This window comes from Melospiza georgiana, chromosome 15 (assembly GCF_028018845.1).
Source record: "Melospiza georgiana isolate bMelGeo1 chromosome 15, bMelGeo1.pri, whole genome shotgun sequence".
Taxonomy (NCBI): Eukaryota; Metazoa; Chordata; class Aves; order Passeriformes; family Passerellidae; genus Melospiza; species Melospiza georgiana.
In genome coordinates this window covers 611696-683193 of record NC_080444.1, presented here as the reverse complement: position 1 = coordinate 683193, position 71498 = coordinate 611696, and the positions used below count along the sequence as shown (strand labels likewise).

Here is a 71498-nt window from a genome sequence, read left to right as displayed (position 1 = left end):
ATCTCAATCAAAGGAAAGCATTCCTCTTATCTGGATAGCCAAGCAAGGAGCAGCACTCAGCTGGGGCTGGGCTGCATTTGTCAGTCCATTAAAAGCACAGGCTCTCGATCTATACAAGGGCTGTAAGACATTTGTGGAAATGACTCTTGCAAAAATCTTTAGTGGTTAAGTGCCTGCCATCTAAACCTTCCCTTGATTTCCACAAGGTTTACTCAAAAAGACAAGGGAAAAAAAATATATTCCCTGTACTCAGAGCTTCTTCCCTTTCTCCACATGCTTTTCCTTGCTGACTGAATGACTCCATGATTTAATTGCTGCTCTGATGGCTGGGGCAGGGCTGGATGGAGCTGGGGCTGCCCTGGGATCTCCCCAGCAAAGAACAAACATTCTGGAATGTTCTGGGATGTGTGATCTGGGCTGCTGCAGCACCAGCAGGACGAGGATGGGGTGAAAGAAGAGCAAACCATGCACAGAGCCCCTGCTCCCTTCAGCACAACATCCCCGAGGATTGAGTGCCTCTCCAAAGAGGGCCCAAAGCCAGGCTGGGCACAGTGACACAGACACCCCAACAGCCACAGAGAGCCCAAAGCCAGGCTGGGCCCAGTGACACAGACACCCCAAAAGCCACAGAGGGCCCAAAGCCAGGCTGGGCCCAGCACAGTGACACAGACACCCCAACAGCCACAGAGAGCCCCTGAGCACAGTGACACAGACACCCCAAAAGTCACAGAGGGCCCAAAGCCAGGCTGGGCCCAGTGACACAGACACCCCAAAGGGCTGGGGGACCCCCCTGCTGCCCACCCCCGGAATTCTCCATAGCTCAGAACAATAAAAAATATTGAATCAAGATGGGTTGAAAATCTCTTTACTCCAGCAAGGATGATTTCCTGGCTCTCGATATCCTGCATCTATGTGATGCTTCCTAACATACAAAGAACTGAAAGGAAACTCACATAAAAAATACCTGAGCTCCTTGGAGTCTGAATTCCCAATGAATTGTGCATTATCAATCAGGCCAAACAATTAACTGAATCATTAAATCTAAAATTATCCCAGAACCAAAGGGACCTTGGTCCAATGTAGGAGAATCAAAACAGGGTTTAGTGCCAGTTCAGCTCAGTCCTGCCTCCATTCCCTTGCTCTCCCTTCCCTTGGCTTTCCATGAAGTGTTGTCCCTTTGCCCCGAGGGTTCCTCTCCTGGGCAGTGCCAGCCCTGAGCTCTCCCCATCAGCAGCAGCTCCCCCTGCCCTGAGTGAAGCCTTTAAGCAGGAGGCTGCTGTGGGAGGCCTCCCTCTCCAAGATCAGCAGGTTTTTCCTGTTTTCATAACAAATGTTCTGCCCAGATCTTCCCAGTGTCCTTGGCATGTAATTCCTACAGCTCACTCATTACTGAGATGCCAGAGCAATGCTCTGCACACCAGCCACTGTTCTGCAGGCTCTGTTCCTGTCCGTGTGCTGGCACCTGGCTGCATGGCAGGGTAAGCTGCAGGCACCCCTGTGTGACACTCACATCCCCCTGCACAAAGTGACAAACAGCAAAGGTCCCAAACACACCAAGCCAAGGCACTGTCACATCACACACCCTGCTGCTCCCTGGGCCTCTCAGAGGCTGCTCCTGCTCAGCCCAGCCTGCACACTGGGTGCCCATGAACACTGATGGCACAGCTCAGCAGCCTAAAATACAAGGGGAAGGAACAGAGAATGGCCACAAAACATTTACTGTCAAATAAGCTCCAAGTGCTTTTATAACTGTTACTCACGTCATGAGATACTGCTGAGACTCGGTGATAAACACTCCCAGCCATAAAAACCTTATGGATTTGCTTTCTAAGTCACCTCCAAGTATTCCAGCACTGGAAACTTTTTGCTAAGGTCATTGCAGTGAGCTGTGGGAGCTCCTGCACCTCCCGAGCACACCCAGGGCTCTCGTGGGACGCTGGACTCCATGATCTTAGAGGGCTTTTCCAACCCTAGGGAGCTCAGGATGTGAGCAGGGTGGCACCAAGAGCCGTGCCAAGGTCACCAGGACAGGGTGCGAACGTTCCCTGACTGCAGAGGAAACCCAAACCTGCTGGATCCAGTTGCTGAGTGCCAGTCTGGCATTGGTTAATATTCCATGGGCTCCAGCTTGTCCTCTCTCCATCCTTCCCTTTCAGCAGGGCCCACACGGACCAGGACAACTTAATGAGGTGGGTTTGGTGTTTCAGGGCTTCAATCTGTTACAGGGACTCCTTGGGACCAAAATCCAGATGTTCTCACTCTCATCTTTCCCTTTTTGTTCCTGCCTCCCATCTCAGCCAGATGGGCCTCAGCTCCTCATCCCTTCAAGCTGTGGGCACTGAGCCAAAGGGGAACTTCTTTTTTTCTTCCATCAGCAATTTTCTACAGTAAATAAGAAAGAAAATGGAAAACCTTGTAGGAAGTCCCAGGCTGCTGAGGCTGTTTAAATGGGTTCAGAGCTCAGGCATGAGACAGATTAATCACAGAGCAGACACGTTGAGCCAGCACAGGAGATGACATCTGAGGGCTCTGAGGGAAGGAGGATGAACTGAGGGGGGACTGGGAGCAGAGGAGAGCTGAGCACGAGCCACAGGTACAGGCACAGGCACAGGTACAGGTACGGGTACAGGAGGGCTGGGATGTGACAGCCCTGAGACCACTCAGCACATAAAAACCTGTCTGCCCTGCATGAGCTCTGTGCCTCTGCAAGGAGCTGCAGGTGATGCATTGGAACATTTCCACCTGCTCTGAGCAGGGCAGCGCTCCCTCCTGCCCTACAGAGGGGTGTGAGCCCTAAAGGAGGTGCAGGTGATGGAGTGGAACATTTCCACCCTACTCTGCCCTACAGAGGGTGCCAGCCCTTGGAGGAGCTGCAGGGGGAGCAGGGGATGAGCAGAGGCAATGATCGAGAGACAAACCAATGTTTGGCACATCCATTACCTGTGAGAAGGCAAAAAGAGGGGTTTGCACTCCCAGAGCCAGGCAGGTCCCCAGCCTTGTGTGGCAATGGGTGTTTCCTGTGGGAACCAGCTGGCCATGGGGCTTTATCTGGTGCTGAAAATCTGGAGTGGCCTTAAATAACCTTAAACAACCTTAAATAACCTTAAACAACCTTAAATAACCTTAAATAACTGGGGAGTCTCAGGCACAAGGTCCTGCTGCCTTCTTGGGGAGACAGCACCATTCTCTGGAAGGATCCAGGAAGGATCAGCTTCTCAGAGACAAATAGCCAGAATTCTGGCCCCAAAAGGGGAGGTTTCCTCTTGCGCATCTTCCCAAACCCCTTCCAATAAACCCCTGATTCTCTCAGCATCACTAACTGGCTCTGCCATTGATTCACTGCTCAGTTCCTGAGCAGTTTGAAGAGTTTTTTCCCCAGCCTAAACATAACTTATTTAAATTAGAAATTGAATCTGATGGGAAAGATTATTTTAATTTGCAAACCCAGAGAGGGTTAAAAGGGACAGAGCAAAAACAACCCCTAAAAACAACCTCCTCACAGCTCTGAGCGGCAGGTTTGGACACAGCAATGGAACAAGAGCAGCTCCTGTGCTGGTTTAAAGAACAAAAACAGGCCCAGAGGCACCTCCCGAGCCCACGAGAGCTGTGAGGGGACCCCCAAAGGGGAGGAACTTGCATTTGTTCACAGCAGAAAACCCTGTCAGGCACAAACTCTGCTCCATGTTCCTCACCAGCAACTCCAAGGCAGAGACTCGTTTTGGAGAGTAAAGATGATGTTTGTAAAGATTGTTTTGTGCAGAATAATTCTAATTACTCTAACAGGATTATTATCTATTACTATTGTCTGTTAAATTATCTATTAATAACAGATTATTCTAAAAAGAGAACAGAAAGAAAAGGATGACAAAGAAAGTCCAGATTTCCTCCAGCTCCTGCCCAGGCACCAGGCAAGTGTCCCCTGCACTGACAGAGGAAGTGGAAAAGCTTTTTAAACCTGGGTGCTTTAGCACAGCTTGTTACCTGTTAGACCCAGCCCAAGGCAGGGCTCTGAGCTTCACTGCATTTGGCTGAACCTCAAAGTGAGACACATTTCCAGGCAAATAATAACAAATAACATCCAGGCAAATAACCTGCAAACCCCCTAGCCCAGGGCAGCACAGGGAGAGTCTGTGCCAGGGAGGGCACGAGGCAGCTCTGGTCTGGGGATCAGCTGTGGTGATCAGGGATGGTGTCAAGGGCTGTTGCACAGCATCCCTGTGCCCCAGAGCTGCTCCCACAGCATCCCTGTGCCCCAGAGCTGCTCCCACAGCATCCCTGTGCCCCAGAGCTGCTCCCACAGCATCCCTGTGCCCCAGAGCTGCTCCCACAGCATCCCTGTGCCCCAGAGCTGCTCCCACAGCATCCCTGTGCCCCAGAGCTGCTCCCACACCATCCCTGTGCCCCAGAGCTGCTCCCACAGCATCCCTGCCCCAGAGCTGCTCCCACACCATCCCTGTGCCTGGGCATTGCTCCCACAGCATCCCTGTGCCCCAGAGCTGCTCCCACACTGTCCCTGTGCCCCAGAGCTGCTCCCACACCGTCCCTGTGCCTGGCATTGCTTCCACACCATCCCTGTGCCTGGGCATTGCTCCCACACCGTCCCTGTGCCCCAGAGCTGCTCCCACACCATCCCTGTGCCTGGCATTGCTCCCACACCATCCCCGTGCCTGGCATTGCTCCCACACCATCCCTGTGCCCCAGAGCTGCTCCCACACCATCCCTGTGCCTGGGCATTGCTCCCACACCATCCCTGTGCCCCAGAGCTGCTCCCACACCATCCCTGTGCCTGGGCATTGCTCCCACACCGTCCCTGTGCCTGGGCATTGCTCCCACACCATCCCTGTGCCCCAGAGCTGCTCCCACACCATCCCTGTGCCTGGGCATTGCTCCCACACCATCCCTGTGCCTGGGCATTGCTCCCACACCATCCCTGTGCCTGGGCATTGCTCCCACACCATCCCTGTGCCCCAGAGCTGCTCCCACACCATCCCTGTGCCTGGGCATTGCTCCCACACCGTCCCTGTGCCCCAGAGCTGCTCCCACACCATCCCTGCCCCTGCACCCCCAGCCCCTGTGCCCCCAGCCCCACGGCCAGGGACCCCCCATGCTCTGTGGCACCCGGTGACAGCGGGGCCGTGTCAGCTGCCACCACCCCCGGGCTGGAACTGGGTCAGATTCAATCTGCTGGAGCAGATTTTGGTCACCTTACAAACAACAACAGCCCCCTTCCCTCACAGCCCTCCCACTCACACATCTGCCACGCTCAGCCTGCAAAATCAGATCCCTTCTCCTCTCTGCTGCCAGAGCCAGCCCCGGCTCACAGAAAGAGCTGGTTTAAATGAATTAACCCTTTCAGCAGGGAAAGGCAGGGGGGCTGGGGCCAGGGGTCTGTCCTGCATGGGGACACAAGAGGGGAGAGGGATGCTGGCACAGTGACAAACAGCAAACAGAGCAGGGCTGGCACTCTGGGGACAAGGGGACAGAGCCACCTCCCAAACAGGGCAGGGCTGGTGGCACTCTGGGGACAAGCGGACAGAGCCACCTCCCCAGCTGGGCCAAGGGGTCCCCACAAGGGGCTGGGACACAGCTGGGAGGAGACAGGCAGAGCCTTCCACTCACAGAGAAAACCGTGAGCTCCCTGTTTGGGGGATGTTTAGTGGCAAGGAGATGAAAGGCCTCCCAGAGAACTACAACCATGAATTATTCCTGTGCTCAAGTGCTGCTTTCTCTGCCTCTCAGAAACCAGCAGCCCTCGCTCACAAAGGCTGGCTGTGTGATCCCATCGGGTGTCAGCCAGCTCAGATCTCCTGCCACGTGCAGCAGGGCACCTTGTTCTCTGGGAGAAGCTCCTCCATGCAGCCCCCATCGCTGCTGGGTGAAACTGGCACTGCGTGCATTTTCAGAGGGACACTGTGCCCTCACCAGTATTTAACTCCATTTCCAGTAATTAATTCATCAATTAATCCCAGCATTAATTTCCAGCCAAAGGACAACCCCAGAGCAGGGACTCTGACCTGTGACCCCCGTTGGACCCCACCATGGAGCCTCAAGTGCTCTCCTGGCTCTGACCCTGCAGGGACCCTGATGCCTCCCCAGCACAGCTGAGCTGCTGCCAGCAGGGGCACGGTGACAGCTTGGGAATGCCACCCTGGGGGGCATCCCTGTGTCCCTGCTGGCACAGGAACAGCTCAGGAATGCCACCCTGGGGGGCATCCCTGTGTCCCTGCTGGCACAGGAACAGCTCAGGAATGCCACCCTGGGGGGCATCCCTGTGTCCCTGCTGGCACAGGAACAGCTCAGGAATGCCACCCTGGGGGACATCCCTGTGTCCCTGCTGGCACAGGAACAGCCCATGAATGCCACCGTAGGGGACATCCCTGTGTCCCTGCTGGCACAGGAACAGCTCAGGAATGCCACCCTGGGGGACAGCTCTGTGTCCCTCTGGCTGTGTCCCTGCTGCCCTCTCTGAGCATCCTCCCGGAGCCAGCCGTGCCTCAGGGCCTGCTCCAGCCCTGCCCTAGCCCCGGGGCTTGGGGGAACATTCGGGCTTGGATAAGGGATGCACAGGGCTGGGGAGAGAGCAGGATGGGGCAGTGCAGCCACAGCCCCAGGGTGGCTCTGAGCAGCCCAGGTGCCCGGTCACATCTCTAGGGGTGAGCAGCACAGGATCCATCCCTGCCCCTCGCAGACCCACCCCGACCCGAGCCGCGCATTATTCAGCAGAGCCTCTGCTGCCTTTCCATTTAATCTATGTGAAAATTGGATTTATGGCGCAGGAGTAAGAGCTATCTGAGCACGGCCCATAAAACTGGAAGAATCATATTTTTCTCTTCAGCAAGCAACTTTTAACAGCTCTGCTGGGTGCTTATTTGCAGTCACCAGGCAAAAATTTCCTCTCTGCTGTTTACGATGCCTTTCCTCATTGCCGAGCAGAGGGGGGTGGTTTGAGCTGGGGCTCCTGGGTGCAGTTTGCTCCGGGGATGCTCTGGTGTGCAGCCCTGGCTGCTCCCGTGTCCCCATCAGTCCTGATTGTCCTGGTGGGGCTGAGCCAGCCCAGGGCTCCCTCTGTGCTCGGTCCCTGCAGAGGGGACAGGTGGGGACAGGTGGGGACACGGGGCAGTGAGAGGCAGAGCCACGGGTGGCAGCCCAAAGCTGCTGCAAGCAAAAACTGAGAGCAAAAATATGTAATTTGGGGATACACACACACTCACACACACACACACACATAAATAAATAAATATATGTATAAATATATATAAATATATATATGTATGTATGTATGTATGTATAAATAAATATATAAAAATATATGTATATATAAATAAATATATGTTTGTATATATATGTACACAGGTATACATACATATAAACATACACACATACATATATATATATCTACATATACATCTATATGCATTCATCTGTATATATAAATATAAAATATCCCATGCTGGAAGGCCAATTAAAAAAAAGTTTTAAAAAATTAAGTTGAAATTGGATACTGGCCTAAAATAGTCATCAGTCCAGGTGGTTGTTCCCACACTCTGGAAGGCCGAGCTGGAATGAGTGGAGATTTCCGGGTGACATTTCGTACCATTCCTGTTGGTGGGTAGGTGAAATAAAGAAGAGGTTTGGTTGGTTGCTGTTTCTCTGTGACACAATGTAGAAATTGGAAGGGAAAAGTGAAAATGGAGAACAAAAGGTCCTTTGTAGGGCTGTGTCCCTGGAGAGAAGGGTGGCTTTGGAAAGGCAGCTCCAGCCCTGCCACTGGCCCTGCTGCTCACGGTGTCCCTGCCCTGTCCCCTCCCCTGGCCCGGCAGGAGCACAGAGAGCACCCAGGGAGAGGAGGAAAGGGAACGCTGCTGTCCCGGGCTGCCTGTCGCTGAGCACCTGCAAATGGACAGCTGCAAACAGCTGCAAACGAACAGCTGCAAACAGCTGCAAACGAACACCTAAAAACACCTGCAAACAAACACCTAAAAACACCTGCAAACACCTGCAAACACCTGCAAACGAACACCTAAAAACAGCTGCAAACGAACACCTAAAAACACCTGCAAACAAACACCTGCAAACAGCTGCAAACAAACACCTGTCAACTCCTACAAACACCTGCAAACAATCCCCTGCAAATAAACACCTGTAAATGAACACCTGCTAATGAACACCTGCAAACAAATGCCTACAAAAAAACCATGCAAACAAAGAGCTGCAAACACCTGCAAACAGGGGGCTCCACCAAATCAACCCAAATATCCCCCTCTGTCCATCCCCAGCACCTGCTGGGAGCCTGGGATGGGATGGGATGGCATGGGATGGGATGGCATGGGATGGGATGGCATGGGATGGGATGGCATGGGATGGGATGGGATGGCATGGCATGGCATGGCATGGCATGGCATGGCATGGCATGGCATGGCATGGCATGGCATGGCATGAGGAGCTGACGAGGTCCCAGGGGAGGAAAGGCTGTTCCTGCCTGGAGCTCCCGGGCTGTGGATTTGCTGTTTTTGTGCTTTGGCAGGATGCAGATAAGGAGGGCATCGAATTTGAATGTTATGCTAATAAGAACATCTGTGTACTTAAATCAGCACCGAGCAGCTGGTACATTTAAAACAGCCCCCAGCATGTCTAAACACTCTGTAAATACAGAGTTAATATCTCCTGAGATCAATTCATCATTAATAAGTTATAAAACCAGGATTTGATGCACACAGAAATAAAAATAGCCTATTCTTTGCTGCTGTTTCCCCGCCTCAGCCCAGGGGACGTGAGGAACAGACAGACAGACAGACAGACAGAGGCTCAGGGGTGGGCTCTGCAGAGGGACACCAGGCTGGACAGGGCTGGGGCAGCCTGCTCTGGGGGGAGCTGTCCCTGCCCAGGCCAGGGGGAGCAGGATGAGCTCTGAGGTCCCTCCTGCCCAAACCAGTGTGGGATGGTTGTGCACAGACACCTTCAAACCCTCCACAGCTGCCCTCACTGCCTGCCCAGCGCCACTGAGCACCCTGCAAGGACCTGCACGGGCCCCAAAGGGCTCCTGAGAGCACCTGAACTCAGTCGGGACACTTAGAGTGACACCTGCTAAGCTGTAGAAATGAAAGCTGGTGGCTCTGATGGAATGAAGCCCTGTTCCTCTGTTGTGAGCAGGCATTGCACACACATCCCCTGTACTTCACTTTTTGAGCCTCCTGGATGCACAGGCAGAGCCTGCCTCATTCCAGGTGTGTTTTATGCATGCTGTGGGCTCAGGGGATGTGTGCAGCTCCAGGTAGCAGCCAGGGTGTGCAGGTGGCACTTTGATGGATGCTGTGTGCAGCTGTAAAACCAAGACACTCCTCTGCACGCTCGCAGGGGCTGTTTGCTCCCTCCTGCTCCTCTCTGCCTGGAACACTTTTATCTCACTGCAGTAATTGCCAGCAGCACTCCCAGGCAGTGAACCCACGAGTGAACCGTGCCAGCCACGTCTCCCTGCACAGCTCTGGCTCCCAGAGGGGTCCCACCCCAGGGATGAGCATCCTGTCCCAGCCCTGGCACTCACTGCTGTCCCCGTCCCGTGGGGCACACAAGTGTCTGCAGAGGGCTCCAGGGAGGGACTGGGCTTTGCTTGTTGTGTTTGTTACAGCCCTGAGCTGCCCCAAGAGCCAAACACACCTGAGAATTGGTCATTCTGCCCAGATTTCCCTGTCTGGAGCAGGGTCACTGCCACTCAGGGCACACCAAACCCACTTCAAAGGGAAGGAGCACTGCTGGCCTGGCAGCAGTGATGGGAACAAGCAGGAGCTCTGCAGCCACAGGAGGGAAGGGGGGCACAGCAGCCTCTCCCAGAGCTGGGACACTGTCAATAACCATGAGCACAGCACCTCTTTTCCAAGCAATAGGAATAGCAAAATGAATGGCATTTTCCTGGCCAGAAGCGAGCAGCATTTCTAGATGTATTGGGATGCCATAAACTGAAAATTTGTTGTATAGTAAAGTGCATTTAACATTTACTCTCTCTCCTGCTCCATCGCTGCCAAACTGCCAATAACTCCCCCTCTTCACACACAGCTTCTCCTGGAATTTGAAAGTTTCTGCAGCATTAGGAGAGACTTTACCTTGACAGCAGATGGGAGGGAGCCCAAACCCCCAAACAGCGGCCTTGTCCTTTTCCCTTCTGCCCATGGGGCATTTCTGGAGCGCCTGGCAGCAGAGTCTGCCTGAGCTGGAGTCCACACCCCTGGAGCAGGTCCAGGCTGGCCAAGACAAGCAGTGGCAGCTGCTGTGACCGAGGCACCGTCTGTGCTGGCAGGAAAAGGGTTAATCCAAAATCACACCCTGGCCTTCACCACTGAAAGTCTTGACCCAAATAAGAATGAAAATCCACTAAAAATATCTCTAATTCTTGTGAGGTACGAGAACAATCCCGGTGTATAAAAGCATAAAGATTTTGATAAAATAAACCAAAAAAAGAACGGCTGATAACACTCTGGTGAGCACAGGGGCTCCCAGAGCACACCTGCCCAGGTGCATTTCCACATCACATCAATCCCTTTGGGGTGAATTGCACAGGTCAGGCCTCAGGACCGTGACCAAAGGTGCCACAATTGCTTCCCTCCCTTCCCCCCTGGCCAGCCACTCACCCAGCCCACCTCCAGCAGCACTGAACAGAACTTAAAATACTCTGCTGTTTATTTAATCTGGATCTTCAGTCCCCAGCTCCATTTTTAATCCTCACAATTACTGAAACAGGCAGCTCAGACTCACAAAAATTAATTTCTCCCTCCAATCTTAGTTGTATCTCTGAGAGGTCGTTCACAGCCTTAATTAAAATCTATACACCCAAAGCACCATTTCCCCACTCACAGCAACAGCAGTGTAAATAAAGTCAGTAGGAGCCCCCACCTTTCAGCCCCTCATTGATTGTTTCACCCAAGGCAATTCCAGAACCGTTTAATTCCCCATCAGCATGGGAATGGCCATGGGATGCCCCTCAGAGCAGAGCTCAGTGCCCCGGCCCAGCTGCTCCCACCCTGGGAGCAAATCCCCAGCACTGCACATCTCAGGCCAACCCGCCTGGGAGAGCAGGAGCGATCAATAGCTAAACAAGAAACAGGTCAGCTCATTACTTTTAATATTTTACTCATTGACAAAGGCTATTGACTTCCATTGATGTTCTACAGTATGTGTTTAAAGAGCAGATGATGCTTTACAGAAATATTTGGAGTGCACTAAGAAAAAGAACAATTACCCCCATGACAGAAAATCTATTTTTGTTTGCCATCATTTTTCATTAGGAGGAGCGTTCACAGCAAAAAAATGATGCATCAAGAGGCAGAGGTCCTTTCTGAGCTCCCAATTTGTGTACTTAGAGAGCAGCTCTGGAGAATTTAATTGCAGGTACTGGATTCTGCAGATTTATCGATTGCTTTTATGGGATTTAATCTGAAGCCACATCTGTGCTGCACAATTCACAAGCAGATAGAGATGATGATTTTCTATTGGCTGCTACAGACTTTGGAAAAACCTGCAAAGTGCTTTTCTGTTTCTCTTCAATTTCCTAAGTTTGCTTCACTGAAGGATTTACCGGGAGCTCCCATGAACAGCCAGGGCCTGGCTCACCTTTGGTGTGTGCTGAGCCCCCTCAGCCACTGAAATCACAATTCCAGCTGAATTCCTCATTTCCCACGGCAATCTGAAGCCAGTCCATTTCATTACAAATGGGTTTTTAAGTGTCATCTTCCAAACAGATATTTTCCTTTAAAAAAAGGAAAGGAAAGGAAGACCTAAATTCAAATGCTAACCCAAAATAAAATAAAACATTTTCTCCAATGTGTCTTATGATTTCTTTTCATTCATAACACTGAAATTGGAGTTTCAGTGCTTATCAAAACAGCTTCTGAGTGCTGACTTGGAAGAGAAATTCCCTTTGTAAATTGAGTCAGTGAAGCCCCAATATTCAGAGTATTAAATCAATACAGGAGTTGCCATTGGTATAATGGTCTTTTATAGAGGAAACACAAAACATAAGGAGAGACAGAATTATCAGAGCATTGCTCTTTTTTAAGGCAGAAATTTTTATCCTACATTTTTCCCTCCCCAGAAAAACGAAGTGAAACCAGTCCATAGCAGTAATTAAATCCCATTTCTTCCATTTCTTTTCCAACAGATGTGTTCTACAAATGGAGCTTGCCTTTGTTTTGTCATGTCCTAATAGATTCCAGAGGAAATTTAATAATTTTCCTCTATCCTGAGTGACTCAGTGGTGCAAAATAGATGTTAAACAAGGAAAGAACAATTTATTTATCTGTTCTTGTGCTCCCTGTGCTTTCATTTGCATGTCAGCTGCTTGGCTGAGTGGTGGGATGGGGAGGACGTGAGCACTGCTCTGCCTTGTTCTGCTGATGTAACGACAATGGGAGGATTATTTCTTAATTTTCAGTGTGGTAAGTGGGTAATTATTGTCCAATTAGACTTGCTATTAACCTCTCTGCATCTCATTTTGCCATCCATAAAACAAGAATAGCAGCACTTCCCACTCTCTGGGTTCTGTGGAGATTTATTGGTTAATGCAGGCAGAGCTCCATGGCAATGGGAAGCTCAGGGCTGGTGGGGCAGGTTATCAATAAAGAGCCATCCTCGGCCTGGCTCCGGCTCTGGGGGCTGCAGTGGGAGCTGGTCGGGGCTGAAATAGAATGTTCAGGTACAACTGGGTTTTTAAGGATGGTTTTTGGGGAGTTGTTGGGATTTTTAAAAGACCACGTCACTTTCTGAAGAAGGGAGTCTATTGGAGCCATAGGGGTACAGATCTATTGGTTATTGACTGGTTATATTATTTATGATATCAGCTTCCCCCCCTCCCACAGCTCCCACATGGTTTAATTTTATCCAAACCTCACTCACCAGCTGGTTTTCGCTGAAGTGATTGTTGCGGTCACACGTGTCAGGGGCAAACATCCAACACCAGCCGGGATTCCTGTGGCTTCTCCCAGGCTTCCTTCTGGAGGTTTTACTCTGGGAGGAGAGCAAAACGAGCAATTCTGAATTGTTCTGCAGTAAACCAGAGACAGAAATGCCCGAGATGGAGGGAGGAACACCCCAGGAAGGGCTGGAGGTGGCACTGGGGGCTCTGGGCAGGAACAGGGTGGGGATGGGGCACAGCTGGGACTCACCTGTGTTGGGGTCCCTTCCCACCTGAGGGATCTGGGGAGCTGAGCCTGGCCGGGGGACGGAGCCCAGGGACAATGCCCAGCCTGGCCACGCTCTCAGGGAGGGTTTGGCCTCTCCTGCAGCTGACAGGGCCTGCCCTGGGGCAGGGCGCAGCGAGCTGGAGAACAACCTGAAAATGACACCAAACTCAGCTGAAAAGCTCCTTCATTTAAACAAGTTGCCTCTGCTAAGAACATGATGTGTTTCTCAGGGAAAAACAAAAGTGTTGTCTCGTTTTAGAAGGAGTGCTTCCTTTAGGGCTAATTAAGCTGACAAATAGCACTTGCTGGGATGGAGCAGCTGAACTGATGGCAAGGCAGCGCTGCCGGAGCCCTGGGGAGGAGCAATGGCTGCTGTGCACAGCTGGGAAAATTACTGAGGGCCCTGTGCAGCCCGACAGTGAGGGAGGGGAAATAACACCTCGTTAATCTTCCTAATGAACCCCGCACAGAGGAGACAATTCACAGCTTCACGGTGCACAGGGGGCTGCTCTGGAGCTCTGGGCTGCACCCGAGGGTACAAACCCAATGGCAGTGCCAGCCTGGGCCCACCCTCCTGCCCCAGAACCCCAGCGTGGCTTGGGGGACCCCAAATCCCCCCAGTGCCACCCTGGCATGGCAGGGACACCCCACAGTGCCCCAGGTGCTCCCGGCCTGGCTGGGCACTGCCAGGATGCAGGGGCAGCCCCAGCTGCTGTGTGTGCCCCAGGCCCAGGGATGGGCTGGATCCCGCACAGGGCTGCGATTGCTTGGCTGCTGCCATTATCCCATGGGAGAGGCACTCAGAGCAGGACACGGGAGCAGAAATGGAGTTTGGGCAGCAGGGCCGGAGCTGAGCACAGCCAGGAGAGCCCCAGAGCCCTTGGGCACAGTGCCCCGGCAGTGCCACGGGGCCCTGCCCACCCCTCACAGCCCCCGAGGGTGCCCCGGGCAGGGGGGACAGGGGGACATTGGTTACTGTGCCACAGGGGGACATTGGTTACTGCCCATCCCACACAGTAACTGCTCACAGCCGCAGTCACACACTGAGTGAGCTCCAGCCCTGCCGTCTGTGTGTTCAGTGCTCACCCAGCCCCACTCTCACTCCTCTGAGGGTTTGGGTTTGCAGCCCCGAACAGGAGCTGCCCCAGGGCGGTGCAGGAGTGCTGAGCCCTTCATTGTCAGTGAAACCCAAAGCTGCACAGCTCCACAGCCCGAATGGCACCTTGCCTGTCTTCTTACAGAGTTTGAGAAGGATTCTGATCAAAATCTCAATTCTCAGCAGTGCAGCAAGCCCTCAGGCATCCATGGAGTTCTTGGTTTTCTAAATAAATAATTTGATTTACACAAACATCCTGAAGGAAGGGAATCCACCAGGGAACGTCCGTGTGGGTATTTCCTTCCTGGAGGAATTGCAAACGTCCCTCCCAGGGCTGTGCAGTGTGTGAGGGACAGCTCCGGTCCCCTCTCCTGTCCCCTGGGCTGTGCCTTCTGTTGAACAAGAAGCAGGATTCCACTTCAAAGCCTTCCACTCATGTAAAACTGCTCTGCACACAAGCAGTGTCCCTGCAGAGCGAGGATTTGTCCCTTTCTCCAGCCCCAACTCCTGTCACCCCAGAGAGCTGGGCTGGGGAAATGCAGCTCTGGGGACCCAGGCAGCCCCAATGTCCCCACAGCCCCAATGCCCCACAGCCCCTGTGTCCCCACAGCCCCTGTGGCCCCACAGCCCCAATGTCCCACAGCCCCCAATGCCCCACAGCCCCAATGTCCCACAGCTCCAGTGTCCCCACAGCCCCAATGTCCCACAGCCCCAATGCCCCACAGCCCCAATGCCCCACAGCCCCCAATGTCCCCACAGCCCCACAGCCCCTGTGGCCCCACAGCCCCAATGTCCCACAGCCCCCAATGTCCCCACAGCCCCTGTGGCCCCACAGCCCCAATGCCCCACAGCCCCTGTGTCCCCACAGCCCCGATGGCCCCACAGCCCCAATGCCCCACAGCCCCCAATGTCTCCACAGCCCCAATGCCCCACAGCCCCAATGCCCCACAGCCCCAGTGCCCCCACAGCCCCAATGCTCCACAGCCCCAATGCCCCACAGCCCCCAATGTCCCACAGCCCCAATGCCCCACAGCCCCAATGCCCCACAGCCCCAATGTCCCCACAGCCCCAATGCCCCACAGCCCCGATGCCCCGCAGCCCCCAATGTCCCACAGCCCCACAGCCCCAATGCCCCACAGCCCCAATGCCCCACAGCCCCCAATGTCCCACAGCCCCAATGTCCCCACCGTCCCAATGTCCCACAGCCCCCAATGCCCCACAGCCCCAATGTCCCCACAGCCCCCAATGTCCCTACAGCCCCAATGTCCCCACAGCCCCCAATGTCCCTACAGCCCCAATGCCCCACAGCCCCAATGCCCCACAGCCCCCAATGTCCCCACAGCCCCAATGCCCCACAGCCCCAATGCCCCACAGCCCCCAATGTCCCTACAGCCCCAATGCCCCACAGCCCCAATGTCCCCACAGCCCCCAATGTCCCTACAGCCCCAATGTCCCCACAGCCCCAATGTCCCACAGCCCCCAATGTCCCCACAGCCCCAATGTCCCCAATGCCCCAATGTCCCCACAGCCCCCAATGTCCCACAGCCCCAGTGTCCCACAGCCCCAATGCCCCACAGCCCCAATGTCCCCACAGCCTCAATGGCCCCACAGCCCCTGTGGCCAGGCTGGCCCTGGCACTGCCAAACCCAGCCTGGCTCTGTTTGCCCCAGCCCTGCCACCCCTCCGAGCTCTGCCCAGCACAATCTCGTTATCTTCGGGCCCTGCATGGTTTTTTAATGATCATTATTATTCATATAGCACGATGCACGCAGACAAATTTAATCATGTTGTTTACATGAGCAAACCTGATCGACTAATGGAGAAATTACACATTTTGTTCCCACTGTTGGCACAAATGCAATTTCTTTTCTCACTCTCATTAACACAGTTAATGTTTATAAAAGTCTGGTGGTGCTGGAGATGAAAGTGTTTTCTCCAAAGAACAGGTAAAGCATCAACAATAACAAGAGTTCCTCCCACCCCAATACTGCGATAAACGTGTTTCAATCCCACCATGGAATGAGTGGGGAAAGCAGCCAAAGAATCAAGTCCAGATTAATCATATCTGATGGAGAGCTATTGGAAAGAGCAGGACAAAATCCTACAGAAAGACAAAAAAAAAAGAAAAACAGAAATTGCTGAAAACCACCAACATTCAGCCAAAATACAGAACCCAGTCCTTGTGCAACAGAAGGAGCAAACAAAGGGGCGATGGCCAGAGCAGGGAGGGCAGAGCTGGGGGCTCCTCAGGGGCAGCTCTGGTGGAGAGAAGCAGCTCCATCCCTGGGGATCTGCACCCCTAAGGATCTGCACCCTGAGCTCTGACCTGGGCTTGGAGAGGCCCTTGGCAAAGAGCTCTGTTTCTGTACATTTGCATCTGCTTGAAAACCTTTCAGCATCAGCTGCTCAGCCAGCTCTCGTGGAAGCTCAGGAGAAGGCTCTGCCTGGTGCCAGTGCCCTCTGAAACCGAGCACAGAAACACAACTGGCCCAAAGCTGCCCGTGCAGAAAATCTCATTAGTGCACAGATTTCCAGAGGCACGGGGTACCTGCCTGCCTCCATCCCTTTACTGTCCCTACAGCAGCAGAATAATTAAGCAGATGCTGTGCTGCCTGGGAGAGGGGAATACGTGCCTGCTCTGACACAGACAGGCATGGGGAGGGAGCTGCTGCAGCTGGAGAGCAATCCCCCATCAGCAGCAGGAATTCCTGCTCAGGCGCTGCCCTGACCCCGGGTCATGGTGCTGAGATCACTCACAGGGTACTGAACACCTCCAGGGCACTCACAGCAGCTCAGGGATGCTTTAGGGGACACACATTCCCTTTCCAGCCCCACTTCCATTCCCTTTCCTCTCCTCTGGCTCTGCCAAGGAACAGCCACCTCAGCTGAAGCCTGAGCTCCCCTGCTCAAACCAGGGTGGTTTTTGCAGCCTCTCCCCAGCCAGGCCCGTGCTGTCCATAACATCCTGCAGGTTCCTCCCAGGAGAGCTCACAGACAGACCCTCAGAGGGTCCCATCTCCCATGGAACCCTCCCTGCTCACAGACAGACCCTCAGAGGGTCCCATCTCCCATGGAACCCCTCCCTGCTCTGCCCCAGGCACAGCAACAGGCACAGCTGGCCTGGAAGCATCAGGGCAGGGGCTTTGCAAATGCAGTGAATGGAAACCCCTCCAGCAAGATCCCATTAAAAGAACATCTATGCAATTGGGATGCTGGTGACATTTCAGACAAGTTTAATTTGGCAGGATTTGCCCGTGGTCCCATGGTTTGGGAAAACAAAGCCAAATTGGCAGTGCCCCCTCAGATCAAGGCTGGCAGGCAGGATGGATGGATTAAAGATTGCCTTCCCTGCAGAGGCTCCAGCTCCTCCTGATATGAATGCAATGGAAGTAGCAGCAGGACTTTAGGCCAACAGAAATATTTCTTTGGTGACTGACAGACCTGACTCTAAACTCTGCTTTTTTACAAAAAGCAAGAAAATAATGCACTTTTGGGTTTGTTTTATAAAACAACCCCTCTACCACACAGCCAATGCAGGCTGAGGAGTCAGAGCCCAGGCTGGAGGGACACCCAGCAGGGCACAAACCCCAGAGTGAAGGATCAGCTGTGAGCCAGCACTGGCAGGGGAAGGGGCAGCTGCTCCTCCTCCTGTCAGAGCTGGGCGGTGTTGAAGCAGCAGGGGATGCACAATGGCCTTGCAGTCTGTGGGGTTTCCATGCTGGGGTTCCTGGCTCACTCTGAGGATTCCCCGAGGGTTTAATCAGGTACCATTGCTGACCATATGTTCCAGGCAGGGACACGTGCACTCAGTTTGCTCCCTGGGCACCGACTGTCCCCTGTGCCCCTGTTCCCTGCCCAGGCCATGCCCAGGGCCCCCAGCCCCAGCCTGGTGTCTCCAGGCAGGAGCAGAGCAGCCCCTGAGGGAGGGGGCAGTGGAGAGGAGCCCTCCCTGTGTCACTGCCAGGGGCTGTCACTGGGCTGTGTTCCCCCTGTCAGTGCCTGTGCCAGCACTAACACAGCCCTTGGAAACTGGAGTGTCACTTCAGCAATAATGACATTTCATGAGCAGAAAGGATGTTGGCTTGAAAGGTCTGAAACCACTGTGACATGGTTTTCAGAGCAGCTATGGCTCCTCTGCTTTCTGGAAATTTGGGTTGTGATTTCCAATCACAGCCTTTGATGACCCTGATTAAGTTGATTGGATTTTGTTACATTTCTCCAGTTTGCTGGTATTTAAAATCCAGAGAGACACGAGGAGACAGGTTTGCCTACCTGGAACCATGGGGAGCAGACAATTTCTGCCTGCTGGCCTCTAATCCAAGCCCAAGTGAGTCACACAGGAAGAGATGTGACACACCAAGGTCTGTCAAGCACAAGGACTAGACCTGACCTGGGCATTACCCAGCAGGTGGATGTGGCTGCTGGAGCAGAGAAGGAGAGGGGAGGAAGGTCCTGCAGGATGAGCAGGGGTCACATCTCTCTGCAAAACCACTGAGAGGCATTTGGCACCTCCATGGAAGCAGCAGCTCCCCTGGGCAGGTCATCCATCCATCCATCCATCCATCCATCCATCCATCCATCCATCCATCCATCTGTATGTCCATCCATCCATCCATCCATCATCCATCCATCCATCCATCATCCATCCATCCATCCATCATCCATCCATCCATCCATCCATCCATCCATCCATCCATCCATCCATCCATCTGTCTGTCCATCCATCCATCCATCATCCATCCCTCATCCATCCATCCTTCATCCATGGATCCATCCATCCATCCATCCATCCATCCATCCATCTGTCTGTCCATCCATCCATCCATCCATCCTTCCTAGAGTGGATCCTACTGGAGATGAACCCGTGTAAGACAGATGTATAAAATATGACTTTATAATCAATTATGTAAGAACCATAAAGTCCACAAATACCGAGCTCTCTCCAGAGCTGATCTGACAAGATTAAACTCCTTTTGCTATTCCCCAGTTAACAGTCTACTGAATATTTGACTGAGCATTATTAAAATCAAAGCCACCCAGCAAACAGCGCCTAATCCAGTGCAGCAAGCACGAGAGCGGGCTCAGACCGACACAGAGCTGCTGTCCCCAGCTCATCAAAGGCATGTTCAATCTGCTGGCCATCACTTATTCATGCTGATGGCACGTGCAGGGAGCTGGAGCAGAGGAAGGAGCCACTGGCACACTCTGCTCACGAGGAGATGGATCACTTCCAAATCCTACTACTGAGCATGGGGCTCCAGTTACCCAGAGCCCTCAGATTTCTCTCAGGGTCTCCAAAATGCATCTTTAAACCAGCAAATAAGTGACAGCCCCCTCAGCTTACTGTGAGCATCCATAATTAGCAAAACCTCTTACACAGAGAGAGCCTGGGCGAGCTGAGGCTGCCCCAGGGTGAGCCCAGAGCCCTGGGGATGGCGGGAGGTGCTGGCACAGCCCTGCCCGTGGCAGAGCGAGCCCAGAGCCCCAGGGCTGACCCAGGTGTCCCCAGAGCCCTCAGGAGATGCTGGCACAGCCCTGCCCGTGGCAGAGCGAGCCCAGAGCCCCAGGGCTGACCCAGGTGTCCCCAGAGCCCTCAGGAGATGCTGGCACAGCCCTGCCTGTGGCAGGATGAGCCCAGAGCCCCTGGCTGCCAGGGGTCAAACTGTGGGGCTTTGTAAAAGTCATAAAATTAACCAAAATATTTTCTGCATTTTTATGCAGCGCGAAAACCTTCTTTCTATTGTAGCACATTATGTGCAGATAGTCTATAAACATTAATGAAATTAAACTGAAATAATTTTAGCCATTAATAATTCAGCAGCATCCAAAATTCTGCACATTAGACCAGTTTTGAATCAAGCCCAGTTTGCAGGATTAGGTGATTACAATGTTTGTATAAAGAAAACACCAGATTTTCAGTGACTTTCAAGTCAGTGTTTTACTGATACAAAGATCACAAATATTCCTGGAATCACCACTGCACGTGTGGCTGAAGCTCTCCTGTTCCACCCTCACACCACCCAGCAAAACAAAAGCTGCCAGAAGTCACCCCAGGGTTTTGCAGAGCAATCCATGAAACTCCTCAGCAGCCCTTCCAGGAGCTGCAGTTGCACATCCTGGCTGGGATTTATTTTCTATTCTCTCGCCATAATCACAGCTCCATGGCTGCAATCCACCACAGAAATGAGATTCCGGGGTGGGGAATCCGGATCTGCGAGCTCCGTAATTGCATTTTCATTGCCCTCCTGGAGTTAGAATTTCTGAAGCAATTAATATTAACAGCATGTTGATAAGGAACACTAATAGGTTACAGGGAGCAGAGCAGGGCAGGGCACAGCAGCCCTGGCGGTGCCAAAGCCCCCAGGCAGGCACAGAGCCCGGGGCAGAGCAGGGCTGCCCCACAAAGGGGTGAAATTCCAGCCCGAAAATCCCTGCTCAGGTTCTGCCCAGGGCTCTCCCATTGCCGGAGCCCCAGCTGTGACCCACAGCAGAGCATCCTGCTGGGAGAAAGGGCAGGGCCACGGGGGATTCAGGGGTGGAACAGCCCTCCCAGCCCGTGCAGTGCCAGCTGTGCCCTCCGAGCCTGTGCAGTGCCAGCTGTGCCCTCCCAGCCTGTGCAGTGCCAGCTGTGCCCTCCCAGCCCGTGCAGTGCCAGCTGTGCCCTCCCAGCCTGTGCAGTGCCAGCTGTGCCATCTCAGCCCGTGCAGTGCCAGCTGTGCCCACCTTGTCCTCAGGGCACCCAGTGCCACCTCCAGGGATGGGCACTCCCAACCTCCCTGGGCAGTTCCAGTGCCTGAGCCCCTTTCCATGGGGAGATTCCAGCTGTGTCCACCCTGAGCCTGCCCTGAGCCCCCTTTCCATGGGGAAATTCCTGCTGTGCCCATCCTGAGCCCCCTTTCCATGGGGAAATTCCTGCTGTGCCCACCCTGAGCCTGCCCTGAGCCCCCTTTCCATGGGGAAATTCCTGCTGTGCCCACCCTGAGCCTGCCCTGAGCCCCCTTTCCATGGGGAAATTCCTGCTGTGCCCACCCTGAGCCTGCCCTGAGCCCCCTTTCCATGGGGAAATTCCTGCTGTGCCCACCCTGAGCCTGTCCTGAGCCTCCTTTCCATGGGGAGATTCCTGCTGTGCCCACCCTGAGCCTGCCCTGAGCCCCTTTCCATGGGGAGATTCCTGCTGTGCCCACCCTGAGCCTGCCCTGATCCTGACCCAGCCTGGGGCTGTTTCCTCTCAATCAGCTCGTGAGCCACTGCTCCCAATTCAAATGCAGCTCCCATCCCAGACAAATTCACCCACAGCTTCTGGGTTCATTGGGCTCCCCTGGCTATAAAGCAAGGTCAGAGATTTCCACCAGCAAAAGCCACATTAAAAGAACAGAGCAGAGGAGACTTTGCCTTGTGAGAACACTGGGAAATTCTGCTTTGCTTCAAGTGGAAACGTTCAGAGGGTCTGAGGGGCTGCATGGCAAAGCCAGGGGGCTCAGCGGGAAAGAGGAGAGGATGGAGCAGCACCAGCCCCAAGGGCTGCAAACCCCTCTGAGCCTTTTCCCACCCCTGCCAGGGGAGCAGGGCCCCCACGCACAGAAATGAGCACCAGGTGAATCCTGACTGTCCCTGTCCCACACACAGAAATGAGCACCAGGTGAATCCCGACTGTCCCTGTCCCACACACAAACCAGCCCAGGTAAATCCTGACTGTCCCTGTCCCACACACAGAAATAAATGAGCACCAGGTAAATCCCGACTGTCCCTGTCCCACACACAGAAACCAACACCAGGTAAATCCTGACTGTCCCTGTCCCACACACAGAAACCAACACCAGGTAAATCCTGACTGTCCCTGTCCCACACACAGAAATAAATGAGCACCAGGTAAATCCCGACTGTCCCTGTCCCACACACAGAAATAAATGAGCACCAGGTAAATCCTGACTGTCCCTGTCCCACACACAGAAATAAATCAGCACCAGGTAAATCCTGACTGTCCCTGTCCCACACACAGAAATAAATGAGCACCAGGTAAATCCTGACTGTCCCTGTCCCACACACAGAAATAAACCAGCCCAGGTGAATCCTGACTGTCCCTGTCCCACACACAGAAATAAATCAGCACCAGGTAAATCCTGACTGTCCCTGTCCCACACACAGAAATAAATCAGCACCAGGTAAATCCTGACTGTCCCTGTCCCACACACAAACCAGCCCAGGTAAATCCTGACTGTCCCTGTTCCACACACAGAAACCAGCACCAGGTGAATCCTGACTGTCCCTGTCCCACAGACAGAAACCAACACCAGGTAAATCCTGACTGTCCCTGTCCCACACACAGAAACCAACACCAGGTAAATCCTGACTGTCCCTGTCCCACACACAGAAATAAATCAGCACCAGGTAAATCCTGACTGTCCCTGTCCCACACACAGAAACCAGCCCAGGTGAATCCTGACTGTCCCTGTCCCACAGACAGAAACCAGCCCAGGTGAATCCTGACTGTCCCTGTTCCACACACAGAAATGAGCACCAGGTGAATCCTGACTGTCCCTGTCCCACACACAGAAATAAATCAGCACCAGGTGAATCCTGACTGTCCCTGTCCCACACACAGAAATAAACCAGCACCAGGTGAATCCTGACTGTCCCTGTCCCACACACAGAAACCAGCCCAGGTAAATCCTGACTGTCCCTGTCCCACACACAGAAATAAATGAGCACCAGGTGAATCCTGACTGTCCCTGTCCCACACAGAGAAATGAGCACCAGGTAAATCCTGACTGTCCCTGTCCCACACACAGAAATGAATCAGCACCAGGTAAATCCTGACTGTCCCTGTTCCACACACAGAAACCAACACCAGGTAAATCCTGACTGTCCCTGTCCCACACACAGAAACCAACACCAGGTAAATCCTGACTGTCCCTGTCCCACAGACAGAAATAAATCAGCACCAGGTAAATCCTGACTGTCCCTGTCCCACAGACAGAAATAAATCAGCACCAGGTAAATCCTGACTGTCCCTGTCCCACACACAGAAACCAGCCCAGGTGAATCCTGACTGTCCCTGTCCCACACACAGAAATAAACCAGCCCAGGTGAAGCCTGACTGTCCCTGTTCTGTGCCAGGCACAGCCTCCAGCCCTCCAGACCTTTCAGCACCGGGTATTTGCAATTCCTCACTCATTTATTCTGACCAGACCAGCCCCACCCCAGTGTCTTTCCCAAGACACTCTCAATATTTGTGCCAATTAATGCAGGAGCTGCAGCAGGTGAGCTGCTCCTCTCTCCTCTGGGAATGTACATTCAATTACTGAGGGAGATGGATTGAAGCAGGGCAGCCAAACACAAGTTCTTTTTATTTCTGCTCCACGCATCGCTGGTATTTCCAACTCATTTTTATGCAGAGGATTTGTGTGTTAGGAAAGAACCCTACTCGCCCCCATCCTGTGCATTACACTGAGCATTTTTAAAAATAATTTAAATTACACTGGCATTTCTGTGTCTCTAGCAACCTGGGCAGTGCCAGCCTGAGCTCTGGACATCTGTTCCTGGGGGTGGCCTGCCCAGGGATGAGCATTCTCATTCTCACTCTCTCTCTGCCCAGGGATGCTCCATTCGCAGGGATGGAGCTTTCTCCTGTGCCTCAAAACACAGCAGAGTAATCGGCACTAGTGAGGATCCTGGGAGTTTAGTGCCTGCTCCAGGAGCAGCTGAAGGATGAGCAAAATGTCCCAGCCCTTCTTCAGAGTGCCAGGGGCCACGTGGAAGCCAGGCACGGAGCTTGTCTGGGTTCAGCCACAGGGGAGCCCCTTCCCAAGGGAAAAGCTGTGCCTGGGAGGGAGGATGGAGGGTGTGCTCTGCTCACAGCTCACTGCATCCCTGCTCACAGCTTATTGCATTCCTGCATTCTGCATGCTCACAGCTCATTGCATCCCTGCTCGCAGCTCATTGCATCCCTGCACACTCACAGCTTATTGCATCCCTGCATTCTGCATGCTCACAGCTCATTGCATCCCTGCTCGCAGCTCATTGCATCCCTGCACACTCACAGCTGATTGCATTCCTGCACACTGCATGCTCACAGCTGATTGCATCCCTGCACAATACATGCACGCTCATTGACCCAGACCCTGCTGGCATTGCCTTCTCTCACATTTTTTGGAAGCATCAGCCAGGTCCCACTGTGGAGCCTGCACAATGACTGTGTCTCACAGAGGAGATTTTCAGGGTTTGTTCCAACCCCGAGGTTCTGGGCTCTCCAGACACCTGCCCCAGGTTTGGTGACACCCTGAGCAGGACAGGCCCGTGTGCAGCTGATGGGAAGTGCCCCAGCCCTGCTCTCCCAAGGAATTCCATCCTTTTTTACTTGGGGTTGTGCCCCAGCCCTGCTGCTCCCAAGGAATTCCATCGTTTCTTACTCCAGCTGAGGATCAGCCCAGAGCTCCTCGTAGGAGGAAAAGCAGCATTTCAAATGACAGTCTTGTTATTTTGGCAGCTTATCTCTGCGTACAGAAAGCAATTATTGCTGGAATGCATTCACTTTTTGTTCAGCTCCGTTTTGAAGATTTAGCATCCCCTCCTCCCCGCTGCTGTTCCTGGATTGCTGAGACAACACCGTGGCAGAGCCATCACATGGGAGCACACTGGGAAAGGAACATGGTACCATTCCCATCTGAGCCCCCAGAAATCCCACAAACACCTGAGGACACACAGGCCATATGCTCAAGAAAACCCCACGTTCCTCAACACAATCCACAGAGAACGAAGGCTGGGAAAGACCTCCCAGACTTATCCAGAGTCCTGCTGTTAATGCAGCACCACCACCACGCTCAGCACTGCTTACACAGAATCTCCTGAGCTGGAGGGACCCCCAGGATCACCCAGCCCAGCCCCAAAATCCCACCCTGGCATCCCTGGCATCAGTATCCAAACCCTCCTGGAGCTCTGGCAGCTGTGCCCATCCTGGGGAGCCTGGGCAGTGCCAGCACCCTTGGGGGAATCAGAACCTTTCCCAAAATCCGGCCTGACCTCCCCTGGCACAGCCCCAGCCCTGTCCCTGCCCCAGGGATTGGAGCTGCAGCCCCAGGTGAGCTCTGGCTCTCACTCCTCTGCTCCAGCTGAACAAACCCAATTATCCACATCATTCCTTCAAGCTCTCTCCTTCTACAAGCACCTGGTGCAGCCCTCTGGAAGCGTGCAGGTACACAGGGGCTGCACAGAAGGAGAGGATGGAGCAGGGAGGGATTACCCTGAGCCTCAGAGCCACACACAGGTGAAATAACCTGGCTTCCACTCCTGCTCAAGGCCCTGTTGAGTTTATTCCCTGAGCTCTCAGCAGGCAGAATTCATGGACATCATGGCAGAGAAACCAAATCAAACCTGAAGGAAAGGCTGCCAGAGGGTGCAGGCTTTGTCCTCCCTCATGATTCATTTTCACTTTGGGAGAAGGAAGGCAAGGGCTAAACAGCATTTGCAAAAGTTTCATCTCTTTGATAATGTTATCAGCTGCTCTGCCATGTTCTTATTATAACAGAATTCCCTTTTTCCTTTGAGCTGAGCTCTCCCACCCAGAGAGACTGCATGGGGGAATTAAACCACCTGAGCCCAGAGGGTCACTCACACAATCCCTTTCCTTACCAGGAAATTAATTTTTTCTGGAACTTCTCATTTTCAACTCAATCAGAGCTGAAAGGAAGGCACAGAATGGTTTAACCCTTCTTGGCTAGAGAGTAAGTAAAATCCATGGTGCTCATGGACAGCATTAATGCAGAATTCAGGGGTGGTTGGGGACTCAGTCAGGAGTTGTGGAGAGGCAAGAGATGTTCCTCACAGAGTTTGGGGTTACAGAAACCTGCCCCAGTGAAGAGCAGCACGAACCTTCCTGCTCCACAAACAAGAAATGACACATTTGAATCTCAAGCCTTCTTCCCTCTTTTCTTTCATACATGTGTGTATATCTAGATGAGACAGAATTTCCTTGGGAAACATTAAGCTTGCTTAGTTTGAAGTGGAAATGCAGTGATGAACCCTGGCCCAGGCTGGTTTGAACCTGAAATCTTTGATGTGTGCTGGGATCAGGGCAGCCCTGCAGTTTGCACCAATTTCTCTGTTCTGTGCTTGCTGGTACCCAGTGTCCCATCCCTGGGAAGGTGGGAGGATGTCCAGGCAGGACAAACACTCACATGTCTGTGTCCAACCCATTGCCCAGCCTGGGTGATGTAGCCCCGTTAGCCAGCCCAGCTCTGTTACCCGGCCCCATTACCCAGCCCCACTACCCAGCCCCATTGCCCGGCCCCATTGCCCGGCCCCATTGCCCAGCCCCATTGCCCAGCCCAGCCCAGGCAATGCAGCCCCATTACCCAGCCCCATTACCCGGCCCCATTGCCCAGCCCCATTGCCCGGCCCGGGTGATGTAACCCCATTGTCCAGCCCCATTTCCCAGTCCCATTTCCCACCCCGGCCCCATTACCCAGCCCTGTTACCCTGCTCAGCCCCATTACCCAGCCCCATTGCCCAGCCCCATTACCCAGCCCCATTGCCCAGCCCGGGTGATGTAACCCCATTGTCCAGCCCCATTTCCCAACCCAGCCCCATTTCCCACCCCGGCCCCATTACCCAGCCCTGTTACCCTGCTCAGCCCCATTACCCAGCCCCATTGCCCAGCCTGGGTGATACAGGCCCATTAGCCAGCCCCAGCAATGCAGGTCCAGCTGCAGGCAGCATCACAGGCTGCGTTAGCCCCAGCTCAGCCCCGTTACCCAGCCCAGACAGCAGCACAGGGCAGCATCAGCCCCAGCTCGGCAGCCCAGGGCCAGCAGGGCCAGCACAGCCCCCCTGAGCAAGGGTGATCCTCACCCAGCCCTGCTCCCGTCCAGCCCTCCAGCACAGCCCCAGAGCTTTCCAGGCAGCAGCAAGGGGCACAGGGGAGCTGCTCTCTCTGTGCTGCTCTGCCCCCAGGCTGGGTGGGACCAGGGCTCCCCATCACTGCACAGAGATGAGAACACCACAGAGCTCCTTTTGTTGGGGTTTTCTTATGCCTGGGTGAGAAAATCCTGCTATAAACATTTCCAAAACACAGCTTTTAATCCTGACCTTTTAATTTACTCCCCTTAATCTTGGCAAAGACTGCTTTTACTCTTCTTTCTTAAAAAACCCCTTGGAACTCTTTCCCTCCGCTCCCCTCTCGTGCAGTTTTCCCTGACATTAATTGGTTGTTGGACACGGATCCTGGTCTGATACACCCCAGGAGAGCCCGGCAGCCCCTCATCCCTGCTGTTTGTGGCTCCTCTTCTCCGGGAGAGCTCTGTAATAAATCAGCCTCGTGACAGGAACGTTCTGCAGGTTGCACACGCACACAGAATGCAATTCCTCACCGACTCCTTCATGGTATTTGCATTCCACCACCCGATTAAACAACTCCCTGTCCCTCCCAGCCTCCGGAGCTCAGCACTCCTGGAAGGTGCAGGGTGGGTGCCCAGCCCCAGCAGAGCCACAGAGCCCCTCTCAGCCTGGCAGGGAGGCTGCCCAGGGGCAGCTCTGCCTCGGGACAGGGCACGAGGACCAGGAGAGATGGATCATGGAAGGAATAACATCAAATGTGCACAGTGTCCCCTTCACTGCCCTTAACATTCCAACAGACTGGGCTTGCAGACATGACAAGTGGCTGCCCTGGCAGGAGAACAGCTTCACACTGACTCTAAAGACACCTGCTTTCTAACCTGTACCTTCATGATACCATCATTACCTACAAACCCACCTGTGGGAGGAAGGCCTAGCATTGCCCTCCACTTAGACTGCAAGCACTGCCTGAGGCCCTTTCCAACCCAAAGCACTCTGTCATTCTGTGAATTGGCAGTGGGACCCTCAGCTTTGAGCAGCCCCACACAGCCCCCTCTGCTCCCCTCCCACCCCACAGGATCACAAACCCTTCCTGTTACGTCTTCAGCTCCTGCCAGGGGCTGCTGGAGAGATTTGACAGGAAAAAGTTGCTTTCTATTGGGTCTTTCTATTTTTGCTGCCAAGATGGAAATGCTGGGACTACAGAAGGTGAGAGGAAGGTGGAAGGAGCAGGAGCAGTCCCCAGGGAGTGCTGATCACAGCACTGCACCTGCAGCATGAGCAATGGGAGCACAAGGAGAGAACAGATCATTCTGGGGCAGCTGGTGGGAGGCAGGACGGGGAATTTTCCTTTTTCCTAAATTGTCCTTTCTCCTGAATGGAACCCTCAGTGCCCCACTCACTGCAGGCTCCACCAGCACTGGGGCAGGACAGGGACAGGACACATCCCCCATCTGAGCATCACCTGCCCCCTCCAGAGGGGCTCAGAGCAGTTTTGTGACCTGACAGAACTGAGAGGCTGATTTTGGGTCAGAAAATGTGTGTTGTAAATAATGAAACACAGAGCCAGCAAGGAAGGGCCCGAGCTGGAGCTCAGTGACGCAACAAAGACCTGAGGAGATGCAGCTGCACAGTTGGCATGATAAAATTTTCAGTGCTGTGCTGGCATTTCTCAGCTCCTGGTAAAAATAGCACCACTGGGCTGGTACCAGGGATGGCAGAGCCTGGGAGAAAGTTCCAGCCTTGTACAGGCATTAAAAATAAATCAGCCCACTGGGAGTGGGGATTGAAAACCACAGGGAGAGGAATGAGGTTTGTGTGTGTGAGAACAGCAAGCAAATGCTGTGAAAAGCCCTGGGGGAGCAGGGCTGGAGCTGCTCATGCTGGCACAGCCCAGAGCCCACGGGGCTGTGGGGGCTGTAAGGGGAGGGGTCCCCATGGGACTGTCAGGGGACAGTCACAGCTCCCAGCATGACCAGGGACAGGTCCCCATGGAGCTGTGGGGGCTGTAAGGGGAGGGGTCCCCATGGGACTGTCAGGGGACAGTCACAGCTCCCAGCATGACCAGGGACAGGTCCCCATGCAGCTGTGGGGGCTGTAAGGGGACAGGTACCCATGGGGACTGTAAGGGGACGGTCACAGCTCCCAACATCACCAGGGACAGGTCCCCATGGAGCTGTGGGGGCTGTAAGGGGACAGGTCCCCACGGGGACTGTCAGGGGACAGTCACAGCTCCCAGCATCACCAGGGACTGCAGCACACCATCCAACACCAGCTCCTGGCTCTGGGTTAAGCGATCAGAGATCCAGCACTGCTCCTGACAGAGCTCCTGACAGGAAAGCACAAACACACGGAACCAAAACTCTCCCCAGAGTAACAGAGGGACCTTGTGAAATTGTGATTTCACATCCTTGGAAGCCTGTGAGGCTGCTGACACCCCTCAAACCTCCCCCAGAAGCTGTGCAAATCTGTGATTGCCAGCGTAAGGCATGGCAAAGGCCACAGGAAAATCGGTGAGGGACAGAACCCCCCACCTCCTGCTCCAGCAGGCACCTGTGGCCCATATTGCAGAAGGCAGCTTTGAGCTCAGGGCCAGGAGGAGGATCTGAGCTGGTGTCCCAGCCCCTGGAGCCTTCCCTGCCCCGAGTTCGGGTGCAGGAGTGTCCATGCCCAGCCCTGTGTCCAGTCCTGTCCCGGGGTTTGGCAGGACAGGACTTTCCCTCCTGCTGTCCCTCCAGTCCTGGGGCAGCATTTTCAGGAGCTGCTCTCCCTGCATTCATTCAGTCCCTGCTGTCTCCACAGGCGGATTCAATCCCCGCTGTCCCCGCATTCATTCCATCCCTGCCGTCCCTCCGCAGCCTCATTCCCCCTCGCTAACTGTGCACCGGGAGCAGCAGATCCTCCCCATCACAGCGTGCAGTGCCAGCGCTGACATTTGGAGATAAACGGAGAAGCACCAGACAGGCAGCTCATTCTCATCTCGCCCTGCTCAGAATCCCGATTACCGTGCGCGTTTGAGATGTTTATCTGCTCACTGCCGGGCCGGGCAGCGCTGAGCAGGAGAGAGCCCTGCAGGTCACACCGGGCGGGGGACAGGGGACACGGCGGCCCTGAGCCCACCCTGCCTGCCCTGAGCCCACCCTGCCTGCCCTGAGCCCACCCTGCCGGCCCTGAGCCCACCCTGCAGGTCACACCGGGCTGGGCTGGGTGCCCTGAGCCCACCCTGCCGGCCCTGAGCCCACCCTGCAGGTCACACCGGGCTGGGCTGGGTGCCCTGAGCCCACCCTGCAGGTCACACCGGGCTGGGGACAGGGGACACGGCCCTGAGCCCACCCCGCCTGCCCTGAGCCCACCCTGCCTGTCACACCGGGCTGAGGACAGCAGGACACGGCCGCCCTGAGCCCACCCTGCCGGCCCTGAGCCCACCCTGCAGGTCACACCGGGCTGGGCTGGGCACGATGGGAGCATCTCCCCCTGGCTGAACCCCGTGTCAGGCTCAGGCTCATCCCAGGGCCAGCTCCCGGCACTGCTGGCACTCAGATCTCCCCAAGAGCAGAGGCAGAGCCCCGGGCTGGCCCAAACTCTGACCTTGGGTGGCAGAGGTGGCAGAAGGTGCCACCCCAGTGCCGTGCCCAGGGTATGCCCTGCCCTCCTCACTGCGGTCACTGGACACCAGATCAGCAGAAATGGGTATTTTCCACCACCTTGGCAATTTCCAGTGAATCACCCCCTCCCGTGAGTGCCACAGCGCTATTCGGCACGGGATTTTTGTGCAGTAACATTAAAGCACCAACAGCAGCTGCAGGCGCTCGAGGCCCCACTCACCTGCACAGGTGCTGTGCGGAGCTGCAGCCCCAAAGCTGCACTGGGAAACCTCCAGGGACCTCCTGGCTGCACAGGATTCCCATGGGCACTGCAGGAAGGATGGAACCCTGGCTCACCCCACCCTGCCCCACCGTCCTGCTCTCTGACAGCCTCAAATAATAACAGAAAAACCTCTCATCCACATCCCGAGTTTATCCCACTTGTAGCTAAATCCCTTTTAAAATTATGCTCTTGGCACTTGCACCCCTCACATGCCAGCAGCTGATTATCACAGCCACTGTTGCTGTTTATCCAATTTAAACATTTTGTTCTTTTAATCTTTCCCTCTGAGTTCCTCAAGCTCCTTAATCACTTCTGTTGTACGTCCCTGGCTCGTTGTCACCCACAGCTTGCTGGCATTTTGGTGCTCTTGATAATAACACTTGTAAGTTAATAGAGTCATGCCAAGAATGAATCTGCTCAAATCTACAGAAGCATTTTTAAGAGGCCAAAAACCTGTAATCCATCTTCAAACAATACTGGAAAGGCTGCACCCAGATTTCTGCATTCCATCCTGTATATCCAAACACTTAATTAATGACTTAATTAACTCAAAATTAAGGTGAATTAATTGGAAGACACCTTAAAGCCCATCTCATTCCACCCTCTGGGGGGAAAAACCTTCCCAGGTGTGCCAGTGCAACCACCCTGTGCCCTGCTTGGTGCCCAGCAGCTGGCACTGGTGGGGTCAGGCTGCCCCAGCGCCCCCAGCAGGGAAGGAATTTTCCTTTTTCCTAAATTTTCCTTTCTCCTGTATTTTAAGACACTTTTGTTAAAATTATTTCAGTTGTAGAGAAACAAATCTGCATTTCTAAAATTCTGTAATTACTGATTATTGACGGTTGAGTCCTGCTGTGGAGCAAATGCTGTTCTCCTGTCAGACAAAGAGACTTCACACAGCAAATCAATGGCTCAGTGGGTCATTTAAAAACCTGACAAAAATGCCAGACAAAAAATAAACCAACCCAACATAATTGGATTCCAGGCAACCAACTATTTTATGAGAATAAATTCTAAAATTTACTTGTTGCAAGAGAAATGCTTGGACATGCTTTCAGATTTCTAGCATTAAATTGTTAAAGCCTAATTGGAACTCAGCGAACAACTGAGCTAAAACTTTTTATCCCTTTCTGTGTGTAAAAAAAAAAAAAGATCCAAAAAACAGAACCAATAAATCAAATCAAATTCAAGTTGATCAAAATATTTAGTAAATTAACAGTAAAAATCTTTCACGAACTCAAAGCAGTTTGCTTTGGCATTTTCAGAAGATAGTTTGATTATTTTTAAATAATCAAACTATCATCTGAAGCTTACAATTTAATTATTTTTAAATTTCCTTGTACTGAAAAAGTGAATCCAGACTCTCTGAAGCCAGACAAAAGGCAAGGGTCGGGGTCTGGTGGAGCTGACAAAGTGATGAGGGTTTCAGGGCTGGGCCCGACCTCGGAGCCTTTTCCATTCTCAGGGATGCTGTGACCCCTGCCAGGTGTGCCCTGGGTGTCTCCTGGGCTCAGGGGGCAGGGTTTGGTTTGTGGGCATCTCCTACCCCTCCTGCCCCCGGGTGGGCAGTGCCCCTGCCCCTCGTGCCCCTGCCCCTCGTGGGGGTGCCCAGGCTGCAATGGACTGGCCAGCCCTTGGCCCAGCTGAAACAACACTGTTATTTTTTTCCCCCCATTGTAACAAAAACCAAAAAGACAATTGAATTGCAGCAGGAGGCAGTGCCCTGCAAAGGGAGGTGGCAGCAGGACGGGCAGCTCAGGTGCCACCAGCACCGGGGGCGAAGGAGAAGGGTAGGAAATGTATTTTCATGTACTACAGCTATTGTTCTGCAGAGACAAACGATCGCAGCAAACACAGCTCCCAGCCAGGATATAAATATCAAGCTGCTGATCCAAGGCTGCTCTTGCCGGGAGCTGCTTCAGCAGTTCCCAGCGACGCCAGAGGAGGTGCAGAATTACAGATGTTGCTCCCATGTCACCCACAGCAAAGGTGCTGAGGGCTCCATTTATTTTCCAGGAATAGCAACGTCATTACTAAAAAATTCCATGATGACATTGAGCTGTTGTACCAGCTCGTTTCTCTCGCAGAGAATATCAACATTCACCCGGAAACACTGAACCACATTTTTCAAACCCAAAGAGGCTGCAGTCAAGCGACCCACAGACTTTATCTTTTCATTTTGGCAAAGTGTTTTCTGCCTGTCCCCACACTGGGCAGCAGCAGAGACTGCTTCCAAAACACTGGGCTGGAAGAACTTTGCACATGAAGGATATGTAAGAATCCCCAGGGGCAAGACGTTGCATGCAGCCTAGTGCATTATTAATCAAATAAACCAGGGATGCCAAAGCACAGACGAACCACTTAGAGGAGCTGCTCCTGCCAGTGTGGAGTGGAAGGATGGCTGGCAAAGGAGACCAGACCTTACTGGAAGGCAGCCCCTGTAGAGATAACCCAATCCCAGATATTTAACTGCTCTGATTTTCACAGCCACCAACCCCCAGAAGACAGAGAGGTGTGAGAGGGTCCATGAGCACAGAAACCAGCCTTGGGCAGAGAGGTGTGAGAGGGTCCATGAGGCAGAGCAATCAGAGGTTTCTGCAGCTCTGCGCTGAGCACCCCTCACTCCATCTCACCCAGGCCGGCCCTGCTTGCCCATCAACTGCCATTCCCTGAGATGATTCTCATCTGCTCTGGGCCGTACTACAAATTTTAATTTGCTCTGTTTATTTAATGAAACTCATTGAGACTCATCCTCATTTTCTAGCAAGTGTCAAAAAGTTCCATTGAATTAAAATTAATGACCTTCACACCTAGGGAAGATTTTCTGGCTCAGAGGATGGGATTTAACATTGCTCAAGATACAAGTACAAAAGCAACACTCAATTAGATGAGGGAAAAATTCTGAAAAAGACCATCATTTCTATAGATAGATTCAGCTTCTGCTTGAAGGGGAAAATATAGTCAGCAGAGGGAAAAAATTATGTTTCCTAATACTGGCTACACTCTGCAGTCATAAAAAAAGTGTTTGTAGTTTAATTGCTTCCAGTAAATTTACTGAAATAACATTCATTGCTTCTTTTTAATTTTCATTCTCAAGAATTAATATCACAACGGGAGAAACAGGAAGATTGGATATATCATCATTAAGCAGGCCTCCTTAATATGTGGGGTTCCAGACACGACAGGTTTCAGAAAGTAATGGCAAAATTAAATTATATTAGAAGTGTGACACAGAAGATGAAGAGTGAGCAAATGGTGAAGCCCATTTGTGCCTCCCTCCCTCCCTGTGAGCCCACCCTGGGATCTCAGTGCCATTCACAGAGCACTGCCAGGGACGATGCCTCCTCACTCTGGAGCTGCTTCCCACGTTAATGGATCCAGATTTAGCAGCCAGAAAACCTCTGCCACCGAGGCAGCACAGCCTGGGGACAGCGCTCCCCTCTGCTCATCCCACCCACCCACAGACTGCAGGTACACAATTAACCCTTCCCCAGAAAATCGCCGCTCCATTGCACCTGCAGCGGGGTGTTCCCGTTTGTAAACAAGCTCCCGTGCACCACTTTGCTGTGTTTTCACGTTTCCAGTTGCGTCTTTGTAATGAAATAACACGTTTCTGCTTTAGGTGTGTCTGTGTTAAACTGATTCCGCATCGCAGGGAGATTACAAAATCCTCTATTGGAATTACTGTGGCAAAGCAGAACATGACAAATTGATGTGTGGGAGGTGAGTGTTCCTAATTCTCTAATTAGCACTTTAAAAAATTACTGAAAAGCCAAAGGAAAAAACCAACAAAAGAAGCTCGCAACAAAAAGCCCAGCAAATGAAGGAGCCAGCTAAATGTCACACTCCAACCAAGCAGAGCTGCACTCCCTCCTGACAGCCCTGACCCCTCCTCGTGCTGGGGAACATCCAGCCCTGCCAATCCCCCAGGGACCAGGACTTAGCATTCAGCACAGGCTTCCACACTCACAGCTTCCCATACCGATGCTCCTTGGGCAGGAAAAGGCAAAACATTGCCCAAAACCCATTAATTTCCACATTCATCATGTTCCCAAGTCCCTGGTTCTTTTGGTGTTCACATTTTACTTTTTAATCATTGCTGGAGAAAGTCAGCTTTCCTCCTGTCCGTCTGATAATCTTCACAGCTTGTTGTGTTTTGCCAAGTTAGTTTATGTATTTTCACATTTAATTTGAAAAATGCATCTGCCAAAAGCTCCTCCTGAAGCAGCTGTGTTTGCTCACATTTCATGTCTCCCGCTCCCCTCTGCAGGTGTGACACAGCCTTACCTGCCCAGAGCCCAGCCGGGCTCCTCCTGTGTCTGCAGGAGCCTTTCTGGTTAAAAAGTATGCAACTAACGTTTTGAATTCATCTAAAATTGAATTTACTTCTCTGGGGGAAAATAACCAAATTCTAGCCAGATTTGGCTTGAACATTTGAAAATATTCTGCTTATTGTGACTTCATTCAAAAGTCATCTTTTTCTTCCTAAAACAAGAATTGTGTTGGGACATATGTCACATTCAAAATATTATCCCCATATGCCTCAAATGGATTTTTTTTCTCAGCCAGTTCCTTGGAACCAGCCAAGCAGAGCAGAAATCCCCAGGATTTGGTGGGCAGGACTGCCCAAAGCTCCCAGCTGCATCCCCCGAGGGTTGTGGGGCTCTGTCCTGGATCGCAGCTCCTGAGAGCATCCCCAACTCTGCATCCCCATCTCTACACCTCCATCTCTGCACCCCCATCTCTGCATCCCCATCCCTCCATCCCCATCCATGCACCCCCGGCCCGCAGGAGCACCCTCGGCAGCGCTGGGACCCGGCGGCTTCCCTGGCGAGCTCCTTAATGGAGCCGGGAAACAGGAGCCGCACAAAACCACGCTCTAAATGGCTCTAAAAATATCCGTCCCCTGCTATCCAAACAGCTCTCCGAAATAGACATGCTGAAAGGAAACCAACCTCAGCCAGCGAAGCTTCCCTCGGGCCGAGGCTCCGGAGCATCCTCCCGTCCCCTTCCCGGCAGGGCCCGGCTCTGCCCGGGTCACTCCCGCTGCCAGGTGCCTGCAATGCACTGACTCATTGGGCAATTAACGCAATTAGGGGCCTTTTTACACTGAATAATTCAGAGGCATTGATAAAACTCAGTCATAGTTGCGGCCCGAGCCCTGTTAGGGTTGCAGCCCTACACTAACGTTGGATTCCATGGTTCCATGGTTGATGAGAGGGAATAATTAAAGCTCACCATTCCAACCCTCCCAGCTGCCTCTGGGATAGGAGCTGAGCACAGATTCCCTCCCACAGAGGCACAAAGGAAAAGGCCCAAAAGGGAGGGCCCATAGCAGAGGTGCAGGTGCCCCCAGGTGTAATTCCCACTCCTGCAATGACCCCCAGAAATCCCCAGTGCTCCCAGGCTCTGGAAGGACAGCAGGACAGCACCGTGGCCATGGGGCAGAGAGCTGGGCATCCTCCATCCTCCGTGCCTGGACCCCAGAGCCCACACCACAGCCAAGAGCAGCTGAAATAACTGCAGAAATGACTTCAGTACAACCAGTGAGGGAGCATCAGCAGCATTTACTCCACTTGTCCCAGATGTAGTTACTGTTGGCACACTTACCCAAGGAGAAATCCTCTGACGTTATTTTGGTGAAGACATTTAAAATGTTGTACTACTAGAATACAGAAAAAGACAGACAAAAGCAAGCAGAAAGCTCAGAGAGAACCAAAGAGGGTAACTCACATCACCACCCTGGGCGCCCCTGTGCCTGTCCCATGGCTGTGCAGGGGCTGCCCTGCCAGTGCTGCCTCCTGAGCACAGACCTGGGCTCTGCTCCCACTCCAGGGCTGCCAGGAGCCACGTGGCAGCGTCACAGGGAGCCCCTGGTGTGGATCCTGGCAGTGCCAGCCTTGGGGTGCAGTTTAGGTGCTGCTTCTGAGCAAGTGGTCAGTGACAAACACTCCAAACCCAGCACATCACCTGAGCGATGCCTGAGGAATTCTGATCCAGTCTCAACAGTAAGAAAATCTACCCAATGAAGATAAACCCCCCCCAGAGTACTGACCCTCTGGAAAAAGTGTTCCCAAATTCGATGCTACCTTTGCTCTCCTCTAGCTCTATTTCCAAACTCAGTATTTTCTTCCTGAACATCCCATGTGAAATGAGCAACAGTTGGGTTTATAGTTGATTTCGAATCCAAGTGGGTATGGTGGCCCACAGTGAAGCTGGAGGAGCTGGCACCAGCATCCAGTTCTCTCTGTGCACAATGTCTGAAAGAAAAACCTTTATGAATGTGTTCCTTAAAGGCAGAAGGAAAAAATTCACATAAAATTCAATTAAAATAATTTAGCCTAATCTGCTGTTAAACTATTAAGACTTTGCAAAATCAGGGATAAAATTTACATAAAAATTAAATGAACCCATGTGCAATATTGAGCTTTTTCAGAATTACCAGTAATTTAATAGAATGTGTTTAATGGTTTGTTATCAGTGTGATTGTTGTGGATCCCTTCAGCGCCAGGAAGGTAATCAGAGCCTTGCACCCCCCAAATCAATTATGCCATAAACCCGAACCTAATGAAGAGACATTTTCATATTTTGGTTTATTTGAAGCTGCTTTATTTGCATGTTAATATAAACATGTGCAGCTAATCTCAGCAGCAGCTCGCATGCATAATTGCTCAGGGTTCAGGGGATGGGGCTGCCGGGGCTGGAGGCACAGGGATCTCCCAGGGGAGGGCACAGCATCCCCCAGGGTCCTGCCCAAGGGGCCAAGGCCACCAACGCTCCCAGCAGTCATTCCCCAGGGCAGGCAGTCCCTGAGCAGCTCTGCACTCCCCTGCCAAAGCCTTTGGGACCTGTGGGGAGGGAGGAGAGCTCTGCCCTCCACCCCAGAGACCTGAGGGAAGGATTCCATCTCAGGCAGCTTTTTGACTCCAGTGCTGCAACCAGCTGCAGGAAGGATTGTCTGCATGGTCACAGCAAGGCCTCAGACAGGCACCTGCCTGTCACCTCCCTGGCCCGGCTGGGGACAATGCTCCCGTCCCAGGGGAGGCACCAGGATCCAGCCCGATGGAGCCCCTGCTAAACACCCAACACTGATCCCACAGAGCCAGGCTGGGAGCTGGGGGTGCTCCGTGGGAGGAGAAGGCTCAGAGAGACCTCAGAGCCCCTTCCAGGGTGCAAAGGGTCCCCAAAGAGATGAAAGGGGACAAGTGGCTGGGGGACAGGACGCAGGGAATGTGTGCCCCCACAGAGGGCAGGGTTAGGCAGGACATTGGGACGGAATTCTTCTCCATGAGCTCTGCCTGAGCAAGAGCAGGAGACGACAGCTCCACCAGCAAGCTGGAGCGAACAGAACCCTTCAAACAGATGGCTCCAATTACAGCCCCTCACAGCCCCACGGTGATGAGCGAGCTGCTGACACCATCTGAGAGTGTTGTTAATGCTGCTAATTGTTAACGAAGGCCCGCGGAGCCAGGATGGATCACACGTCAGCAGCACCTGCACAGGGATGTTATTAACTACCAGGGCAACGGGCTGAGGTTACGGCAGTAAATGAGGGTCACCGTTCGAGACAGAGACTGTGGCAAGTGCGTTAATAGATGGCAGAAGACATTTTGGGGTGGATGTGGCTGTCAGGCACAAATAGCTGAGCGCTGGGATTCAGTCTCTGCTCAAGAGTTACTGCTTGCTGCTGCCTCCACCAGACAACTTTAATACTTGTTATTTACCTCTTATGTTAAATAACCGTGTTTGACAGTTCCTAGGCTGACTGCTCAGTATTTTGTTTCAATACAAAAAATACCAAATTACTCGAAGAGGGTGCCTTCCCATCTCGAATTCAGCCACACAACTGGGATCTTGTTCCCTCTCTCATTTCAGGTACCTTTTTTCTCTTACTCGCCATCTGCTGAGAAGAGTCACCTCATTCCCCTTTTGCTTCGCTACAGGTGTTGTTAATAAAAGCTGAAAAAGAAAGAGAGATTATGCCATAACTGAATTCTGATGGAGGCTTTCCTGGGAGCTGCTCACAGTCCGTGTGTCCGTGCCTGTTCACTCTTTCCTGTTTGCTCTGGGGTCACCCCGGCAGCGGCTGCGCTTCCCCAGGAGCTCAGAACCACTTCAGGCACTCAGAGGCATAGAAGAGCTGTTTTGGAAAATGTCTCCAATTTTGGCTGCCGAAGATTTCAGTATTTAACCCATGAATGCCTTTTGCCTCACACAGCTTCCCATGCAGTCCCAGATCGAGGGTTTCTCTGTGGGGCCGAGCAGTGAGGGGTGAGGGTGTCGGACGCTCAGGACAGGGATGACAGAGGGTGAGGCCAAGGGCAGCACACGTCCTGCCCAGTCCATCCCGAGCCAGACTGGGAGCAGCACCCTGGAGCTGAGGCTGCAGGAGCCCAGCTGAAGGGCCAGGTTTGCCCGTTCTGTGCCAGCCCTGTGCCTGAGCCGCTCCCAGCACGGGGAACAGGAACAGCATCCTCTGGGCTCCAGCCTGTACACCTGGCAAAGCCTGGTCACAATGTCTTGGACACTTCTGACAGTCACTTTACTGGAAACAAGAGGGACCCCATTCCTGTAAAACACCCCAGCTTTCCCCAGGCTTCTCAACAGACATCTCGGAGGTGCAGCTGTGTGGGGGACACTCCACCCCACTCGGGGATTCCAGCCTTGGAGGAAAGCAAGGGGCAGGTTGTACCCACCGTGTCCTGGTGGAGCTGCTGTGCCTGGTCCTGGAGGGCTCCTGGGGCTGGGACCTTGGTTCTTGGATATGAAGCCATGGAAACGGAGGATGCCCAGCTGTGGAAGTGGCAGGACAAGCACTAACCATAGGGAGGGAAGAGGTTGGCTCCCAGCTCTGTCTCATTCTCCATGCTCAGCCCTGCCCAGGCTGATCCACACCAGAGCCTCAGAGAGGCTGCAAAAGCAGTGACAGCCGTTAGCAAAAATGAAAGGGATAAACAATGCAGTTGGGTATTATTCAACAGACCATTAATGCTACAAAGACATGAAATAGGCACATGGGAGCTGTACCTATAATCATAATTTTAAAAAAGGGTAGGGTCAGAATAAAATGCAAGACCAAGAATATTTTGCTAGTTAAGAGAATTACGTGTTACACAATGGAAGAACTCAATAATAAAAAAGGGAATAATTACAGTTATTTTGGAACAATGAGAATTCTGGGAAGAGAAATCTAATCTATTTTTTCTTCAGTTTAAGCACCAAGTCCAGTTGCTTTCAGCCTAAGCTAACTTCACACATTTATTTTCCATGTCTAAGAGGCTTTCTGACTGGGAAAAAGTGAAAGAAAAACGACCTCACCAACCAATTTATATTTGTAACCCTTTCTGTTTGAGAAATAAGGATTAGTCAGGCCAGTGTGTGAAGTCAGTCACAGACAAGGCTGAAGGGTTTTTATTTTCCTCCTTTCCCAGAGGCAGCAGCGATGGTGCCAATCCCTGCCCAGCCCAGTGCCCGGCCAGGCACAGCAGGAGGATGAGGGATGAAGGCTGGCAACGGGGGCTGGGGGATCAAACTCCTCATCATCACGAGGAGCTGCCACCTTGTCCTTGTCCCTGCCAGCCCTGCCCTTGTGCCCCTGTCTGGGTGTGCTGCACTATGGCCACACTCCTGGGGAATGAGCCTCCCTCCTCACCTGAGCACAGACACCAGTGAGACCAGCTCCAGCCCTGGTAACCAGCACTAATGATGGCCACACTCCTGGGGAATGAGCCCCCTCCTCACCTGAGCACAGACACCAGTGAGACCAGCTCCAGCCCTGGTAACCAGCATTAATGATGGCCACACTCCTGGGGAATGAGCCCCCTCCTCACCTGAGCACAGACACCAGGGGGGACCAGCTCCAGTCTGGATAACCAGCATTAATGATGGCCACACTCCTGGAGAATGAGCCTCCCTCCTAACCTGAGCACAGACACCAGTGAGACCAGCTCCAGCCTGGATAACCAGCATTAATGATGGCCACACTCCTGGGGAATGAGCCCCCTGCTCACCTGAGCACAGACACCAGGGAGACCAGCTCCAGCCTGGATAACCAGCATTGATGATGGCCACACTCCTGGAGAATGAGCCTCCTCCTAACCTGAGCACAGACACCAGTGAGACCAGCTCCAGCCCTGGTAACCAGCATTGATGATGGCCACACTCCTGGAGAATGAGCCCCCTCCTCACCTGAGCACAGACACCAGTGAGACCAGCTCCAGCCTGGGTAACCAGCATTAATGATGGCCACACTCCTGGGGAATGAGCCTTCCTCCTAACCTGAGCACAGACACCAGTGAGACCAGCTCCAACAGGGATAACCAGCATTAATGATGGCCACACTCCTGGGGAATGAGCTTCCCTGCTCACCTGAGCACAGACACCAGTGAGACCAGCTCCAACCTGGGTAAGCAGCATTAATGATGGCCACACTCCTGGGGAATGAGCCCCCTCCCCACCTGAGCACAGACACCAGTGAGACCAGCTCCAGCCCTGGGCTGCAGCATTAATGATGGCCACACTCCTGGGGAATGAGCCCCCTGCTCCCCTGAGCACAGACACCAGTGAGACCAGCTCCAGCCCTGGTAACCAGCATTAATGATGGCCACACTCCTGGAGAATGAGCCTTCCTCCTCACCTGAGCACAGACACCAGTGAGACCAGCTCCAGCCTGGGTAAGCAGCATTAATGATGGCCACACTCCTGGAGAATGAGCCTTCCTCCTCACCTGAGCACAGACACCAGTGAGACCAGCTCCAGCCCTGGTAACCAGCATTAATGATGGCCACACTCCTGGAGAATGAGCCCCCTGCTCACCTGAGCACAGACACCAGTGAGACCAGCTACAGCCTGGATAACCAGCATTAATGATGGCCACACTCCTGGAGAATGAGCCTCCCTCCTCACCTGAGCACAGACACCAGTGAGACCAGCTCCAGCCCTGGTAACCAGCATTAATTTCTGCTCCTTGAGCCCAGTGCAGCCCTGGAGGGGGACAGGGCCAGGGCCCACTCTGATTACAGAGCAGATAACTGAGAGGGCCCTTCCAGGCTCCCTCCTCTGCCCCTGGCTCCTCCTGCCATTTGTGCTTTGCTGCACACTCACCAGAGCTCAGGTTTCATTATCAAACCAATACCAGGGCTCTCTTACAGACCACAGTATGCTGCTCTCTGCCTGAAAAAAATCCTGGCATTGTATTTCTCATAATAAGTTTTAATTGGATTTTAGCTCTCTGCCTTTTATATTCCATCTTAGGCTTTATTTGGCTTAATTACAAATCCATAGTTATTTGTTATGTGGCTCTGGTTTGATATTTTGCACTGACAATTACATTTTTATTCAAATAAAAAAAATGTATTAGGAAAAAATAGCAAGAGACAGGCTCTTTGTATGAGCTGATTAATTGAATTCTAGTTTTATGTGCATTTATGATGAATGATTGTGTGCCAAAAAGTGACTTGGATATTAGATCAGAGTACACTTATTCATTTTAATTGGTTTGCACAAAGTGCAAGAGGCTGTAATAATAGATCAGCCCTGAGAACACAACAGTAATGGAGGCCCTCAGTGCCCTGACTCTGATGGCTCCTGAAACTCTGCCCATGAGCCTCTAAAATCTTTTTCTGTAGAAGAGCAGTGAGATGGACAGTGAAGCTCTAGCACTTCCATGCCAGGGAAGCAAGGAGAGATGCTCACTGCCTCTGCTCTGCTTGCCTCTTTTGAGAGCTGCAATTTAGTTTTAATTATTCATAACACTCATTAGCAAAAAGGTGCAGTATGATTTTGCAGAAAAATAGAGAAGCCACTGGAATTCGAGATGGTACCTCACTGCCACAACACCTTTTTGGAAAAATTGCTCAGACAGACAGAAAATGGAATAAAAATACTAGTAAGCAACAATCCCATGGGTCCTGGCCTTGGGCTGTTCCAGGATGGGGTGTGGGTGTGAGACAGCCCTGCTGAGTGCAGGACCTGGTCCTGCACCACAGGACATCTCCAGCCCCTCCTGGACAGCTGTTCCAGTGCCTGCCACCCTCCATGGAAGGAAGTTCTTCTTCATGTTGAGGTGGAACTAGTTGTGTTTGAGTTTAATGCTCCTTGTCCTGTCACTGGCACCATCCTCAGCCAGCCCTTGGAGATGTCTGTATGGATTGATGGGATCCCTCTCAGTCTCCTCAGAAGGAGGGTCCTTGCAGAGAGCTGAGCCCAGGGCAGAGGAGCCCATGGGAGCATTCCCAGCCACCAACAAGTGCAGCCCTGTGAGCAGAGACACTCACCACACTGGGAATTCAGGCAGAGCACCTGGGGCTCTGCGTCTCCAGTGTCCCACAGGCACAGCCCAGCCGTGCCCCTGTGTCCTGTCCTGCACACACAGCTCAGCCCTGCTCCAGGGTCCCACAGCTCAGCGTCCCCCGATGTGACACGGCACTGAGGAATCCAAGCTGACAAAGCAGGGGCCACACCAACTCCTGCTGAAGGAAACAAATTTTACTGCTTGCTTTGCTCACCAACTCCATTAAATCCAGGTTGCCAAGAGCTGGAGCTGTTCAGTCACCCCGTTTTTATGGTGACACATCACATTAGGATGAAAGTGGGCGAGGACAAGCAGCAGCACATGAGCACACCAGGCTACTGCTCTGAACCAAGCCTCAGGGAGGACAAAAATGCCTAGTCCTACTTTTGGAGAATGAGCGTTGCAATGACATAAAATTTGGTAATTCCTTACCACAAAGTGATTAAACTAAAAGAAAATTAAAAAGAAAAAAAAAATTCTAAATGTTCTAGCAGCCTGTGGGAAGAGCAACCCAGGCCCTCAGTGTGCATTTAGCCTTCCTTCCTTCCAGACAGCAGTTTATTACCTCAGGCCTTCATCCCAATCAATATTCCTAGTTTCTCCTTTGGCCTGTGCTTATTGACCACTGCTCTCCTCGCATCTCTCTTATTTGAAACGAGAGCTAGTTCATGATTAATGAAATTGTGGGGGGAAAAGCAAATTTGGTACTCTGAGCTTGGCAAAACAAAGGACAGTCAGTGTAAGGCAGAAAAAGAAACCCAGACTTTTCCCCTGGAGAGCCCAGTGCCAAAACCCAGCAAGGGCCACTCTCCAACCTGGAAGTCTGCAAGCCCTTGTAAGTTGGGCTTTTGTGGGGGTTTTAAAGCGTAACAAACAGCTCTGGAAGGGGAATTTGGTGTCGCAAGCACTGACCTAGATCATAGCAAATTTACTATGTAGGAAAATAAACTGTACACTCTGATTAAGCAGGGCTGTGGTGACTGTTTGATTGCACTGACACTCTGCTTGTACTGCAGCAGCACAAGGATCTCATGGAAATCCCTGCTGATGCCCAGTGACAGGAGCGGGGGGAGCCGGGCTGTGCTCCCAAACACTCGGTGACACCAGACAAGGCCAGCCCAGACCCAACCCAGACCTCCCCAGACACTCGGTGACACCAGACAAGGCCAGCCCAAACCTCCCCAAACACTCAGTGACACAAGGACTGGCAAGGCCAGCCCAAACCTCCCCAAACACTCAGTGACACCAGACAAGGCCAGCCCAAACCTCCCCAAACACTCAGTGACACCAGACAAGTCCAGCACAAACCTCCCCAAACACTCAGTGACACAAGGACTGGCAAGGCCAGCCTAGACCCAGCCCAGACACTCCATGGCATGAGACAAGGCCAGCCCAGGCCCTCCATGGCACGAGGAGTGCCAACGCCAGCCCAGACCTTCCCCAGACAATCTGTGACATGACGATTGCCAAGGCCAGCCCAGGCCCTCCATGGCATCAGGAGCACCAAGGCCAGCCCAGACCCTCTCCAGACCATCCGTGGCACCAAGATTGCCAAGGCCAGCCCAGGCCCTCCATGGCACCAGGAGTACCAAGGCCAGCCCAGGCCCTCTCCAGACCATCCATGGCACCAAGATTGCCAAGGCCAGCCCAGGCCCTCCATGGCACTGCCACCCTCGTGCCGCCCTCCATGGCCTCAGCAAGCAGAGCGGGCCCAGGCCTCGCCAGGCTCCTCAGCCAGCCCTGCCTTCCCCTCCATTCCCAGGGCCTGCCCAGGGGTTGTGTGCACAGAGGAAACCCCTCCTGCTGCTGCAGGTGAAGGACCAGCAGTGTCACTGGCACTGCCAGCCCCCGTGCCCACCCTGCTCAACCCCATGGCCTCCTCAGGCAGTGCCAGGGAATGGCTGCACCAGCAGGAAGCTGGCAGAGGCTGCCACACCTCCTGTTCTTGAAAAGTTCTGTTTTCCTGCCTCAGGAGAGGTTTCAGGGCCTCCATTACAGACACAGACCAGCCATGCCCATGGCAAACAGAGGGAAGGCCAGTGCCAACCCTGCAGCATTAACAGGGGAATTTCCCGTCACACAGAGCAGGATGGACAGCACCTGTACCCACACAGGCTGCACTGTCCTGCACGTGTAGGCACAGGTTTGTGCAAGCCCGGGTTTGTGCCACTCACAGGACAAATACCGAGGTTCCAATATGGCAGTGACAGAGGGACAAAGGAAAAACAAAGGCTGGACTCGGGCAAGGAGAGACTGCCAAGCAGACAGGAACCAGGACAGTTTGAGGTCACATTCTAATTTATATTCAGAAACAGCTTCCAGTTTCAGCCTCAGGATCAACTGTTATTTTTCCCACCTATTATCTTCCTAAATGTCCTTGTGCCAGAGGAAGCGACCGTGACTCATGTCTGTCCTTGGGTAAATGCTCCAAGGACTGAGGGGCTGCAGCCCTGTGCAGGCTGTGCCAAGGGGCAGATTTAACACACCCCATCCCCAGGCACATCCCTGTGCAGCCCTGCAAGCTCCCAAAGATGCCTCCCTGTGCTTCCAGCAGCATCCCAACAGCAGCACAGTGACCCTGAGACCAAAACAGTGACATTGAGGACACCAAGGTGTTTGTTTCCCCAAAAAACAAACCTTTGATCATCATAACAAAACAAATGCGCTGAGTGGGGCTTCCAGGAGCTTCAAGCACGCAAGACATGGAAGAGCTCTGGTAGTTTTCTTTTTTTTCCCACTGACATTTGTCAGCAACAGCTCAATCAGACAAGCACCATCAGAAAAACGGATGGAGGAGTCTGGAGTAGAAAGGTCAGCTTTAAGGAGGAGTTGAGCATGAAAGCAGCTGTCAGAAACCCAGAATTAGGAGAGAAAATGCCACCAGTTGGTCGTCATTGTCCCCCACCCAGTGCTTGCCAGCAGCTCCAATGGAGAGGCTGCAGTTACCAGGACAGCTCTGCTCCCTGAGGAACGGCCCTCACTGGGACAGGGCAGGAGTGCAGGTGCTGCAGCTGTCCCTGGGCAGCAGTGGCACACACACACACACACAGTTATCAGGACAGCAGTGATACACACACAGTTATCAGGACAGCAGTGATACACACACAGTTATCAGGACAGCAGTGATATACACACAAACACACACACAGTTACCAGGACAGCTCTGTTCCCTCAGGAATGGCCCTCACGGGGACAGGGCAGGAGTGCAGGTGCTGCAGCCGCCCCTGGGCAGCAGTGGCACACACACACAGTTATCAGGACAGCAGTGATACACACACACACACACACACACACACACACACAGTTATCAGGACAGCAGTGGCACACTCACACAGTTACCAGGACAGCTCTGTTCCCTCAGGAATGGCCCTCAATGGGACAGGGCAGGAGTGCAGGTGCTGCAGCTGCCCCTGGGCAGCAGTGGCACACAGAGCATCCTCCTGCCACAGCCCAGCACCAGCAGTGTGCCCGCTCTGCCCTGGGTGAGCCTCTGGGCTGGATCCACGGGCTGGGGTCTCAGAACTGTCCCCATGAAGGCAGAGCCGGGGCCACCAGCCTGAGCAGGAGCCCACAGGCACTGCCAGGCACTGGGCAGCTCCCTGCAGGGAAGGGACAGACCCATGTGGGCAGCCTGTGCCTCACACAGCACTTGCACCTTTGCAGGGCTGTTTACTCACCATCACTGTGCAGCACAGCAGAGGAAAAGCCCTGCAGAGTTCAAGGCAGCACCTTTTCCCGTCCCAGCTTCTGGAGGCTCACATGCCCTGGGGATGCACAGAGCTGCATCCCCAAGCTCTGCAGGCAGCTCTGGCCCGAGGCTTTGCAGGCAGTTCCCTCCCAAGGAAGAGGAGCTGATCCAGCCCCAGGGAAGCTGCACTGGGCTCCGAGCAGGGCACACACCCAGCACAGGGCAGCAGAGCCCTGCTCCCCACCCTGGCACTGCACAGCAGAGCCCACTTACCTGCTCCCCTGCACTCAGGGCAGATTATGCTCCACACTCTCAGAATTTGCGTTTTTAGTTAGATCAAGCTGTTGTTTCAGGGAATTTTTTTCCTCATTAGTATGCCTGGTGCTTACAGACAATGGGATTGCTGTGACTGTAAAACCCCTGTTTAAACTCTCCAGAGTGTTTAGTTTCAAGAAAATTGTACTTGGGTAAGTCTGTGCATCTTGACCCTTCCAAAATTACAATAAAATTAATTTCAAAATGAAAGTATTTCAAATTACTTGAATGCTTCATCTGAAGCCCAAATTACTTTCTTTTCAGGGAGGTTTTGGGGCTATTCACTAATGAAGCAACTTCTGAACTCAAGAAGTTTTACAGCTCCTGGCTAAGCTGCTGCTGTCTTTCATGGAAACAGAAGCATCTCACATAATTGTCTACTTCTAAGAACATGACTGTTCTCTCCTGGCTGCTGTGATGTTCCTGTCACAGAAACAGCCCCCAGGAATGGCCCTGTGGCTGCGAGGGGACCTGCGGGGGCCCGGGGCTGGCAGCTGGGCAGGGCTGCCCCCACGGGCTGGCAGGAGCCAGGGGAGCATTCCTAAACCATGTTCCCACTTTGCTTCCAGCTCTCACACAGCAGCTGTTTGCTCTGCCCACCAGAACTGGCAGTGCAGCTCAGACATTTGCCTTCCTGGCAGCTGGAGCTGTTCAGGTTTCCAGGGTGATCCTGTCTGTGCCCAAGCGTGCACAGATGGACGGCTCCAACCCAGCACTGGGAGAGTTTCCTTCAAGGAGAGGCTGCCCAGCCCTGGCACAGCTGCCCAGGGCACGGATGGAGGCCCCATCCCTGGAGGGCTGTGACAGACCCGCGGATGTGGCACTGGGGATGTGGATTAGCGGTGGCCTTGGCAGTGCTGGGGGACAGTTGGACCCAGAGATCTTAGAGGGATTTCCCATCTAAACAGTTCCATGATTCTATGGCACCTGCACCCACAGATGATCCCCAGCATGTCAGCAGCTCAGGAGGGCTGGTGGACACCTCAGAAGCAGGCTGTTGGAGTGAGGCTGCAGCTCAGGAGGGCTGGTGGACACCAGCAGGCTGGTGGAATGAGGCTGGTGGACACCCAGAAGCAGGCTGGTGGAATGAGGCTGGTGCACACCCAGAAGCAGGCTGGTGGAATGAGGCTGGTGGACACCAGCAGGCTGGTGGAATGAGGCTGGTGCACACCTCAGAAGCAGGCTGTTGGAGTGAGGCTGCAGCTCAGGCGGGCTGATGGACACCAGCAGGCTGGTGGAGTGAGGCTGGTGGACACTCAGAAGCAGGCTGGTGGAGTGAGGCTGGTGGACACCAGCAGGCTGTTGGAATGAGGCTGGTGGACACTCAGAAGCAGGCTGGTGGAATGAGGCTGGTGGACACTCAGAAGCAGGCTGGTGGAGTGAGGCTGGTGGACACCAGCAGGCTGTTGGAGTGAGGCTGGTGGACACCCAGAAGCAGGCTGGTGGAATGAGGCTGGTGGACACTCAGAAGCAGGCTGGTGGAATGAGGCTGGTGGACACTCAGAAGCAGGCTGGTGGAATGAGGCTGGTGCACACCTCAGAAGCAGGCTGGTGGAATGAGGCTGGTGGACACTCAGAAGCAGGCTGGTGGAATGAGGCTGGTGGACACTCAGAAGCAGGCTGTTTGAGGCTGCAGGCTCCCAGGAAGAGCTGGAGGGCAGCATTGTTACCTTGGGTCCCTCCATGAACACAGCCTTGGTAATGAGCGGCGGCAGGAGGCAAATTGGGAGCGAGAGCCCACGGATTACAAACGTAAAACTGCAGCCCTTGCTCTTAACAGGCACCAGGAGTGTTTCTGTGAGAGATAAACGAACCTGATGGGAGAAGCTGAGCAGAATGAACGAGGGAGGGAAAGCTCTGTGCTTGGATAATTAGCAAAGGACCGACTGGTCAGAAGAGCAGCAGCACCAGTACACCCCTACCTGCTGCCCGTGGAGATTAACACCGACCGTTCTTCGTGGTAGTCTGCCAAAACCCAGGTGATGTCTCTTCCTTTAGCAGATCTGACAAAGCAATAACACCTCCTGTGAGGAGCCTTTCCCCTCTGCTGCTGCCGCTGACAGCCCAGCTGTGACTGACCTGGGAGCTGCGAGTGCGATCATTAACACTGCACGGGAAGCAGAGTGCTCACTGAGGGTCAATGAGCATTGTGCACCTTCCCAGGGGGGCACAAGGGTCATTCATCATCACTTGCTGCCCTGCTCAGCAGGCCCCCACCCTCTGGGCAGCCAGGAGGGATGGGCAGAACAGGGTTCATTCCCCAGCATGCTCTCACTGCTGCTCCTGGCCAGGAGGGATGGACAGAACAGGGTTCATTCCCCAGCATGCTCTCACTGCTGCTCCTGGCCAGGAGGGATGGACAGAACAGGGTTCATTCCCCAGCATGCTCTCACTGCTGCTCCTGGCCAGGAGGGGATGGACAGAACAGGGTTCATTCCCCTGCATGCTCTCACTGCTGCTCCTGGCCAGGAGGGATGGGCACAGCAGGGTTCATCCCCCAGCATGCTCTCACTGCTGCTCCTGGCCAGGAGGGATGGACAGAACAGGGTTCATCCCCCAGCATGCTCTCACTGCTGCTCCTGGCCAGGAGGGATGGACAGAACAGGGTTCATCCATCAGCACTGCTCTCACTGCTGCTCCTGAGCAGGAGGGATGGACAGAACAGGGTTCATCCATCAGCATGCTCTCACTGCTGCTCCTGAGCAGGTGGGATGGACAGAACAGGGCTCATCCCCCAGCATGCTCTCACTGCTGCTCCTGGCCAGGAGGGAATGGGCACAGCAGGGTGATTCCCCCAGCATGCTCTCACTGCTGCTCCTGAGCAGGAGGGATGGACAGAACAGGGTTCATCCCCCAGCACTGCTCCTGCTCTCACTGCTGCTCCTGACCAGGTGGGATGGACAGAACAGGGTTCATTCCCCAGCATGCTCTCACTGCTGCTCCTGGCCAGGAGGAATGGACAGAACAGGGTTCATTCCCCAGCACTGCTCTCACTGCTGCTCCTGAGCAGGAGGGATGGACAGAACAGGGTTCATCCATCAGCACTGCTCTCACTGCTGCTCCTGGCCAGGAGGGGATGGACAGAACAGGGTTCATCCATCAGCATGCTCTCACTGCTGCTCCTGGCCAGGAGGGGATGGACAGAACAGGGTTCATCCATCAGCACTGCTCCTGCTCTCACTGCTGCTCCTGGCCAGGAGGGGATGGACAGAACAGGGTTCATCCCCCAGCATGCTCTCACTGCTGCTCCTGGCCAGGAGGGGATGGACAGAACAGGGTTCATCCATCAGCACTGCTCCTGCTCTCACTGCTGCTCCTGGCCAGGAGGGGATGGGCACAGCAGGGTTCATCCCCCAGCATGCTCTCACTGCTGCTCCTGGCCAGGAGGGGATGGACAGAACAGGGTTCATCCCCCAGCATGCTCTCACTGCTGCTCCTGGCCAGGAGGGGATGGGCACAGCAGGGTTCATCCCCCAGCATGCTCTCACTGCTGCTCCTGGCCTGACAGACTCTCCTCGGGCTCCAGGAGAAGCTGCCCGAGGCTGTGGGCCAGGAGCAGCAGCTGTCCCTATCCTGGCCAGAGGCTGCACCGAGAGTGTCCCTGCAGCAGCTGCTCCCGTTAAACCAAAGCTGATCACAATGTGTGCTTACATCTCATTTCCAGCCGGTGCTGGCAGGCAGGAGAGCCAGACAAACATCACCAAAGCCACACAGCACTCCCCAAAGGACACACAATCCTAAAACCTCAGAACTGGGACCAACGCAGCCAGGCAGGTTTCTGAAAAGCAACACTTTTCTTACTAAGCCATTCCTCAGGTGCGGTGGGCTTTTCCTGCAGTGGCTGAGTAATGTGTATTCTCTGAAATTGGTGTTGTTATTTGCTTGACTGAAAAACAAGAATTTCCAGTTCTAAGAGGAAAAGCCCCAGGCTGGATCTGGGAGTAACTCTGCTAAGCTCATGTGGAAGGAAATAAGGCCCTTCATCTTCAGATGCATTTGAAAAGCCCAATGCAATTCCTTTGCATCTCTGATAAGAGACGCTTTGAAAGAAACATACAGTGTTTGTTTTTCAAATAAACCAATGCAGATTTAATGATAGCCTCTATCTACCTTCCCTACATTCCCAATCTCCATTTAAAAATACTCACAGGTATTGCAACCATCAGCTTCGTTCCCAAAAATACATCCTTATCTTTTCCTCTACACAGGAAAGCATTTATCACTTCTCCCCTTTTGTAGGAGTGTCAGCATTTGTGTGCTAACGCCTTTCTGGTACTGTGTCATGTACTCAGCCGGGGAGATTATCTGCGAGGGTTCTGCAGGCACAAACACACACAGAAGGAAGCATATGGTGCTCTGTTTAGAGAGGCAATGCCAGGCCCATCACTGCCGAGGTCCCAGAAAATACATCTCAGATGCAAATTGGTTTCATGAAACCAGGGGAAAAAATAACAGTCATATTTCTGAGGAAATAAGGTGAAAAAATATTAACTCTGAGCAGACTAGACAGCACTGGCAGGACTGGCAGTCAGATTTTCAGTAGTCAGTAGGGTTTTTTCCCCTATGAAAAATCCTACCTGTGTTTTTCTTCTACCCCAACTTCTGACAGCTGAGACTGCACACTGGGGAATTAATTCTGAAACTGGAAATCCCACAAGATGAAAATAAGCAAATTTCAGAGCAGTTACATGAACAGCTGCCAAGAAGGAAATGTTTGCTTTGCTTGTCCCCCCGCAAATCCCAGGGATTCTCTCCCTACCTTTGGGAAGCCTTTCCTCACCCTGTTCAGCAACAATAACCTTGCACTGAGTGCAAGGGCAGCAGGAAAGGATGGTGCCTCCTGCCCTCAGTGAACAGTGCCACAGCCATGCAAAGGGGTCACTGCTAAAGCCACCTACAGAGAGCACATCCTCAGGGGCAGGAACAAGGCTTTGGTGTTTTGGGGCAGCTCTCACTGTCCATTATAGCACAGTTTTGTTGGAAGCTTCAGCTCCTGTACTGCAGAAGTCTGTCAGCATCACCCCTGAAGGGCAGAGCTCCCAGTCCTGGTCTGGAACCCAAGAACCAGGTTATGGAAATGCCCTAGCAGAGCAGGGCCCTGCAGGCTCCTGGGGCAATCCCACTGGCACTGCCCCAGCAGGACACTGCAGCAGAGGGCCAGGAACAGCCCTAAGGAGCTCTGGAAGCACAGATGTGCTGCCTGGAAGCCAGTGGGCAATGTCCCCCCAGTCTGTGTGCAGCTGGAGGCCCAAATGAGTGCAGAACCCAGATGGGCTCAGGCCCTGGGGGCTCCCAGCAGCACAGGAGAGGCACCTGCCCCATCCCCAGCCCCCAGGCACAGCCCCACGGTGTCCCAGGCTGGCCCCAGCCCCAGGGCACAGCACCCAGAGCTGCCAGTGCCCCAGTGTCCCAGAGCAGCCTGGTGCTGCTGACAGCCACAGCCAGGGCCAGCTGGGGTGGCACCACCCTCTGCATGTGCCAAGGGAGTTAGTGAGCAACTGACTGTGCTCTGATGCGTCTTGATGTTGATGCTTCATCATTTCCTGGCAGTTACAACTGTTTTCTGCTTTTCTGGCCATTACTACTTTCCTTGAAGCCCCCGAAGCAGCTTTGTTCCACAGCACGGTGTGCAGCAGCTCTGCAGTTTATGAGCTGGAATTAATGGCAAGTGCAGCTTTTGGCTGAGCCTGTCAGTGCACCCATGAAAGCCCCTGTCAGGCTGGTGTGGAGCACAAGTGGCTCCATCCCTGTACCAGCATCTTCAGCTGCCTGCTCTCCAAAAGGTCTCTGGAGGTTTCTGCTGTGGCCACATGACAAACTCCTTCAGCGTCCTTCTTCTTCTTCAAAGCAGATGAAAAGCAGCAACCAGACCTGTTATTAGCTCTATGGGTAGATTCATCTAGGCTGCAGTTCTTATTTCCATTTTTTCCTGGGGGTATGTTAATTGGCTCCCAAGTGCAGGGAAGAAAGAACAAGGCACTGGGGCAATACCTCAATGCAGAAGCAAGAAAAGGCAAGGAAAGGGTTTAAGGTGTTTTTAACTTTGTGAATGAGCAAAATCATCTGAATCCCATGAGAGCTGTGCACAGATGGCATAAGCCTGGATTCCTGTTCCTAGCCCAGTTCCACCTCATAAAGAGACCCCTAAGGGAGAATTAATAGAGATGGAGAAACAGGGAATGGCCTGTTCCTCCCAGTCCTCCAGGTCACCTTTTCCAATCTAACATTGCATATGGTCCTCTTCATTAACCCCAAAAAGTGCAGAAGACAAGCAGGATAATGTCCTTCAGAACAAACCTGCTCCATCACTTTTTTGTCTCCTCCCTTCTCCCACAGGTACAATCTGGGAACACAAACAGCAATGCTGGAATTCACGAGCTGATTTCTCCTCTGGGCAAACGGAGCGAGCAGATGGCCTTGGGCACATGCAGAAGGCAGCCAGGAGGCACAGGACAGAGGGATAACAGATTTAACAGGGTGCCAGGGCAGCTGTGGGTGCCCCTGGATCCCTGGCAGTGCCCAAGGCCAGGCTGGACAGGGCTGGGAGCACCTGGGACAGGGGGAGGTGTCCCTGCCATGGCAGGGTGCCTCTGGGTGGGATTTGAGGTCTCTACCAAGCCCAAAGCAATGTGGGATTCTGTCAGTGCACAGAACTACCTGAAGGAAGCGGGATAACAACAACAACAAGGTGCAGTAGTTTGCGGTAGTGACTGACCAGCTGGAAGAACAATCCTTGTTCAGCTTGCATTAATTGTTGTAAAATGCCTTCCTTGGTAAGGATTTTCTTCAACAGCAAATCCAGGACTCCTCAGAGCTGTTTGCTCTGCACAAATGAGCTCTGTTGGAATTATTCTGGGTTCATCCCTTATTTTGACAATGGAATGGGAGGTGGGCACTCATCAACTCAGCTCATAGAGAGCAGCTCCTGCCAGCTGGGGCAACTTCCCAGGAATTCTCCTGCGCTCAGGATAAAGCAGGGGCACTCCCTGCTGTGATTCAGGAGAAAGGAAAGCCTCAAACCTGGGAGAGCAAAGGCCAGGAGGTGGCAGGCAGTGTCCCCAGGCAGTGCAGGGACTGTTCCTGTGCCCTGGGCACCAACCCCAGGCAGTGCAGAGACTGTCCCCATGTCCCTGCACCATCCCCAGGCAGGGCAGAGACTGTCCCCATGTCCCTGCACCATCCCCAAGCAGTGCAGGCACTGTCCCTGTGCCCTGTGCATCGTCCCCAGGCAGGGCAGGGACTGTCCCCATGTCCCTACACAATCCCCAGGCAGTGCAGAGACTGTCCCCATGTCCCTACACCATCCCCAGGCAGGGCAGAGACTGTCCCCATGCCCTGGGCACCAACCCCAGGCAGGGCAGAGACTGTCTCCATGCCCTGTGCATCGTCCCCAGGCAGTGCAGAGACTGTCCCCATGTCCCTACACCATCCCCAGGCAGGGCAGAGACTGTCCCCATGCCCTGTGCATCGTCCCCAAGCAGTGCAGGGACTGTCCTCATGCCCTGGGCACCATCCCCAGGCAGTGCAGGGACTGTCCCCATGTCCCTGCACCATCCCCAGGCAGTGCAGGCACTGTCCCATGCCCTGTGCATCGTCCCCAGGCAGTGCAGGCAGTATCCCCATGCCCTGGGCACCACCCCACCCTGCCCAGCAGCACAGCCCACGCTCTGCCAGCCCCACAGCCGATGCCAGCCCGGGTCAGGGCGTGCCTGGCTCTGCCTGGCACGGGCTCCTTGCCCTGCCAGCGTCCCTGCTCCATGTGGGGACACACAGCTCTGCCACCCCTGCGCTGCAGGAGGATAATTAATGTCCCTGGGCAAAGGCAAAACAAAACACAGGCACACAACACTTGCTCTGCTTTCTCAGGAGATGTGACAGAAGAAAACAAGCTCCCAATCCCCCTGTCATTTTGCATCTTTATGCAACCACAAAAAGCCATTTTTCCTTGCTTTGTTTACTGGTTTACTACCAAGGCCCCCTCAGATTTTATTCCAACATGAATATTAATTCAAATATCATTGATATCGTGAACAAAATGAGAAAAATATCTCAAGGCTGTTGCGAATCCTAGTTTTCCTGGCAGAACAGTCTGGCCCTTTTAAGAATAAACACCCAGCTATTATTCCTGTACTAACTGGTGCTTTACAAAATCAATACAAAAGCACAGTCCTTGCATGAAAGGATTTCCACTGGACCCAGCTCTGCCTTTCTCCCAGCTGGATGGCAGCACAAAGTGGCCGAGCACCCTTTGCTCTGCAGGCCCGTGCCCAGCCTGGTGCCCCCCAGGGTGCCCAGTCCCTCAAGCCTCCTGAGGAGATGCTGGATGGACAAAGCTGCACCCAGAACCACGAGGGACACTGCGTGGCACTGCTGGTTCCTGCCCTCTGGAAATCTGCCCTCAGGAGCCATTTAACTGCTCACAGCCTCTCCCAAAACAAGTGGCAAAAACAGACCTGAGAGACCCTCAGGAGTACAGAGTTTTACCTCTGAAAAATAACACATTTCTGCCACAACACACCAGGTTCTGTCCCTTCCTTGTCCAGGTCTGGCCCAGTGGTCAGAGCCCATGAACCCAAACACTGCCAGAGAGAAGGGCTTTAAGAGCAGGAATGGTTTATATTTCTTTCTAGACCCACAGAATTATTTAGCAGTCCCTGTGTGCTGAGTTTCTGTGGCACAACCAGAGCTTTACAACCCCTGAGGGGAGGAGTGGCTCAGCCAGGTGGGTCCCCACATCCCTCCCTGCGTTTGCTCCCCAGGTCTGTTTTTGTCCAAAATGCATCCTGGGCTGTGGCTGGGAACTGGTACATGGATGTGAACGGCCCAGGGGTGCTGGAGGAGATGCAGTGTTGGAAACAGGGCATGAGGAGCCGAGGAGCAGCTGCTGCCCAGGGACACCCCACAATCCCCCCAGCAGCACCAGGGGCACCCCCAGGTGTCAGCAGCTGCTGTAGGGCCCTAAGACAATCAGCATTTCTGTCTAAAACATCCTCAGCTTCAGCTACTGACAGCTTTTGCTATTGCATGGAGCTGTAAAACACTTCTGGTTCTCCTTCAAAGAGTTTTACTTGGCCATGGGAAAGTTAAGCACTGGCAAATGGAAAGACTTTGGAAATAGCTGCTGTGAGCATTCTCACTGCTGTAATCGTCCCTGGCTGCCTGTAAGGAGCAAAGAACAGCATCTGAACGCACACAGACCAAACCAATAATCCCTCACAAATATAACCACCACAAAGTACTGTCTCTCCCAAGCTATAAACAAGGATTAGCAGAGTTTGTCTTGCTTTGAATGAAGGATCTGGGCCAAGATCCAATGTCAAAAAATAACCGAGTGGAGAAACCTAGCATGTGGCTAGAGATGATTTCTAATATTTATTAAGCTTATATTTCAAAAACATCCAGAAACCTGCAGCCTCTTGAACCCATGCTCCTGTGATGCTTTCAGCGGCTGCTTCTGCAGCAGGGACCTGTTTGCTTCCCTTTTGTCCCTCTCTCCTCTCCCCTAATTGTTGCCTCTTCAATCTCTTGTCTGGGGGCTCACTTCAGGACTCCAGGGCTTTTAACAAGAATTACCAGAGCTTGTTGCCATTTACTGTGTTTACAGCCAGAGAAATTGTGAAAAGGGAAATGGCATTCCTCCCTGCATAACTCTCACCCAAGAGAAAAGGGTCGAGGAAAAGGTCAAGAAGGAAACTACTAAAGCTCTGAATATCCCAAACACAGCCTAATGTTCCCTGAAATGATGAGCACTACAGTCAGGGGAAGAGACAGGAGCAGCTTCTGAAAGGCACATTCAAAAGGCAGAACAGCTTCAGAGGGCTTGGGCTGTCCTGGAGAGGAGGGAGCAGCAGCACCAGGCTGTGGCAGGGCCAGCAGCATCCCCTGGTGACCCACAGCACACGGGGACACACAGGACCTGCTCCTGAGCTCAGCTGGGCTGGGCTAACCCACGGCTCAGCCCCTGCAGTCTCTGACTGCAGACACAGATCCCCCAGCAGGAGTGTGGGTTATTGAACCGGGCCCTTGGATCTTCCAGCCTCACACACCAGAGCAAATCCTCCCTTCCACCAGCAGTTCTTGTGGAATTCTTTCCTGTCCACTGCACATACCTTCACCAGGGGCTGCTGGAGACCATCCTCAGGCTCCTGGTGCTCCTCTCTGGCTGCTCTGCATGTGCAAGGATCAGCTGGCACAGACACAGCTTTCACTCTGGGTGGGCTCAGGGAGAGCAACTGAGCCGAGCTGGGCAGCCCCAGTGCAGCTTCAGAGCAGAGCTTTGCTGCGTGTCCAGCCCTGCCCCAGTGCAGCTTCAGAGCCGAGCTTTGCTGCGTGTCCAGCCCTGCCCCAGTGCAGCTTCAGAGCAGAGCTTTGCTGCGTGTGCAGCTCTGCCCCAGTGCAGCTTCAGAGCAGAGCTTTGCTGCGTGTCCAGCCCTGCCCCAGTGCAGCTTCAGAGCCGAGCTTTGCTGCGTGTCCAGCCCTGCCCCAGTGCAGCTTCAGAGCAGAGCTTTGCTGCGTGTCCAGCCCTGCCCCAGTGCAGCTTCAGAGCAGAGCTTTGCTGCGTGTCCAGCTCTGCCCCAGTGCAGCCCCCGTGCTCAGCTTTGCTGCTGGCCCAGGGCTGCCCCTGCGCTGAGCAGCACCGGGGGCAAACAACCAGAGCTCCCTTGCCTCGGGCCATTTAAAGGGTGTCTCTGCTCCTGGATGGAGGGAGCAGCGAGTGAGGCTCTCATGACCTGCAGCTGAGCAGGGAGCTCCCCAGCACAGCTGCACAGGACGATGTGCCCAGCGCAGAGCCAGGGCAGTTACACAGCACAGGGCTCAGGGAGCCTCATCTGGGTGCAGTCCCAGCATTCACACCCAAACCCAGCTCCTGGGGCAAAGGAAAGGGCTTCCCAAGCCCTGCAGTGAGGAGCTTTGGAAACCAAGCACCACCCTGGGAAGTGTCTGCACACACAACAAACAGGGCCATGGACAGGGCTGCAGGGCAGGGGCAGGGATGATGCAGGGCAGGGGCAGGGGTGATGCAGGGCAGGGGCAGGGATGGTGCAGGGATGATGCAGGGCAGGGGCAGGGATGATGCAGGGCAGGGATGATGCAGGGCAGGGGCAGGGGTGATGCAGGGCAGGGGCAGGGATGGTGCAGGGCAGGAGCAGGGATGATGCAGGGCAGGAGAAGGGATGGTGCAGGGCAGGAGCAGGGATGATGCAGGGCAGGGATGATGCAGGGCAGGAGAAGGGATGGTGCAGGGCAGGGCAGGGATGGTGCAGGGCAGGGGCAGGGGCAGGGATGATGCAGGGCAGGGGCAGGGATGATGCAGGGCAGAAGCAGGGATGATGCAGGGCAGGGGCAGGGATGGTGCAGGGCAGGAGCAGGGGTGATGCAGGGCAGGAGCAGGGATGATGCAGGGATGATGCAGGGCAGGGATGATGCAGGGCAGGGATGATGCAGGGCAGGAGCAGGGGTGATGCAGGGCACTCCCCGAGCTCCCTGGCTGCCTCTGCAGCTGCAGGGACACGAGGAAGGTGCAGCACAGATGGAGGGCAGCAGGGCTGGGCACAACACAGAAGAGCGAAGCTGGGCACAGCACAGCTTCATCTGGCACTGCAGGAGAGGAGGTGGATTTTACACCCAGCCTTGGACCAGAGGAGAACAGGGGGAGGCTGGACTCAGCTGAAATGTTAACGTGACAGTTCTCCTGCTGGAGAATGGCACACTGCAGTTCTGTGCCTGTGCCAGGGCACAATGGCACACTGCAGCTCTGTGCCAGGGCAGAATGGCACACTGCATTTACTGTGCCAGGGCACAATGGCACACTGCAGCTCTGTGCCAGGGCACAATGACACACTGCAGTTCTGTACCAGGGCACAATGGCACACTGCAGTTCTGTGACTGTGCCAGGGCACAATGGCACACTGCAGTTCTGTGCCAGGCACAATGGCACACTGCAGTTCTGTACCAGGGCACAATGGCACACTGCAGCTCTGTGCCAGGCAGAATGGCACACTGCAGTTCTGTGACTGTGCCAGGGCACAATGGCACACTGCATTTACTGTGCCAGGCACAATGGCACGCTGCATTTACTGTGCCAGGGCAGAATGGCACACTGCAGTTCTGTGACTGTGCCAGGGCAGAATGGCACACTGCAGTTCTGTGCCAGGGCACAATGGCACACTGCAGTTCTGTGACTGTGCCAGGCACAATGGCACACTGCAGTTCTGTGCCAGGGCACAATGGCACACTGCAGTTCTGCGACTGTGCCAGGGCACAATGGCACACTGCAGTTCTGTGCCAGGCACAATGGCACACTGCAGCTCGGTGTTACCATGCTGCTCTCCCCCAGCTGTGAGCCGGGCGTTACAGGAACCTTTCCTGGTACCCAGCACGGTCCTTGCTCTCTGCAGCACGTGCTGTGTGGGGCTCCTGATAAAATGCTGCCTGCTAGGAAAGCTGTGTGAGCAGTGCCAAGGAAATGGCAAGGCGTTCCAGATAATTATGCTTTAGTGGAGCTTAATCAAAGAAGCTGTGGACTCTGCTAGCACCAGAGGCGTCCTGCAGATGTATTGATTTCCACTCTGAAAGCCATATCTGTGTGCTGGAGCATGCAGAGAAACAAAAAGCTGGGATTGTGGATCCTGGCTGGAAGACAGCTGGGATAAGCTTGATAAATCAATGTACAAATGGGCTGTTCCATTTTCCAGGGAAAAAAAAGTAAAGAATAGCTCTTACTCTCCCACCACCTGAGCTTCTCACCTTTGGAGTAAACACGGGTTTGTTTGAAGAGTATTTCTCTGGTTGGTAACTAGAGATGTCCTCTGTGATCAGGGAGGCTGAAATGCTTTATCCTCTGAGGCTGAAGGGCTTCAGCAACCCCTGAATATTCCTCACAGCCAGAGCAGGGAGTGACCAGCACTGCCAGCTGTGCTGTCCCTGCAGCGTCCCCAGCTGTGCTGAGCTGTCCCTGCAGTGTCCCCAGCCCAGCTCTGTGTCCTGCAGTGTCCCCAGGTGTGCTGTGCCATTCCTGCAGTGTCCCCAGCTGTGCTGAGCTGTCCCTGCAGTGTCCCCAGATGTGCTGTGCTGTCCCTGCAGTGTCCCCAGCTGTGCTGTGCTGTCCCTGCAGCATCCCCAGATGTGCTGAGCTGTCCCTGCAGTGTCCCCAGCTGTGCTGTGCCATTCCTGCAGTGTCCCCAGCCCAGCTGTGTCCCTGCAGTGTCCCCAGATGTGCTGTGCTGTCCCTGCAGTGTCCCCAGCTGTGCTGTGCTGTCCCTGCAGCATCCCCAGATGTGCTGAGCTGTCCCTGCAGTGTCCCCAGCTGTGCTGTGCCATTCCTGCAGTGTCCCCAGCCCAGCTGTGTCCCTGCAGTGTCCCCAGATGTGCTGTGCTGTCCCTGCAGTGTCCCCAGCTGTGCTGAGCTGTCCCTGCAGTGTCTCCAGCCCAGCTGTGCCATTCCTGCAGTGTCTCCAGCCCAGCTGTGCTGTCCCTGCAGTGTCCCCAGCCCAGCTGTGCCATTCCTGCAGTGTCCCCAGTTGTGCTGTGCTGTCCCTGCAGTGTCCCCAGCCCAGCTGTGCTGTCCCTGCAGTGTCCCCAGATGTGCAGTGCTGTCCCTGCAGCATCCCCAGCTGTGCTGTCCCTGCAGTGTCCCCAGATGTGCTGTGCTGTCCCTGCAGTGTCTCCAGCCCAGCTGTGCCATTCCTGCAGTGTCCCCAGCCCAGCTGAGCTGTCCCTGCAGTGTCCCCAGCCCAGCTGTGCTGTCCCTGCAGTGTCCCCAGCTGTGCTGAGCTGTCCCTGCAGCGTCCCCAGATGTGCTGTGCCATTCCTGCAGTGTCCCCAGCCCTGCTCTGTGTCCTGCAGCGTCCCCAGCCCAGCCGTGCTGCCCAGGGCTCATGGCAGGAACAGCTGGCAGCTCCAGCAGCTCTAACTCCCCCTTCCCAGAAGGCGAACTCACAGAACGATGTTTCATGAGGAGAACAATGGATGTTTAGGCACGCGGCACAGGCACTAAGGGCCCAGCAAGGTCACCCTTTCACTGTCCGTGAAGAACAGCCGGGGAAAGGGCCCACCTGGAATACCGATGGGGAGGATTCCAGCTCCGGGAGTCCCGCGCTTGGAAAGAACAAACACAAAGCTTTGTGCTTCTCTTACCTCCGGCCCTTACCTCTCCCTCCAGAGGTTTGCTCCAATTAGTTATTTTGTGTTAATCGCGGTTAGTGCTGCCCATTTCCTCCCCAGTTAGTGATTTCACGTTAATGACGGTCGGTGCTGCAGGGATGCCCAGGGATGCCCAGGACCAGCCCTGCCCTGGGCACGGGCACTGGCACAGCCTGCCGGGACACCAAGGGCTGCTCTTTGTTTTCCCAACCCCCCTGCACTCGGGAGATCTATTTCTGTAATTGCAGGTGTAAATCTGCCCCGAGGCTGAGCCGTTTGGCCACAATGGCTGGAGTCAGTGCAAATCTCCTGCATTCTTCAAATGGGGATTGTTTGATGCTGGAGCTTCTGGGCATGGTTTTCTTTTTTAACATTTGATGGCTTATCACATGCTAAAGCCATGTGAGCTGTAGATCATCATTTTCTGTGTACAGTGGGGAGGGACTGATGAACTCTACAAAATTAGGAATAGCAGAGTAAAGGTGAGTAGGAAAAAATGCATCAATAAATAATATTTTGTATTATTCTCTGCATTGCTTATGCAATAAAAACGAATAATTTTAAGGCAGAGCCCTCTGAAGATGCAAAAACGCTTTGGAAATAAAAATAAATTACAATTTACAATAACCCCCTAAAGTGAGAGTTATTGTCCCACCTCTTCAAACCAGAGTTTAAAGAACTGATCTCAATTCCACAGGGAATTGGCATGGTCAAGAACAGACCTGGGAATGATGGCATTTCCTCTTATCACAAACCCCTCATTCCTCTATAGGATCTATATGCCAGCCTCAGCAGGGTACAGAGTTTAACTGGGGACAGTGCAGGACACACAGCAAGTGTCTGGGATGGCACAGGGTGCCTCAGGAGCAGTTCCCAGGAATTGCTGCTCTGTGGAGTCTGCCTGACCCCAGAGACCAGGAATGCACAGACAGCATCAGCCTTTGTCAGGCCAGCAGCTCCTTTTACCTCTCCTGGAGATGCCCAGGGCCTGAGAGCAGAGCCTGGGACAGTTCCTGCTGCTCCCCACTCCCATCCCTCATGGGAGCTCCATTTCCCACCAGCTGGCTCCAGCAGCTTTGGTGCCATCACCAAGTGGGCACCGCAGGATGCCAGACGCAGCAGCTCCTGGGTGTGTGTGCCCCAGAGACCAGAACCAGCCCCTCCAGCAGCTCCTGGGTGTGTGTGCCCCACAGAACAGAGACACGAACCAGCCCCTCCAGCAGCTCCTGGGTGTGTGCCCCAGAGAACAGAGCACACGAACCAGCCCCTCCAGCAGCTCCTGGGTGTGTGTGCTCTGGAGAACAGACACACGAACCAGCCCCTCCAGCAGCTCCTGGGTGTGTGTGCCAGAGAACAGAGACATGAACCAGCCCCTCCAGCAGCTCCTGGGTGTGTATGCCCCAGAGAACAGAGCACACGAACCAGCCCCTCCAGCAGCTCCTGGGTGTGTGTGCCCCAGAGAACAGAGCACACGAACCAGCCCCTCCAGCAGCTCCTGGGTGTGTGTGCCCCAGAGAACAGACACACGAACCAGCCCCTCCAGCAGTCCGTGGCACTTCACAGGCTGCTCCTCCCTGCCTGGGCAATGAGGTGGCACCAGGGCAGCCCTGGATCCCCTCCTCCCTCATCATCCTCCCTGCCTGCCCACACCAGCCCCAGCAGTGCCCCAGCTCAGCCTCTCACTGATGATTTCTCTCTCCACATTCCGACCCCGAGGTGAGCAGCACTAATCAAAGAGCTGCTGTGAGACAGAAATGTGCTTTGGATTCAAATGCACGGGATCTGCAAGTTTCCTGTCAGAGAGTATCAGCACCACGCTCATCAGGTCAGTGCCAAAAGCCACAGCCATCCCCAGTTCACCAAGTTCAACCTTTCCCAAGTTATTATTCCCATAATTACCTGTATTAAATAACTGCATGAAGAAACACAGCCGCAACAATGAAAATAGGACACAGCAGGGCACGACTGAGTGCTGAGCCCTCAGCACAGGAGCTCACCTGGCACGGATGGAGCAGCTGCCCATGGTGCCCACCTGGCATGGATGGAGCAGCTGCCCATGGTGCCCACCTGGCACGGATGGAGCAGCTGCCCACAGGACCCAGCCTGTGGATGGAGCTGCGGCCCATGGTGCCCACCTGGCACAGATGGAGCAGCTGCCCATGGTGCCCACCTGGCACGGATGGAGCAGCTGCCCATGGTGCCCAACCTGGGGTGCCTTGGCAGCACAAGGAGCCATCCTGCACAGCAGAGTGCTGCTGCACTGGAAACACCATATATTGCTTTTCCAGTAGTCTCATGGATGTTATGTTTTTGGTTGAGATATCAGCAAAAGAATAACCAAGGAACTGAAACCCGTTTTTCCCTGTTTGATCTTTCTTGACCATAAAAGGTGAGAAAAAGGTGAAATCCTGGGCCAGTGTGGGACAGCTGGGCCTGGGTGCCCAGCAACCCACAGCAGGGAAGACTGACATGTTTCTGCAAATACCTCACAGGCAGCAACTGCAGCCTTGCAGCGACACCACAACAAGCTCTTCTCCTGGGAAACGTTCCCATGTTTATTTTACTCCTCCAAGTAAAAAATGTAAATGTTCTTTTTTCCTCCACATCTTCTGTCTTTGCTTCTCTGTGTTTTGCAGAGCATTTGTCGCCCTGCTGGGCCCACGGCAGCTCTGCTGTGTGAGTGTGATGCAGGCTGTTCTCACACGGTGCCAGTCCCAGAACGCCCCAGAAGGAGCCCTGGGGGAGCTGAGCTCCCACCCCAGCCCGAGACAGCTCCTGGTTTGGAGAGCGAGAGCCTGGGGCTGCCAGGGCCCTCCCTGGGCATGGACGGACACATCACACAACCATTTTCACTGGAAAGGTCCTTTAGGATGAAGGATCCAACCGTGCAAGCAGCAGTGCCAAGCCCACCCCTCCTCATCCTCCTCCCCAGCAGCAGCCTCAGCTGTTCCTGTTGGAGCCCCAGAGCGGGCGGCGCAGGGGAAACTGGCTGTGCTGGAAACCCATGAGCAGCACTCACCGCCCACCTGCTGCCGTCACTGCTCCCCACCTCCATTCCCCTTCCTCTTCTCCAGAAAAAATGTGCCTCTAAACCTCCTGATCAACCCACAGACCACACTGAGGTGGGCAGGCACATCCCTGCAGCTGGGCCCCCACAGAGTACACTGAAAAACACATCCCTGCAGCTGGCGTCCCCACAGAGTACACTGAGGTGGGCAAACACATCCCTGCAGCTGGTTAAACCCCACAGACCACACTGAGATGGGAAAGCACATCCCTGCAGCTGGTGCCACTGCAGGCAGCCCTGGGCTCCCCTCCAGCCTGGCTCTGGACCAGCCCCTCCTGGCAGGAGCCCGGGCCCAGGTGTGGGGCTGGTGGTGACACCAGCACTGCCCGGGTGCCCAGGCCACCCTCCCCTGCCCAGCACGGGCTGGTGCAGCCCTGGTGCCAGCCCCACCTCAGCAGCCACTCCTGCAGCTCACAGAGAGCCCCCCTGCAGCTGATCCAGCCCTTGGGGATGGCTGGGGGCTGCCCAGGAGCAGGGACAGCCTTTGAGGGGAGGCATTTCCACAGAGCATCACCCAGACTCCTGCCCCCACTGCAGCAGGAGCTGCAGGAGCTGCTCCATGGAACCCTGGGAACCAGCAGAGCTCCTCGTGGGCAGCCCCAGAGCAGGGCAATGGGAGCTGCACGTGCCCCTCCTGGCAGTGACAGAGCTATTCCACCCACACCCAAAGCCAAGCCCTGCTCCTGGCTCCCTTTCTCTGCAGGAAGCACCGAGAGGAGCCAGGATCCGGCTCAGCTGGCAGAGACACCTGGGGAAAAATCCAAACTTCTTAACTGAGCAAAGACACCCCAAAGCCTCATGTTTGGGGGCTGCAGGTGCTGCCCTGCAGGCAGGAGGAGCACACACGGCTCAAGAAGACACCTGGTCACAGGTGAGGACAGCAGAGACCCCTCAGTGGTGTCTGCAGCCAGCACAAACCTGTCAGTGGTGCCTGCAGCCAGCTCAGCCCAGCACAGCCCCAGCACAGCCCCAGCTCAGCCCAGCACAGCCCCAGCACAGCCCCAGCTCAGCCCCAGCACAGCCCCAGCACAGCCCAGCACAGCCCCAGCACAGCCCCAGCACAGCCCAGCTCAGCCCAGCACAGCTCCCTTTCCCTGCTGGAACCCAGGGCTGGCAGCAGGGACGTGCCAACCCCAGCCAGACCTTCCCCACATGGCCCCAGTGTCCCACAGCTCCCGACACCCAGGCTGGTGCTACTACACCAGAACTGAACCAATTTGCAAAATACATGCTCATGACCTCACATTGAGTCACTGGCTCTACACCGACCATCATTTTTTGTTTTGTTTTCCCAAGAAAATCTTCAAGAGCTCCCACTTTCAATCCAGTATGAGCAAGAAAACTTTCTGATGTCTCAAGGACATACGAGGAATGGGAAAACTGCAGCCCACAGGTCTGAGCCAGTGCTACTTTTCACTCTCCTGAAGCGTGACAAGAAACAGCTCCTGGTTTTGGTTCTGAGAAAAAAATCGATTTTTATCTTTAGCAGCTTTCTGTGTGGCTGTGCTGAATAACACATGGCACAACTCTGTGCAGTTACCATATGGAAATGATGAATGAATACGAAATGCAAGGAGCAGCAAAAGCCATTCTGCCGTGGCCTTGAAATGCAGTGGGAGCTCAGCTGGGAAGGGGAATGAGAGCCCTCAGACAGCCCCAGCAGCACGGCCCCAGCAGTGACACCTGCACTGCAGCCTCTGAATCCTTTCCAGCCCAAAGGATTCCACAGCTCCCCAGCCTGTGCTTCTGCTATTCTGCCCCGGTAACAAAAGCTAAGAGCAGCACACAAATTAGGTGCTTTTTCTTTAGAAGTTGAGGCTGCTTTGGAAGTTCAGGCACAAGCTAAATTAGAAGAAGTTACTTCAGAAATCTTAGGGCAGTGTGAAGGAGTTGCCAGCTATAGAGAATGGTTTATTCATGACCTACAAGGAGCTCACCCAGGCAGGAGCTGCTCCTCTCCTCTCCCCCCAGGCTGCACAATCTGCCTTGACACTGCACCAGTCGAAAGCCCATTAAGAAGTGCTTCATTATTGATACTGTAAATTGATTTAAGATTTAATTAATTATACATGTGCAGCCAGAGCCCCTCAAAGGCCTGTCCTGGCCAGCCTGAGCCACTCTCCAGCCCAGGCCCACACATGAACACCCTGTTACCCCTGTAAATATTGCCATGGGATGCTTTGGTACCCAGTGCTGGTTTCAATATGCAGCAGGAATTGCATCCAAGCCCTCATTCCATGCCTGGGAATATTTTGGACCATTACACACAAAGCCTCATGGAACAGCTGCCATTATTTTGCTTTTATGTTCAAGAAATTTTTCCAAGAGGTTGGGGGTTGTTTTCGTGGCCTTTTTTCTAATCTGAAGCCATTATTTGCCCCCAACTGAGATTAATAACAGCAGTTTATCACACCACATGCACTCATCAGCCTAGGGGAATACTCCCTGATTTGTTGGTTTTTCTTTCCTCCCATAAAATGCTTCATCAGTTCTGACAATGTAAAAAGCAGATCAGGAGTGAAAACTGCACTTACCACATGATCACACTTCCCATTCTCGAGGATGAAGTCTGAGTATTGATTCCAGTTATTTTTGTGACAGAAGATTTGCTTGAACTCCTGCTCAAGTCAAGGGAAGGCTCCCAGTGGACTCAGCCAGGGCAGGACTTAGGGAAGAACTTTCAGCAAACCTACAAGACTAATTAATTTTTTAAGGTCAGGACTTTTTTTTTTTTTTCAATGGCAAATTGGCTTGTCAAGTGAATGCCCTTTTTCCAGAGAAAAGGTTTCTGCAGGGAAGCACTTCCTCCCCTGCCTGAGAGGAGGCATGGGAGAGGCAGAAATGGAGCTGTGGCTGCTCCTCCTGCACAGCCCAGCCTGGACAGACCGCCCCAGCCCTGTGCTCAGGCTGTGTCTGATTGGGATTTTAGTGAATTTTTTAAATTTCCATATTAGAAACCATAAAAATCACATTTCATGTTACTCTTCAACTTGGAATGTTTTCAAGGGACCAGTTTTAGTTTCCTGTATTTTCCACAGCCCATCAAGAAAAGCCATCAGAGCCACAGCAAAGTTTTGTTCTGGGTTTCAGAGACTGACTTTTAATCTCCATCGTGACACTGATCTGTGCCTCAGCAATTCATTCAATCTGGCGTCTGTTTTCAGTCCTTTCAGTTGCTTACCTTGCCTGCTTGATATTAAAAGTTTTCCAGAGCAGAGAATATCACTTATAGGATTTCTGCAGCACCCAAAACATTGGGCCCCTAATCTACACACTAATACAAGGTAAATGGCACATTTCCAGGCTTGGGGCTTTTTGCATATTACAATGAAAAGGGGTTTTCAATACTGAAAAGACAACTGGGCTGATTAAAGACCAACCCCTGGAGAAGGACAAGCTCTGTTCCCTCTTCAAGGATGCATTTAGAAATTACAGCTCCATTCAGCAGCTGGGGAGAGCCTGGAATCCATTATTCACCAATCAAGTTGTCATCACCTGGAAGATTAGATGGTGGCCCAGGAGACAGAGCCAGCAGAAGTTTATCAATTTCTCGAGAATAAATAATAAAAACTCAAATGCAGCTCAAGGAGGGCTTGCTCAGGAAGGGGAGGGCCTGGGGGGTAGGTGACTGTCACCAAGGGATGTGACACACGGTGTGTCACGGTCAGCAAGGGCTCCTCTGACACTGTCGCAGGGAAACTCAGAGAGCACAGCCTGGGTGAAACCTCACACGGCCAGAATGGAGCCCCTCGAGTGCCACCAGCATAAGGATGGGCACTGGGCACCCTGAGGGTGAGGGGGGCTCAGGGAGCTCCTCCAGGCTGCAGCACAGGAGGCGCTGGTGGCATTTGTGGGTGACAGGAGGCTGGCAGTGATTGGGAGGGCTCTGCAGCAGAATTCAAAGTGCTCCTGATGCCGCAGGAGTGCCGTGAAATCAGGGAGGTGAAGGCACTTACAGGATCCTGGAGAGGAGAAATCACTGCACAGGCTGCAAATGGAGAACATCTGGCCAAGCAGCAGGACGGCAGGAAAGGCTCCTTTGGTGCCTGATAGGAAACAGCAGCTCTGACACAGAGCCTGGCCTGCCAAGGAGCTGCCACAGGACAAGGACCAGGGCAGAGCCACTTCTGAGGGCTGGCAATGAGCCCCTGCCCAGCTGCCACCCAGCTGTGCCCCTGGGAACAGCCCCCAGTGCTGGCAGTGCCCAGGGATGTCATCCCTGCCCAGGGACACCCCCTGCCCAGGGATGTCACCCCTACCCAAGAACATCCCCCTGCCCAGGGACACCCCCCTGCCCAGGGATGTCACCCCCCTGCCCAATGTCCCCATCACAGCAGAGGGACTGTGCCCCCACCCTTTGGGGCTGCTTGGAGCCCACCACAGAGCAGGGCACTGCCAGGCACTCCCATCTTTCCTCTCCTGGCCACCCCTGAGTGGCAATTGGCGTCTCCTCGTCCCAGAGCAACCCCAGGCACCCTGTGAAACAGAGGAATGGAAGGAATGAAATACATTTAGAATGGGTGCTTTCAGCAAATATGTTACAAAACCATTTCAGATCCTTCACTCTGAGTGTCCCATTATCAAAACACAAACAGTCATCTCTCAACCCTTAATACAGCTGGAATTATCTTACCTGTCCTCTCCATTATTCTTGGTGACAAGTGAATGGTATAAATGCCCCACAGCCCTTGGATAAATAACTTCCCACACAGATTAGGCTACATCATGCAGTGCTAACAAACATATCCATGAAAAGGAAATGGACGTGCTAATCCATAAAGATTTAGGTGAGGGAAGAAGCCATCAATCTGTCAGCAGTTATCAGGTTGTGTTTCTCCCTGTTCCTGCAGAGATTTCCTCTTCAACTCTACCCTCACCCCTCTGGAGATTAGGCAGCAATTGCAGCTGGAATTTTTAAAAAGAAATAAAAATTATGGCTCTACCGAAAGGGGGTCCATCCTGCAGTTGTGAAGAATGCCTTGGCAAGGAAACAGTCTTGTCTTTGAAACTTCTGTTTCCCTAATTAAGGAGGCCGTTCAGGGATGAAGGGGGAAAGAGACAAAAGCAACATTCCAGCTCTGCTACCAAAACAAACAAACTTCAGAGGCCTCAGAGAAGCTGTGCCACGTGCGCCGATAAACATTTTGGGCTGGTTTCTGCTCGTTTCAGCGCTTTGTGTCCTCTTTGGCTGAGAGGACATTCGTTGGTCCCCGAAGCCACTCTAACTCAGTGTCACAGCAGGATTGGCCAGGGACAGCACCAGGGACACGGCAGGGACGGGGACAGAACCAGGGACAGGGACAGCACCAGGGACAGCACCAGGGACAGGGCAGGGACAGGCAGAGACAGGGCAGGGACAGGGCAGGGACAGGGCACGGACACGGCAGGGACAGCCAGGGACAGGGACAGCACCAGGGACAGCACCAGGGACAGGGCAGGGACAGGGACAGCACCGGGGACAGGCAGAGACAGGGCAGGGACACGGCAGGGACAGCACCAGGGACAGCGCCAGGGACAGGCAGAGACAGGGCAGGGACAGGGACAGCACCAGGGACAGGGCAGGGACAGGGCAGGGACAGGGACAGCACCGGGGACAGCGCCAGGGACAGCGCCAGGGACAGGGCAGAGACAGGGCAGGGACAGGGACAGCGCCAGGGACAGGGCAGGGACAGGGCAGGGACAGGGCAGGGACAGGCAGAGACAGGGCAGGGACACGGCAGGGACAGCACCAGGAACAGGGACAGCACCAGGGACAGCACCAGGGACAGGGACAGGGCAGGGACAGGGACAGCACCAGGGACAGGGCAGGGACAGGGCAGGGACAGGGACAGCACCGGGGACAGGCAGAGACAGGGCAGGGACACGGCAGGGACAGGCAGGGACTGGGCAGGGACAGCGGCAGCAGACTCTCTCAGGTCTGACTGCAGGGCTGACCCTCCCTGAGGCTGGCCAGGGGCCCATCCTGTGTCTGCAGGAACACCCCCAAGTGCCTCACACAGCCCAGGATGGAGCAGGGCCCTTCCCTGGCACTGCTGGCGGCACCAAGGGCCACCCTCAGCACAAAGCATTGCTCACAGCAGCACCAATGCCTGTGGAACCCCGAGCACTGACCAGCCTCAGCCAGCTGAGTCTGCAGGAGCCGAGCACATCAAAGACTGAAGTGCAACAGCCCCAGGCAGCAGAAAGTACAAAACTGCATCTATGGCAATTCAGTGCATATTAATTTACCTTAAAAATAAATTAGAAAAATAAAGAAATAACACCTGCGTCTCTGTGAATGCTCTGCAGTAAGCTGTGAACAATGTGGCTGTGCCAGGACAGAGGGGGCACTGGTTTATGGGGTGAGCTGAAGTGCCCTGCCCCTCCCTGGCCCCGGGCACAGCGGGGCTGACACTGGCACTCGCTGCTGGGCTTCCCTCAGGGGTGTACACGGGTTCATCTGCTGCAGATCTCAGAATCCTTTCCTCTGGGACAGCCGAGGGAACCAACTTTAGAGGCAGCCAATGGTACCTAGAATGTTAAGACATGTTAGAAGATGATGTTTTGGTCTAGAATATGGGCAATGCATTCAGATAGTGCTGAGCTCCTGAGCTTTGAGCTCTCCTGCAGCTCTGGCTGTAATGTGCCTGCTCTTGCTTAGCATGGGCAACAACACTCCTGTAACAAACATCTGCAACACAAAATCTCTGACCCAAACCCCTGGCACAGCTGGGGCTGCTCCTGCATCCCTGGCATTGCCCAGGCCAGGCTGGGCATTGGGGCTGGGAGCACCTGGGACAGGGGGAGGTGTCCCTGCCATGGCAGGGTGGGATGGGATGGGATAATGGGATGGGATGGGATAATGGGATAATGGGATGGGATGAGATTTAAGGTTGCTCCCTACCCAAACCATTCCATGATTTCATGCTAATGGAGCAGAAGTGAATTCCCCATGTTTTAGGGAGCTGTGGATGTGTCCCCATGCAGGAGCACAGGGACTCATTCCCCTGCAGCAGGGCTGGGGCAGGCTCTGACACTCCCGGCCCCTCTGTGGCTGT

General features: G+C 53.8%; 1 long non-coding RNA gene across 1 annotated transcript; it reads right to left on the bottom strand.

Moving 5' to 3' along the window:
- Positions 1–11221: 11221 nt before the first annotated feature.
- LOC131090003 (uncharacterized) lies at positions 11222–35994 on the bottom strand. The gene is made up of 3 exons (XR_009115284.1): positions 35913–35994; positions 12883–12993; positions 11222–11737 (listed from the first exon to the last, which is right to left on the bottom strand). It is a non-coding gene; the product is annotated as an uncharacterized LOC131090003 (long non-coding RNA).
- Positions 35995–71498: the final 35504 nt, after the last annotated feature.